The sequence below is a fragment of the Mercenaria mercenaria genome, chromosome 6, assembly GCF_021730395.1.
Source record: "Mercenaria mercenaria strain notata chromosome 6, MADL_Memer_1, whole genome shotgun sequence".
Lineage (NCBI taxonomy): Eukaryota > Metazoa > Mollusca > Bivalvia > Venerida > Veneridae > Mercenaria > Mercenaria mercenaria.
The window spans coordinates 12026481-12086042 of NC_069366.1; the positions used below are offsets into that span (position 1 = coordinate 12026481).

At 34.7% G+C, this 59562-nt stretch overlaps 3 protein-coding genes across 3 annotated transcripts; all 3 read right to left on the reverse strand.

Moving 5' to 3' along the window:
- Positions 1-2064: 2064 nt before the first annotated feature.
- On the reverse strand, positions 2065-18780 carry LOC123550671 (uncharacterized). Its single transcript, XM_045339097.2, has 7 exons — positions 18306-18780; positions 17403-17534; positions 8750-8881; positions 7599-7931; positions 6482-7357; positions 4201-4456; positions 2065-2263 (listed from the first exon to the last, which is right to left on the reverse strand). The coding sequence occupies exons 1-7, from the start codon at positions 18595-18597 to the stop codon at positions 2065-2067; spliced, it is 2220 nt and encodes a 739-aa protein (XP_045195032.2). The 5' UTR covers positions 18598-18780.
- Positions 18781-33458: 14678 nt separating this feature from the next.
- On the reverse strand, positions 33459-42536 carry LOC123549651 (uncharacterized). Its single transcript, XM_045337910.2, has 7 exons — positions 41434-42536; positions 40710-40841; positions 39273-39404; positions 38387-38719; positions 36963-38048; positions 36236-36491; positions 33459-34053 (listed from the first exon to the last, which is right to left on the reverse strand). The coding sequence occupies exons 1-7, from the start codon at positions 41720-41722 to the stop codon at positions 33855-33857; spliced, it is 2427 nt and encodes an 808-aa protein (XP_045193845.1). The 5' UTR covers positions 41723-42536; the 3' UTR covers positions 33459-33854.
- A 3312-nt stretch (positions 42537-45848) lies between these two features.
- Positions 45849-58563, reverse strand: LOC123549650 (calmodulin-beta-like). Its single transcript, XM_045337909.2, has 6 exons — positions 58314-58563; positions 54390-54714; positions 50482-50625; positions 49923-50098; positions 49479-49542; positions 45849-48966 (listed from the first exon to the last, which is right to left on the reverse strand). The coding sequence occupies exons 1-6, from the start codon at positions 58323-58325 to the stop codon at positions 48938-48940; spliced, it is 750 nt and encodes a 249-aa protein (XP_045193844.1). The 5' UTR covers positions 58326-58563; the 3' UTR covers positions 45849-48937.
- Positions 58564-59562: the final 999 nt, after the last annotated feature.

Genomic DNA, 59562 nt, shown 5'->3' on the forward strand with positions numbered 1-59562 from the left:
ACTTGGTCTCTGTCTGTCATATTCATGTGGGGTCATTGCTGCCCTTTCCCCGGAAATGCTCCTCTCAAGTTTATTCCGCCGAAACGCCTGCTTTCTGCGTATTTCGAGAATCTATTTAATTTTACACTTTCATGTAACTTGCCTTCTATGCTTAAAGACGATCACTTCAAAATACTTATTTTATTTGCAATCGCATGGACCTGTTTCCATAGAACTCTCATCCTGTTTTTCAATAAAGTCCAGTTCAGAAGTGACTTTTTTTTCTAGAATCAAAAGCGGATTATATGACTGGGTTAAGCATTAAAATTGCCAATGCGCATCTTTCACTTTAGATATTTTCTTTAGTTGTTAAAAAAATCCCCATCCAATGTATCTAACTTATGTGTGCTGAATATACTTATAACCAAATTGTAGCGCATAATTAATTTCTTTATCAATATCATTAAACAACACAACAAACAGTACAGGGGCTGATAAAGGGGACAGGGGGCTCTACTATTTCGATGCTGGAAATTAAAATGGGCCTATTTGAGATAACTAGATATATCAATGGAATGAGAAATTCCCGCATTACTGAGTAAACAATCTATATGTGAAGTTTTTAATTAAGAAAATTGGAAGGTACTGGCGCCCCCCCCCCACCCCCCCTATTACTCCATCCATCATAGAATGAAAATGCTGTGCCATCTACAGTTCATGTGTCTCGTCATTCATGATGCGGGTGATGATGTAAAATATAAAATCCATTTAGTAATTACAGAGATAATATACAATAAACCTTTGACCTGAAAGTATAAGCATAAAGGGAAATAACTCACGGAGCATTTGTCAGAGTAAGGAACCTTTGTCACATGATGTGATGCAGTATTTTGAATCAGGTCAATTTAGTAAAAACAGAAACGGAGTGAAAGTGCATCTAAACTGAAACACGAAATTCTAAGTAAATGTAATGACTCATAAAATAATTGAGCCAAAGTCATATGATGTGGGTAAAGATAATTGCGTGATAGCTATTTTAAAGCCTGAAAAAAATCCGTTAGTAATAAAAAGAGTGAAAATGAATCAGTATAATGGGGGTATATTTTATGACGTATTGGAGACCTAGTGACATATTTTACATGTTTCATCGTATTAAAAAATGCACAACTACAACAATATGCATGTAGGTCCTAAAAATGAATGTCTTAACAAAGCAGGTCCTTGTAGAAGCTAAATCGAAAATTCACAAAGAAATCATTGCAGCGTCTTCTAAATATCATACACTTTCTGAATGACTTAACTGTCAATAGTAAAAGCTGTGGTCCGAGGTTCGAAGATCAACAATTTTGACTATTGACAGTCGAGCCATTTAATAGGTGTTTCATTAAACGACATAAGAAATCAATTTTCATAGTATTATTTTTAAATTTTTAGTTTATTAGATCAGTAAGCATATATGAAATAGACCGGTAATTTATATAACGAGTAATGTAATATATAACACTACTATTATGTGACGAGTACAGTAATCAAATCTAGCACTCGGTCCGAATGGCTTGCCGGCCAATAATCAAAATTATTACGCGAGGTCCGACGTTTTAATTAATGTCCGGTAAGCCATTCATTAAGTGTTTTATTTCATGACAACATAAATAAATGTTTCAGTTTCATCTAATTAGCACAGGAAACATATACGAGTTGCACCAACACTTATAGGTCATATGGCGACTTTCCAGCTTTAATGGTAGAAGAAGACCCCAGGTGCCCCCCGTGCATTATTTCATCACGAGCGGCCACCTGGTTAGAACCACCGACCTTCCGTAAGCTAGCTGGATAGCTTACTCATATGAAGAATTCAATGCCCCGAGTGAGGCTCGAACCCACATCGATTAGGGCTTTTCGATGAACTTCAAACAACAAAAATGACAACGGCCGTCATGTCCAGCTCATTTCCTGAATGAGATCAATTACAATTTGTTTTTCGTCGCGCGATACATGTAGTACAGTCTATTGGAACACAATGTGATAAAGGGGACATAACTAACAAGTACTTTCTCATTGTATTTCTCATTTCTCATCTTACTGTTATAAAGATTCTTTCACCACCTCTACAACACATTTCGTGTCATCTTTGAATTCACGACACAAAGCTTCTTGAAACCTTTTGGCAGTCTGTCGGGTAATGTCTACAAGGTATACATGCTTCAAACTACTCGATTGGTCCTCCCGAAAGAAGTTTCTCACTGCACGCACTATCAGGGCTGTCGCCGTCTTCGATGTGAATCTATGAAACAAAATCATTTGAAGATTATGACACAGATAAAATCAAAACAAGAAGCAAAGAAAATAGATTTTACTAGTATATGAACTATATATTAAGATCTGTGATAAAATAAAGTTGACTTGTAATCTAAGCACATGACGTTGGTACATTCTCGAATCATCTAAACTGTGTTGCATTATTTAGCTGATGCTGTGTCGGAATATGAAAGGCAGGTAATGCTTCTACTGATAGCATAATAGACGGAAGCACGTCTGAAAGACAATAAAAATGTAAGAGATTAGTAGACTTCCTGACGCACTGAAGACAGCAAGTATAGCCAGAACCACACATCGCAAAGTAGGAAAACCACAAACAGAAAGTGCAGTCGAAAGATGCTTCAAATACCCATCAAAAGATGCATTTGAATTATATGAGATATAAAAATGGGGATAGGGTAAACGAGGAGGCGAGAAAAAAAGGAACAAAAAGCGGGGAATGAAACATGAAAATAGAGATATCGGTTTAGAACGTCCAGAATTCTATATAAAGGAAACTGGGGTGTGGGGAGGTTGATCTCGTTTGGGGCATGAAATGTTTTTTTTTGGGGGGGGGGGGAGTTTAACGTCACACCGACACAATTATAGGTCATACGGCGACTTTCCAGCTTTGATGGTGGAGGAAGACCCCAGGTGCCCCTCCGTTATTTCATCACGAGCGGGCACCTGGGTAGAACCACCGACCTTCCATAAGCCAGCTGGATGGCTTCCTCACATGAAGATTTCAACGCCCCGAGTGAGACTCGAACCCACATCGATGAGGGGCAAGTGATTTGAAGTCAGCAACCTTAACCACTCGGCCACGGAGGCCCCTTGGGGCATGACAAGCTTTTAAACAAGTTAGACAAAACTGTAAACAAATTTTCTCGCTGAGATCAGCACTTACATTCGTGACAAAAGACCATACACAATCAAAGTCAAACATATAGATAAGGTCAAGCCGTGGTATTATTCAAACAACTGGACTCAATTACTTGTCAGAGCATCAAGGTCATAACATTTAAAGGCACGACCAGGCAAGTTGCAAGACAAAGTTCACTCTTTCCGTCCATTTTCTTATCCAGGCTAAGGCGGATGAATATAGTTTTGTCTGTCCGGTGTCATATATATGTGGGACATGGTCACTTGGGTCAAGATAACTGTTACTAAAAACAGAAAATTGTTTCTGCTCAGTAACTTCCGCTAGGATAAGGTATTTCAATTTAAGTTAGTATTTCGGAAGCTTGCATAATGATTTTAGTTGAATTTTGGGTTGCTTGTGTCAAGGTTAAGATCACTGCTTCCTTTATTTCTTATGCATGCATTGTTAGCTTAATTTTTATTGTACAATAAATCATCTGTAAGAAGATTTGTTATTGAAGCTGCATTTTATATGCTCAAAATATCAACTTTAGTGTCCAAAGTACCCTCCATACAAGATAATCCGATAGTTTTAAAAATAGGTTGGTCCATATCATGTTCAGCTGCTTTATTAAATAGTTTTATAAACCGAAAAAAAACTGTTGCTTCTTCATTCGGAATAAATTTTAGTGGATTTTAATGGGAAGACAGAATTTCTTTACTTCTAAATCAACTTGCATAGCATCAAAATTCTACTTGTCCTAACTGATAATCCTTCATTTTAAAGCAGCACTCGTACGTATTTTGTATTCAAAGTGTTTTCTGTAACATAAGATTTACTGATGGGAGAAAAACAACCAACTGCGAGATCATTCGTGCACATTAGTTCTTTGCTTAGCAGTTTCAAAATATCACCTATGTCTTTTGCAGTTGGTTGTTTGAAATATTTTTGACTGGGTAAACTATAAACATGATGCTTGAAATTGAAGGGTATTTAAATTGATCCAAGTTTATGAAGAGTCTTGCTTTGAAGTACAGTAAATATACAGAAAACAAACTTGCCCAGAAATTCCACAACTGATTGCTGGTAATGCAATTGTCTCGGCCTTTTTATCTGATGCTTGCTTCAGTGCTTTCATGACTGTTTGTCTGAGTAATCTATGCTCATCTTCTGTCCCTTCTCTCCAGACTGGGCTATTCACGTGCACCACATGTTTAGCAGGTAGACTACCAGCCTCACTCACAAATGCTTCTCCCTCATCTATGCTTCCATGTGTTTGAAAATACTTTTTACACGCTGTCCTTATCTTTTCTCCTCCTATAAAGATATTATCTAAGAATCATATCTAAGAATATGTTATAGGAACTAAAGAGCAAAGTTATTTCAAGGTATCTAAATTTTGAAACATTCCACATTTTACCAGTTATTTCAATAGAAACAAGACATTTTAACAGTCATTTCAACAGAAACGAGAGGCCTAAATGGACCTAAGTCGCTCACCTGACGAAAACCTTAACCGTCTGAATTTGCTTCTAACTACGTTTGGTGAAAATCCTTTAAGCTGTTCATTGAAACAAAAATAATTTAACTTTTTTTTCTATAATTTGCTGTCACGCATTAAATACGCATAAGCATCAGAAGAAATCATTCAAAGATATTTCTATTTTAACTCCAGCGGCCCCAAAAAGGGCTCGATTGCCCCGCTTTTCAATATATATGGCATAGGACCTTCATATAAAGATGTCACAGACCAAGTCTGATGAAGCTTTCTTAAGCGGTTTATGAGCAGAAATACTTAAAAGTTATTTCGTGGCCCCTAAAACGTATCAGGTGTCCCCAATTGAACAAACATGGTAAAGACTTTATAACGATGCTCCAGACAAGGTTTGATGAAATCATTTAATAGCATTTGGGACTACATTTAACTCTACCAACGCCTACAATTGGCCAAGCGCCTCCAAATGAAAATATTTTGGAGAGGACCTTACAATGATGCTACGGACCAAGTTTGATGAAGATTCAACGAGCAGGTCATAAGAAAAATTCGTTAAAAGCTATTTTTATTTTAGACCTAGCGGCCCTAACAATGAGCCGACTGTCCCCATTTGAACAAAGTTTAAGAGGACTTTATTTGGATTCAGTTTTGTTATATTTTCTGGTCCTTTGAGATCATGGAGCCCCATCCACATATGCATAATAGAGTTCCACTTAAGCCGACGCTAGGTGGCGTGAGAGGTGTTGCATTTTTCATTACCTCTCATGAACAGACTCGATCAAACCGAGTCTGCTATTATTCTTCTTGGTTGCATTCTTTGCTTCCAAAGGATCATTTTACAGATTTCATTATTTATAATGATCCTACAAACCATGTTTGATGAAGATCCATTCAGTGGTTCGTGAGAAGAAGTCGTTTAAAGGTATTTCTAATTTTAGCTCTAACGACTCCTAAAAGGGACCAAGTGTCCTCATTTACAAAATGTATATAAAATTGGAAGTGGACCTTATCATAATTCTACAGACCAAGTTTGATGGATATCCACCAAGCGGTTCATGAGAAGAAGTCTTTTAAAGGTATTTCTAATTTTAGCCAAGTGCCCCATTTGAAAAAAAAGTTGGGAGAGAACCTTGTAATAATGCTACAAACCAAGCTTGATGAAGACCTATCAAATGGTTTATGAGAAGATGTCGTTTAAATGTATTTCTTATTTTAGCTCTTAGACTAGCGGCCCATAAAAAGGGCCAAATGCACTCATTTGAACAAATTTGGGAGAGGACCTTATAATGATGCTACAGACCAAGTTTAATGAAGGACCATCAAGCGGTTCATGAGAAGAAGTTCTATTTTCTATTTTAGCTCTGGTGGCTCATAAAAGGGGCCAAGGTGAACCATTTGAAAACAACTTGATAGAGGTACATTGCAGGATGCTACTGACTAAGTCTGACATAATAATTTTAGTAAATATGTTGACGCAGTACGTCGGGTGGTGGACGACGGGCGATGGGTGGCGGACACAGGACTATCCATATATACTAACAACTCACAAACGAGAAGAAATAGTATACAATAAAATAAGCTTCATTAAACGACAAACTGTTCGCAGAAAGTTTGAAGCCTTACACAAGAAAATTGTAACTTTAACTTAGAAAATATAATAATATTTTCTGTGTTTTTCTTAGGCAAAAAGGTTTCTTGTTCAGACTCTGATCACAATACACCGCCAAATAACATCTCAACTTTACATTCCCCTTAAGTTTGTGATTATCTAGCATAAGATTAATATCAGTATTTTGCTATTTTAATTAATGTCAAAGCATGTCTGTGAAAGAATTCTGCATATCTACCTTTCTCACTTATGGTCTCTGCAAGCCCTGTTGTTAATGAAAGAGCCTTGTTTGTAGTGTTTACCATAACATCTACTCTAAGATCCACTAATGATCCTTTCATAACTGATATACGCCTTCCGCATGTCATTTCACAAACTGCATATTTTTGCATTTCCTTTGAATTGTATACTTCTGGTTCTGATTCATGAATCAGTACATTTGATAGTGTTTCATCATTTCTATTTGCACTATTTGACTCCAGTACTGGTGCATTTGGTTCTTCACTGGATGCCGTTTTATCGTTTCTACTCATACAACGCAACTCTGTTTCTGATGCTGTTCCAACGTTTGCATATGAAAAACATGAGTCTGACTTCGTCGTACCGGAGCTTTCATGTGTTTCGGTGGTTGTTTGTCTCTTACCATATAATCCTTTACATGGTGTGTTTGTTCCGCACATAATTTTGCTTAGACTTGACCTGTTTTCAGGCACATCAACCTTTGCAAATAGCTTTTTTAATGTTACGATAACGTTTTGTTTCCAGACTTTCTTTTTTCTTGACCATGTTGTGGCGTCCGTTTTTTCCTTTGAAATAGATCGCAAAAGAATTTGATTTTTCCCTCGTTTTTTATCAGGCCAAACGATTTCGGCGTCATAGTCTGCCATAGTCTTGTCTATTTTCTTTCTTTCGGCAACGTTGCCTCTGAGGTAATCTAATTGTTCGTAACTGTATTCCGAAAAGATCACCGCATCATCACTATTTTCAAATGCTTCATCTACTACAGGACTCTTTGTCTTGTTATTTCGAGAATAAATCACTTCATCCTTTCCAGCTTTCATCGAGTCGTCGTCTAGTTTTTCAGAAATCTTTGTTTCATCGTTTTCATTAATATCTGAAAGAAAATTATTTCTTTATTTACAAAGTAATAGTTTATAGCGTTATTAGTGTTTAATGTTAATATTCATATTCGTAAAAATCTAAATTATATAACATAACATTTTTATATTAATATTAATTTAAAGATATAAAATACAAGAGCAACGCCTTACATTTTAACTGGTTTAAAAGGGCAAACTAAAGAGAGTAACTACATTTTAGAGTAACAACACGTCAAACTTCTTACACGAAACTACCTTTGAACATATCTGGATCAAGCATTTCAGCAATATCCTCAAGGTTGCATTTGACCAAGACCTGCAAGAAACATTTGAACCAGTCCACAGTGCGACGTGGTAAGTACATCAATAAAACACAGGCAGCTCTCATCTTCCCATGATTTTTCTCCTCCGCTGTTATTTCCTCTACATCCATTTGTTTGAAAACGTCTTTTTGCACTAGATGAGGCAATAACACTGATGGTTCTAGACGCACGATTATTTCGGGTGTAAAGAGTTCTACAACCTTGACGTAGTTCTGATCATCAGGGCTGTATTTGCCGTCCAAGATACTCACAACCTTTGGATTACCTACAATTACAATGTATTTATTAATATATCATTTACATAAATCACATACATGGAATCATATTTTTATTTATAAAAAATTGTAAATGGTCTGAATTGCTCATGAAAACATATTATATAAGACATAATCAGCACAAAAATTCGTCATTCTTGTTGTAGAAGTATTGTTCATATTATTTAATAACAATAACATTTTAACGTAAATCATAGGTATGTTGCATATAAAATAAAATCTATAAAAAGCTGATAAAAATTAATACATTTTCCTATGTAAATGTAAGATGGGTTTAGTTTCGGGGTTCGTTTCAACTTTATTTTTCTTCTTATTTTACACTGATATGATATTGCGATTCTGACTTCATTATCACCGCCGTTTGAATACATCTGCGGATGTCTCTAAATTGCTTTTTGTACTTTTAGCATGTGTAAATGTTGCGTTCTGCTCAACCCGGGGCTAGAGGGCGTGGACGGTAGCATGCATTTCCACTACCGTCCATGAGCAGGCTTAATCAAACCGAGCCTGCAACATTTTCGTTTTTGTCGTGTTGAGCGACCTGTGAAGTTTCCACTTTTTCTATTTCATATCCATGTTTAAACCAGCGGTTTTTGACATCTGAACGTGAAGCCATTAAATTAGGGTTTTAATAACATGATGTTAGAAATAAATGTTCATGTTGCCTTTTTTAAAGTTATGACTTGAACGCAACAACGTTTAGTGTTGAACTATAGACCGATCAATAGCACAAACTGTTGACCGTCAATTTATATAAGGAATAACTCTTATGAAATAATGTATAATACATTGTGCAAAAAACTGTTACCATCATTTTCACAAAGAGCATCCCTTAGTTCAACAAATCGCCCTGGTTCCTCAACATCATGTAATAACATTTCTAGGGCCTTTCTTGATGCCTTTATGAGATTTTTCTCCGAGAGAATATCTGACTTTTGTTCTGAAATAAACACATTGTAATTAGAATTGAATTGCAGTAGTGCCCGTATAATGCCATGCAAAACAGACCTCTGGTTGTCTGACTGGTATATAATTATAACTGATTTCATTGTTTTCTTTACTGCAAAAGTCTATTTAGTTTGTTAAACATAATACAGTTATATGGATCCTTTATATCGTGTATATCTTGCTGCTACACAATGGATCTGAATTTTGACACAGTTTCTAAATTATACTGCTGTAGTGCTAGAGATCAATCAACGACACAAAAGATAACCCTTCCCTGCATTTACCTGTACACCTATATGACACAAGTTAATAGGAAGATTGAAGTTACTGTATGGTTAATAACATAGTGATAAGTCATTTCATTGTAATGCCAAATTTCATGGTAAATGCTAAAGAGTGTTTTCTTTTTTAATATAAATTATGATGTGTCATATGGTAAATATAACATTATATCTAAATTTAAGCTCAAAAACATGGATCTGTATTTATTTTATTAGACCTAAAACATTTTCCGGTGTTACATACAATAATCAAGTATTTGACATTGTTTTTTGCATTGAGATAAGCTCGTCCCGCCTGATTTGATGATAGGTCGGAATCTCTGCAAGAGCGGCTACATTAAAATTAAATAAAAAGATTCAGAAAATCTTAAACAACATGCTTCAAAATTATCAAATCAAGGCTTAAGCATTATATTTGGTCCCAAATATTACATTTTAGCAACCAAGGTTAATTTTCATGTTGTTTTTTTTGTTTTGTTTTTTCATAATTTAAAATTTAAGGCAATGATCCAAGTGTTGCCGTGTAGTACACAAGTTTCCAAAGCTCAACAGGTCGGACTATTTGGAAGGTTTTGGGGAAAATGGGCGCCATATTGGATGACCTAGTTACAATTTATAGTAACTCATTGCATATTAAAAAAAAGGTCAATTACACATGCGCGGCGGCCATTTTATTTAATTTATAGAATGATCCCACTATGTTATTAATAGAAACTATGGCGTTTGTAAAAAAAATATTAAATGACCTGTTTTTTGACAGAAAATGAGATTCTCCCGGAAGTATATAGAGCTGAATTGTATACTCAATTTAGGACGTGATCGCGGACATTGAAGGTCAGTTCCTCGGCCCTAGACAGGGAACATGATGTATAAGACAAAATATACAGTAAAATTAAATTAAAGGTCCACTACTAACACCCGAACGAGTATTATATGAAAACCAGAGTTTGCAGCTGAGACTTCCTATTTACTGAAAATATGACCCACTGCATCGGATCTGACCAAGTAGTCATGAATATGTTCAAGAATAACCAACAAATAAACAAAAAAGATTGCTAATTTCAAAAAAAAAACAAAGAAAAACATCAAACAGGGAATGCCACGCACCAAAAGCGCAGCCCTCTCAAAACGAACCCCCAGCACGCAACCGCGTGCACCACACACACATACACTCAAAGCCAACACATAAGGACAAGACGAACAATAAGCATACACGCACGCGCGCACACAAAGTCAACACACAAGGACAAAACGAACAAACAAAGGAACACAGTGGGGCACCGCCTTGGAACGGTCAGTGGCAAAAGCACCACTGGGGAGCTTAAACCGGTTTATGGTGCGCACCCAACCTCACTCTCACCCCCACCATGTTCCAAAGACATGGGACAGTGTAAATAAAAGTAATCCCCTCCAGGTGAATCTCTAACACACGTTATGGAAACAAAAAGGCATGGCATGTAAAACACAAAAATGCTCGTGTATAAATATATAAAAAGCAAACCTAAAGAACCAAAAACGTATGTACTCAATGCCTTTTCAGAAGACAGAGCAACAAGAGAAACACCCTTAAGGGCCCGACGAAACAAGCCAGAAGACAAATATCAAAACAGTTCAGTCCTGGTAGGATTTAAAAACTGCTCATCATAGAGTCCTCCCCCTCTTCCGTCAGACGCAATCAAAGAGGGAAGCGTAGTGTCCAACTGTAAACGGGTTGAACACTAAACATGCGGTATGTCTCAAAACAGTTGGGTCGTAACCTCTTTTAATAAAACGTTTGATAATCTTTTCAAATACATTTGGAAAATTACCATGACCCAAGACCTTACGAAGTTTGTAAACCACATCCCCATAACAAACGGGTTTAGAAATACCTTCTCGCAGAAGTGTCTTTAAATTACTATTGAATTTTAAAACTAAATCAGAATTACGATAATAAAATTTAGTAAAATATTTACGCAAACCGAAAGTATTTTTTCCGACTGCTTACGAACACGTCGCGCATCTTCGGATTTTTTCGGAAGAATCCTCCGAAACGAGACTATAATTTATAAATAGATGCAACATATATTATATTCCCAAACGATCGCGTGATTTTTTACAAACTTAGCATAGGAAATTCAACATTGTTGTAACTCACAAAAACTTCAAGAAAATCATTCTTATGATGCAGGTATAGTAGTAGCAACTTGACCGCGATGGTTGACCTTCAGCTGATTATTCATATCGATTATTTCATTGAGAAAATAAAGGGTGATTATGGTAGCCATGTATATTTATATGGAATAAATATGTATGCAGTGCAGTATCAAAGTATGTATACTTAATTTGATCAGTTAAAACTTTCCAATACACTAATTCATAATTACACAATTTCATATTCCGCTTTCTCGTGCAGCTCGTGTTTTACGTACACTCCTTTTCAATAATAAGTTGTGCCTCATTATGTATTATAATACAAAGGTCAACCATCGGGGTCAAGTTGCGTCCACTATAATATACCGCTATACTACAAGTTTTCGGGAGGACAATTTAGGCCCTTCCCGAATAAAAGTGTTTTCACAACTTCGTCTGCAAACATTCTAATCCCTTTTCAGCACAGTTTTAAGAATATAAATGAATAACTTTCTCGAGCTGTAGAAACAAAATGTGATTGAAAATTACCTAAATACACTGATTTATGTACATATGGCTACATTAATTCAATAAAATTTTAGACATTAAACACATTGTCTTGGCCTAATATATTTCAATGTCAGTTTGAAAATAAAAATTTGTATAGTGGACGCAACTTGACCCCGATGGTTGACCTTTGTATTATAATACATAATGAGGCACAACCTATTATTGAAAAGGAGTGTACGTAAAACACGAGCTGCACGAGAAAGCGGAAATATGAAATTGTATAATTATGAATTAGTGATTGGAAAGTTTTAACTGATCAAATTGAGTATACATACTTTGATACTGCACTGCATACATATTTATTCCATATAAATATACATGGGTACCCTAATCACCCTTTATTTCCCCAATGAAATAATCGATATGAATAATCAGCTGAAGGTCAACCATCGCGGTCAAGTTGCGACTACTATACATCTCATATTTTTCATGCTAATCGTGGAAATACAGTCATTTTGTCGCGCGTTTTAACGGATATTCGTTTGAATTTAAAATCACGTGATCCCGAAGAATTTCCGACCGATTACGGAAAAGCGATAAACACGAAAGTAGGACGAAATGACCACCCATGTCAGTCTAAGAAAATACAGAAACAATCATTTATTTCTCTGTACATGTGTTGATTTCAAGGGAATACTGCACGGCTATCATAATGTTTAGTAGTATATTTCAAAATGTGTAGTCTTGTTTTAAGATTTATGTCTATTCCTTTGTCTTTATTTTGTACCTTTAAATAATACATTAGTAATAACTAATTATATAAATTCATCCAGTCATACGAATAACAAATACTTAGGTAAATAGATAGATAGATAGATAGATAGATTCGGATGAATATATACATCACATTGACACAATTATCACACACACTGAATTTATAAAACACATATTTTAACACAGTTTGGATATCACAGACATTATTGGTGACTAGTGCATAATTATGACATATATAAAAACACAGGATAACCTGTAAAAGCCTTGCGGCTTATTTCTAACAGGGTCCTTGAAAATATTGTCATAATGGACGAGAGTATTTAAATATTTTAAATAATAATAATAGATACAGTTTATGCAGAATAAGAGCACAGTTATGTTGTTAGTACATAGTATATTACACGAACAATGTTATCACAATAAAAATCATATTACATAAAATTTACATTTGACTATTACTTACAATTAAAAATAGATATAACTGGAATCTTCAGCCAACTTCATATCTAAAATCAAGTGCTTTTTAACTTCCTTTTTAAAAGCATATTTACTCTTAGTATTATGAATAACTTGAGGTAATTGGTTCCAGTCTAAAATACTATTATAATAAAAAGTTGAAGCTGTAAAACCATTTACAGCTGGTACATAAAAATTGGTACTACTACCTCTACTATTATATACTGGTGTTGTTCATTACACCTTTTAAAATTTTCTTTAAGATATGCCGGACATTTATCATTAAATATTTTATACACATGATTAAGTCTAAGTTGCTTGCACCTGTTTTCAATATTTAAAAAACCTAGATGACTAAAATCTGAAACACGCAGAGAAGTTCTACATTCATAATTCAATATATATCTCACAATCTTATTTTGGGCAATTTGTAGCTTACACTTCAATTGTTTTGTGAGTCCACAATACCACGACGAACTAGCATAATCAAAATGGCACTGTGAGAGTGCATTACATAGAGTTTTTCTTAATGATTCATTTAAATAACTCTTTTGCCTATATAAAAACTTTAATCTTGAATTGACTTTATTAACAATATAATTAACAATAGAAGTGGCAGATAGGTCTTTATCCAACATAGCTCCCAAGTATTCAACAGAATCCTGTGCCTTAATTGTATGTCCATTACAATGAACTGAAAAATCTTGAATTTATTGAGCTTACGTCTAGAGCCGAATAGAATACACTCTGTTTTTCCTAAATGTAATGATAGTTTGTTATCTATCAGCCATTTACTACAATTAGCAAGTTCATTACCTAAAACAGAACTGATCACATCAGGGTTCTTATGAGAGAATAGAATAGCGCTATCATCAGCATATAAAATTAACTTGCAATTTTTACTAATGCTAATACTCATATCGTTCACATAGCACAAAAATAAAAATGGACCCAGAATACTACCCTGAGGCACACCGCAAACTATATTATCAAAATCTGACATAGTATTATTCACATGACTAGCTTGAGTCCTTCCAGTTAAATATGAGCGAAACCACTCCACAGACTCGATACCCATGGCCTTCAATTTAAGACGTAATATCTGATGGTCGACCGTATCAAAAGCTTTTTGAAAATCTAACATTATCATCCCTGTATACAGTCCTTGTGATATTTGATTTCTCATGTGATCAGTCAAATGTATCAGGCATGAGTCAGTAGAGTAGTTTCCTCTAAAACCGCTTTGTAATTCATATAATAAACCATTTTTGACTAGAAAAGATTCTAACTGGTTATAAACCGCTCTTTCAAGAATTTTAGATACAGTTGACAAAATGGTTACAGGTCTATAATTGGACACATCAGACCTATCATTTTTCTTAAATAAAGGTTTAATCTTAGCACTTTTCAAATCTTAGGGAACAGTATTGCTAACGATTGAACTATTCACTAAAAAAGTAACATGAATTTTTAAGTAAGAAGCTGCATCTTTCAAAAATCTAGCAGGAATATTATCTAACCCTGTGCTTTTAGAGCAGTTTAACTGATATAATTCCCTACACAAACTCTTCATTTACTGTATGAAGTTTAAATCTAACACCCTTGGGATTTTTCTGTTCATAAAATATTTTGAACAGTTCTGAATCAACAGTAAATAAATTTAATGGGTTGGGCAATTTTTGCACCAAAACAGAAGCTACAGTTGTAAAAAAGTTATTAAAATGACCTGCGATTTTCTATGGCTCAAACAGTTATAACTATTTATTTTCAAAACCACAGTTGTGTTAGATTTACTCTTATTATTACACCCTAAACTTTTGATCTGCGACCAAAGCTCCTTAGGATTATTTTTGTTCTCTTCCAGTTTGTTTTCTAAGTATTCTGCTTTTGCCCTTTTTATAACTCTCTGGACCTTGTTTCTATATTGACTATATAACTTGTAAAATTCTGATTTATTATGTTTTCTAAACAAGTAAAAATAATAATCTCTAAGTTTTATAAGTTCTAAAATATCAGAATCCATCCATGGTTCACTTGTTTGCTTTAAACGTACCTCCTTAACTGGTGCAACAGTATTTAATACTGATAAAAAAAATCTCCTTAAAATTCAACCAACATTCTTGAACTGTGTCTGCTGTAAACCTACTAGACCAATCACAAACCTTCAATTTTGCTATAAAATCTTCAACATTATAGTTACGTAATGATCTGATAGTAACATTATTATGTTTATGGAATTTACCCCTAATAGTATTTCTGGTATAAAACACAGGCAGGTGGTCACTGAAAGAGATTGGTAAAGTACCACTTTGTAAAAAATTTTCTTCATTTCTACAGAGAATATGGTCAATCAAAGTTGCTGAATCTTTAGCAATTCTAGTTGGACTATTCACCAGTTGTTTCAGGTTGAAAATATTTAAAACCTGTTGGTAACATTTAAAAAGAGTAGACTTAGTATCTTTAAAACAAATATTAAAGTCTCCTAAATATACCATTCATTGTCAAATCTTATAGAAGATAAAACACTTTCAAAATGTTCTAAAAAGTCATTCAGATTTGGCGGTCTATAGCAAGAACCTACAATTATAGGTTTTGTTTTAGGTAATAGAATTTCTACCCAAATGCACTCTAAATTGTTATTGTTTAAATCTGGACTTTCTGTATAAGCAATGTCTTCTCTAACGTAAAGGCACACTCCACCTCCCTGTCGATCACGATCTTTCCTTATAATATTATAACCAGAAATGTAAACTTCTGCATTGGACACTGATTCATCAAGCCATGTCTCTGTGATTGCTAACACTGATATTATAGTTGAAAGAACGAACTGTCGAATTTCTGATAATTTTGGTAACAGAGATCTTATATTAAAGTGAACAAAATGTAGTCCCTTTCTTGAAAAACAATCAAATTTGGCAAAATCAGCCTTACTTATATCTAGTTGATCAGGCAAATCACTATTAATTTCACTAGATAAAATATTTGGATGTTTTATAAATAACCAAATTTTTGTATAAAAACTTCTTTTGGATACTATATGAAACCTTCTCCGGCTATTTAGAACTTCAAATATCATTTGTTAATATCGCTGTCCTCATTGGCTTGTTAGTCTAATGGAAGGAAGTATAATAAACTGAAACTGAAACTATGAAATAAGTAATAAATACGTGCTACTAGATTCTCTAGAGGCATGTCTAGCGAGTTACTACCTTCGTACCTGTAAGAAATGTCGACGGTTTCAAAATCATTTTGTTACAATAAATCATTGTGCATAAGTGAATTGTCAACAGTTTTGTAAAAGTTTGAAAGAATGGTTATTATCTTAATTTTATTCTTTCTATTGGTTTTCACGGAACACCTGCGAGTACTTGAAAAGCCGCCAGTTTCTGTAATAATGTCCTTGATGCGAAACCGATGTGTGGGAAACACCTTAAAAATCAGAATTTAGCCTAATTTTCGGACGAATCCTTAATTTTGCCCTAAATGTGAAAATGACATACCATGTATCTATTAAATGGTGTTTATCATGAAATTGTGATAAGAAAGACCAGTTTAACATGTACTTGGGCTGAAGCATTTATTTCCTATAATAGTCTAAGTTTTCGTGATTAAAGTAAAATTATCATTATAAATATTATTGCATTTAAGTTATTAAAGGAGTATTTGACAAAAGAAAAATTCTAAAGATAGAGTTTCACAACTCCTGGGCAAGTACTGTACTACTTAAAACATCGTTTTCGAAAAGATAGATTAACAAAACTATTCAAAAACCAAAAGTAAAATGTACCATTAAAAGTGTTATCCATTTTTTATACTTTGATGAATTCAAGAACCGTCACTCTCATATATGCATAATTTTTCATTTCTGAGTACCCAGATTGATTAATAATTTCCTTCGACATACATTTCGCATAAAATAGTAGGACATTTATATTACATAAATAAGAATATGGTGGGTTTTCTATACCAATAGCTTTTATAATGATTTCAAAGGACAAAACTCAGACCCTTTTAATTCACCATAAAAAGGGTGGGTAAAGATGGGTTCTACATTTTAAATGTTTTGTTATAGATAATAGTAAAGTATCAGATAAAGATCCAAACTCTTCAAAAAGTGCACAATTCGTGCTTATTTTCAGTCTTATAACCTCCACTATAAAGCTGATAGTCTCCGCATGTCCTACATTTACTTCGTTTGACCTAAGATCCCATGAAAACAAAAACAAAAGTAAAAAATAGACAAACAGAAAATATTAGAAATTGGTTTAAAGCTCTGTATGCAGTAAGCTTTATTGGTAGCAGTTATTTAAATCCAATATTAATCCCAATCTGTGTGCATCTAAGGAAACTGATTCATTGTAAGTAATATTTTCATTATACCTTCAGAAAAGCAGTGCAGATGTAAAATCAGATCATCTGGTTTGATACAATGACTGATGTATATCAGGTGTTGTTCTAGGTTTGTTCTGATTATCTCCTCTCTGGAATCTTCGTCAACATGCCACTCTTCTTCTGGAAGATAAAAAATATAAACCATTGTAATTAATGTCAGTATATACAAATGTATCATATGACACCTGGGCTTTCCGGAGTGGTTCAAATAAAGTCGAATCTGTCGTCACAATCGAGCTACACTAAATATTAAGTAAAGACTAAATAAATTAGAGATAGATACTGTCAAGTTATATGTGAAGCAAACATTATTAATGAATTATTTAAGGAAATACATTTTCTTTTATACTTTTACAGAATTTGGGATACTCAGGGCATGACATTTGATACAAACACAAACTTTAAGTTTAAATCTGAATCTGTGATGAAGTAGCCTGTTCTCTGCTCTTTGTGTAGCTCTGCCTATCACTTGCTCTGATTTTTACTGCATGACTATGTACGATATAGGTTTATTATTCGATAAGGTATCTCTCGATTTCTGACATTGAAAAAAAGTTACGTAGGTCATTATGTTAAAATATATTTTATAGTCTGTTATCCGTGGTCTGTTAATATACGTTTGTTTACAAATACAAATAAATTTTTAGCCACCTGTAACTGTTTAAATTATGTCGGTGTGAACATTAAAGTCCAATAATCTAAAACAAAAATCCACTCATGTCTGTTTAGATCATTTTTGCATTTTGTATCTTTAAAAAAGGCATTTTTATCAATATCAGCATGTGCCGAGCAAAATAAACATAGATCTTATGATATTTAAAGTGTAAAAAGTCCTTATGTAGTACAATATATATTCAGTTATTGTATACTATTATTTACCGATTTACTTACCTGTTACATTGTCTTCGTTGCTTGTATTACCGACTTCACACTCTGTCTGTGTGTTTGTTGAAACATGAATTCGTGTTTCAGTATCAGCTTGAGACCCCTGGTCTCTCGTGTCTCCGGAAGACCTCTGTGCTAACACTGGGACAAATTTCACTTTTGTGTGGTGAAATACAACAGTTCCGGGGAACAGACGTCCAAAGTCCTTAGGAAGTGGCATGTCAAGATCCGCACCGAGGAGCTCTGTCTCAGATTCTGTAAACTGAAGTGTGTCTGGTCTAGACTTCGGCCGATCCATTTATCTTTGTACAAACACTTTCTATTTTTACAAAACAACTGTAACAGCTTTACATTTATTAATCGTATTTAACATGTGTTTCTATAATCTTGATAAGTTCATCTATAATCCAGTTTTCAAATCGTTAACATCCACTATTAGGCCAATTTAGCCACCTATATCTTGAGCGTATATCTGGGCCCTGCATACGTATTGTGTATTATTCATATTATACATCCATTACATTAAAATTTGTGCAGCGTTTATCAAGTTAAGGTTAGATAAAGCACCTTTGCAGACAGATCCTCGTTGTGTTAAGTGTTTTAACCCAAAATTATCATGCTTTTATCAACGTGTGTTTGTGCATTGATTTAAGCAATTATCCTTTTCGTAGAATGAAAATGTTAAGGTCGCATGTCCTATATTCAGTCCTCAGTCAAATTAGATGTAGTGTGCAACTGGAAGCTACTACTCTGTTTTACGACAATTATATTATTTTGTTTCGAAAATCCTTCTTTGGCCGTGATTAAGTGCCTTATTCATTATTTAGGCCTGCACAATGAAATGGCGGTAATAAAATCACGGGATCTTTACAAATTTCGAGATTATTTATGTTTATTAAATACTGTAATTGAAGTGGGTTTTGTACATGCCTGCGACTTAATGTAGAAGAGACCATTGCTTAGAAGAATGCTGAAAAAAAGGTGTCAAATTATAAATAAACAAGAATTGTCTTTAAAAAAGACAAACGGCTTAGAGGTAATAATGTTTTGGCGCATGGAAAAATCATAATCAAACAGGATGTACAGACAGAAAAGATTTGGATATGCATCTATGAACACATGACTCATTTGCAAATATTTCAACTAAGCAGCAAACTTAAATGATCAATATGTATCGTTTAAGTGATAGAAGGTCAAAATGATTCGACGTTCTGTGCTGATTCTGAAATAATTTCGTGTTGGGTCAGAATCCCCCAAAAGTACCCACTAGCACAATATCTCGACCCAGACTACAGTTACAACCATCCGCTACTCATTCATACAAGTACGAAAATTGCTGCAAGATGCAGCAAAAGGAAACTCCGCGCCAAACAAAGCAGTGTATATACATGTAGTACAGATAGAACAGGAGATGAGATAACGATACTGGTGTCTTTGTTGTAGACACTAAGCAAACGGACAGTCTGATGGGATTTCATGAATGTTGGAGAAAAACATTGTCTTTATAGTGTTAGCAGGATTTTTATTGTTGTAATTAGTGACCTAGTTATTGACTGAACATGACCCATATGCGTAACTGACTTCTAAGTTTTGGTATGTGAACTGAAATGTATTGTATACACCAGGTTGTGCTTGAAATCAGACTTACGTAGTTGTTAATCCGAAATGACCGAGTTTCATACTTAGCTCATATGTTATCAAGACCATTATTCTGAAAAATGTCTAATCAGGCTCTATTTGATACTTTCAAGTTACATGATGAGGAAAGACTAAGATGTACAATGAATTAGACATAATAAACATCATTTTATCCCACCTAGGGGCGTGAAACTCACAGTTTAAAAAGAAAGGTATGTTGACGATTAAAATGGTGTACTTACTTAGAGAGTATTGTTGCTGTTGTTGTTTTCTTAGGAGAACAACTTCTGAATACGCAGCAAGAATATTGACTGAACAGTTCACTACTATAAACACCTTTACCACTTTATACAGTCATATACTGACCAACTGGTAATTTGGAAGGACAAACGGTCAATGTTGTGTAATCAGCCACCTCTCAAGAAAGACCATTGTTCTAATATTGCTAAAGAACCTACATCGAGATAATAGAGCAAGGATACTTTAGAATGCAAGTCACCTTGGTTCAAAGGCCAGTTTTTTGCCTTATTGTTAGGTGACAATTGTAAAAGGTTTGACTATAATTAAACCTAAAAATATAAGACACTGTTTACAGATGTTTGTGTTCCAGACGTACGTACTGTGTAATAAGGTTGGTGTCGATTACCAAAAGAGTAATGTAGTATGTTTAAACAAAATAATATCCCTATGGATAATATGTGCATTTTCCCACTCAGATTTCAAATATAATGTGTTAATTAAATGCTGATGATATTAGTAAAAACTATGGTAATAACTATAAAGTTAAATGTTCTAGTTGTTAATAACACACAGTTAAATATCGATGACATTATTTATTTCTGTTATATCAAAGAATACATTTGTAATACGCATTTTAATGTTACACAATTTCAACTCTTTTATGTATAGAGCAAATCATGCAACCTGGTAAGAGTAGTAGATTTTAAGTGCCTTATTCATTATTTAGGCCTGCACAATGAAATGGCGGTAATAAAATCACGGGATCTTTACAAATTTCGAGATTATTTATGTTTATTAAATACTGTAATTGAAGTGGGTTTTGTACATGCCTGCGACTTAATGTAGAAGAGACCATTGCTTAGAAGAATGCTGAAAAAAAGGTGTCAAATTATAAATAAACAAGAATTGTCTTTAAAAAAAGACAAACGGCTTAGAGGTAATAATGTTTTGGCGCACGGAAAAATCATAATCAAACAGGATGTACAGACAGAAAAGATTTGGATATGCATCTATGAACACATGACTCATTTGCAAATATTTCAACTAAGCAGCAAACTTAAATGATCAATATGTATCGTTTAAGTGATAGAAGGTCAAAATGATTCGACGTTCTGTGCTGATTCTGAAATAATTTCGTGTTGGGTCAGAATCCCCCAAAAGTACCCACTAGCACAATATCTCGACCCAGACTACAGTTACAACCATCCGCTACTCATTCATACAAGTACGAAAATTGCTGCAAGATGCAGCAAAAGGAAACTCCGCGCCAAACAAAGCAGTGTATATACATGTAGTACAGATAGAACAGGAGATGAGATAACGATACTGGTGTCTTTGTTGTAGACACTAAGCAAACGGACAGTCTGATGGGATTTCATGAATGTTGGAGAAAAACATTGTCTTTATAGTGTTAGCAGGATTTTTATTGTTGTAATTAGTGACCTAGTTATTGACTGAACATGACCCATATGCGTAATTGACTTCTAAGTTTTGGTATGTGAACTGAAATGTATTGTATACACCAGGTTGTGCTTGAAATCAGACTTACGTAGTTGTTAATCCGAAATGACCGAGTTTCATACTTAGCTCATATGTTATCAAGACCATTATTCTGAAAAATGTCTAATCAGGCTCTATTTGATACTTTCAAGTTACATGATGAGGAAAGACTAAGATGTACAATGAATTAGACATAATAAACATCATTTTATCCCACCTAGGGGCGTGAAACTCACAGTTTAAAAAGAAAGGTATGTTGACGATTAAAATGGTGTACTTACTTAGAGAGTATTGTTGCTGTTGTTGTTTTCTTAGGAGAACAACTTCTGAATACGCAGCAAGAATATTGACTGAACAGTTCACTACTATAAACACCTTTACCACTTTATACAGTCATATACTGATCAACTGGTAATTTGGAAGGACAAACGGTCAATGTTGTGTAATCAGCCACCTCTCAAGAAAGACCATTGTTCTAATATTGCTAAAGAACCTACATCGAGATAATAGAGCAAGGATACTTTAGAATGCAAGTCACCTTGGTTCAAAGGCCAGTTTTTTGCCTTATTGTTAGGTGACAATTGTAAAAGGTTTGACTATAATTAAACCTAAAAATATAAGACACTGTTTACAGATGTTTGTGTTCCAGACGTACGTACTGTGTAATAAGGTTGGTGTCGATTACCAAAAGAGTAATGTAGTATGTTTAAACAAAATAATATCCCTATGGATAATATGTGCATTTTCCCACTCAGATTTCAAATATAATGTGTTAATTAAATGCTGATGATATTAGTAAAAACTATGGTAATAACTATAAAGTTAAATGTTCTAGTTGTTAATAACACACAGTTAAATATCGATGACATTATTTATTTCTGTTATATCAAAGAATACATTTGTAATACGCATTTTAATGTTACACAATTTCAACTCTTTTATGTATAGAGCAAATCTTGCAACCTGGTAAGAGTAGTAGATTTTATACCGGTTTATCAATACAAAAACACAAGTCTCCTTTATCTATTTTTTTCCTGTTAATTTTCATTTTCTTCTTCTTATTATTATTATTATTATTATTATTATACCATATTTATATAGCGCCCTTTTCATGATAAACACGTTCAAAGGCGCTTTACATATAGCAAACGCAGCCACACAGGGCGCGAAATTCATCCTCTACTAGTACACACACACAGCGATCTGACCAGAGGGACAGAGTGAGATAAAGCCCCAGAACAGACAGAGAGAGAGAACGTTTTAGATACAAACGTGTCTGGCTAACTTAGCCTAGCTCTTTACAAATAGACAGTTTGGTTCTTTAACGTGCCCGGTGTATAGCACCGATACACGCGAAGACATCCTTCCTGGGAAGAACCAGTACAGGCCTCTAGTTAGGTGGGATACACTCAAGAGCATCTCAGAAACTTCCATTGATTCGAACCCCGGACCTCTGGATTGACAGTCAAGCGTGTTACCACTAGACCACCGGTCCACCTATTATAATAATGATAAATTTAACGATTATCTAAGACTTACATAAAAAGATAAAGTTTTTCAAAAAAATAATTCAGATACATCATTGAATAATTACCTCCCTTTATTATTAGCAGAGCTACCGGCGCCGCGAAGCGGCGCCGACAGCGTCGCATTACGGTTAGACGTGTGAAAAAGAAAATGAATAAAACTGCGTACAGACATTACTATCGAGTTGAAAATTCGTGGTAAGTTTTTGGAATCGGTGTTGTTCGGGTTTCTTCCAGTACGCAATGCTCATAGTAATTAATCAGTAAGACGTCAATAGACGCTTGCTGTTTACAGTTGACAAAAGCGTTTCGCTTACTGCTTTGAACGTTGAATAAAAATGTAAATGAGCGCCTGATAATAAGAATTTAGTGCTAAATACATTTTCTACGAAGAAAGAAAGGTAAAATACAATATTTTCAATGTGAAACGCTTTTCGTCACGTTGTGTTGATGACGTCATACTTCCACACTGGTGCAGTGGTTAGCGAGGTCGCGTTGAAGTCCAAAGGTCGGGAGTTCGATTCTCACCAGAAGCGTCTTTTTTTTTTTAAATTTCTTTTTTATTTCAGTTTTTTTATATTTTATTTATTATGGGTTTTGAAAGTATTGTAGAAGAAATAAAGTCATTCATGTGATATTTAACAAGTGTTTTGTTAGTGATGTCAGGTTCCAATGTAGTACTGTCTGTAGCCTACAGTAGTCAGTAGATAAAACTTTTTTTTAAAAAAAGGTTTTTGGATCAAAATTTACAGGCATTGAGCTGTGAAAAGCACAAACTTCTCTTCTCCCTGTTAACATATATTTCATCCACAAGCTTAAAGATCACTGACCAGAGTTTATTACTAGGAAAACAAGAGCTGTCGGAGGACAGCAACGCTCGACTATTTAACAGCCTTGTCGCTTGAATGAATAAGAAAGTCGAAAAAGGGGCATAATTTAGTAAAAAAGTAAAATAGGGTTATGGAACCTGCAAAGTGTTTATCAGCTCATGACAGTGGACAAGTGTATGAAGTTTCAATCCATTCCTATTAGTGGGTACTGAGATACCAGCTTACATATAAGAATTTAACCCAAAAACTCCTAAGTTGAAAAAGGGGCATAATTTTGTAAAATGCAAAGTTGAGTTATTGATCCTTTGCACTGCATGTCATATCATGACAGTGAACTAGTGTGTGAAGTTTCAATCCTTTCCCATTAGTGGATACTGAGATACCAGCTTACATACAAAAACTTAACCAAAAATTTCTATGTTGAAAAAGGGGCATAATTTGGTAAAAAAGCAAAATAAAGTTATGGGACCTGCTTTGCGCATGTCAGATCATGACAGTGAACAAGTGTGTGAAGTTTCAATCCATTCCCATTAGTGAGTACTGAGATACCAGCTTACATACAAAACCTTAACAAAAAAATTCTAAGTCGAAAAAGGGGAATAATTTTGTAAAAAAGCAAAATAGAGTTATGGAACCTGTGCAATGTAAGTCAGTTTATCACAGTAAATAAGTGGTTACTGAGATACCAGCTTACATACAAAACCTTAACCAAAAATTTCTAAGTCAAAAAAGGGGCATAATTTTGTAAAAAAGCAAAACAGAGTTATGGAACCTGTGCAATGTAAGTCAGTTTATCACTGTGAATAAGTGTGTGAAGTTTCAATCCATTCCCACAAGTGGTTGCTGAGATACCAGCTTACATACAAAAACTTAACCAAATCGGGACGCGGACGCGGACGCCGACGCAGACGCCGACGCGGACGCCGACGCATGGGCGAGTCCAATAGCTCTACTATTCTATGAATAGTCGAGCTAAAAACTATTGACTATGAATTATCAATAAACATCAAAAAGGCTCCTACTAGTAACTACCATTCCTATTCTATATCAGTTGTGCTAAAAGATTAACCATAAAAATGTTAACTTGTTAACTTCGCAGTTCAGTAAATAAAACAGAAGTTTTCGAGAATTTCGGCAAAAAAGTGATTTTCTCTGGGTAAAATTCTCATCATTTACATGTACAAAGCTAGTCTTTTGGTTTTTAAACAAGCTTTGTACATGTAAATGATTTTCATTCTCCCATACCAGAGGTCTATCATAGCAGTATTTTGCCTTAAAATTGGACACATTCTTCTTTCTAAAAAGAACTGTAACTTTCTTTAGATTTAATCTTAATGCATTCTTAGACATTCATTCAGAAATCAGGAATTATCATTAATTCATGAAAATTTTAATAGATCTTAAAGAATATAAACTTCTAAAACGGATCCATAATTCCAGGTCATTCCAGCAGCACTCCTTTAATTTTCAAGGGGCACTGGTGATTTTTCAAGGGAGCTCTGCCTTCTAGGTAGCACCTAAGTTCATATTATTTTTTAATTTCTAAATAAGACTTTTCTTGTGGAAACCTAGAACTTTCTATATGTAGCGCAGGTTTTTAAGTAGAAAGTATGTACCCCAATTTTGGCGGAAGTACGTCGATTGTATTCTTTACGTAAACGTCACTTCCGTGATTCCATATAACGTTACTTATGTATTTGTTAGCCAGAATAATTGCAAAGTATGTAATCTAAGAATTGTGCATGTGACTTGATAAAGGCCCTGGACCGAAACGTTGTCGCAGTTAGTGATAATAAAACTAAAGATAAACAATCTTTACGGATATATATATTAAATATATATAGTATAACTCGTAAATAACTTATTTATATACAGTACCAATAAAAGTAACACAATAAAAAGGTTTAAAAATTAGCATAAATTAACTTAAAGCAGTTTCCGGAATTTCGTTGGAATAAAAGATCCATACCCCCTATCATGGATAATAAATGTGGCAAAAACAATGCCAACAATATAAAAAGTCAATATTTAAAATAAAATAGAAAATTAAATTATAACACACGAAAAAAGAAACCTTCTTTCTGACGCATTCATCAAACTGAAAAGGAATTTTCAAAGTGATGTCCGACATAAATTGCTTTCTTTTCTGCACTTTGATTTCTTTCCTGCTTCTTTATTCTAGTGAAACTTATTTTTCTCGTTTGTGTTGTTTAATCTCATGCCATTTTATTGGTCAGAGCAGACATTTAAAATAAAAATTGAAAAAATTTGCAAATCGAAAGGAAAACATCTTCATTTGAGAATGAAAGCGAGGTACGCAACGGGGAAAGAAATGTACTTTCGATTTCTCTTGAGATGATAAATTACTAAAGGCTTTAAAGTTAGAATAAAGTTAGAATAAATCATTTTTGTTTAATATGTGCCTTCTAATATTCAATGTTATTTAAGACTTAGTAATAATTGGTTTATCTTTTCAGCGCGCACCTGTTCCGTGCCCCGCTTACTACAAAATATAGGTCAAAATCCATGTTATTCAGCTACGCCGAAAAATATATGATAACAATCATAGACATTCGACATAATTATTTGTTTGGCCAATAATGATACTATGTATGATAAAAAAAACATCAATAGACAGTCAGGACTCAAAAGTAAATCCAGTACCCATTTACTATATATTGATTGAGTAAACATTCAATCAATATATGAGCCGCACCATGAGAAAACCAACATAGCGCATTTGCGATCTAAAATACAACTTCAATCTTAGCTTTCTGAATTTCCAAGTTTAACTGCAATAACTTATTCGTTACTGAAATTGTTAAACAATCCGCGCAGTCTGATCAGGATCCATGCTATTAGCTTTCAAAGCCTATTGCAATTAGAGACACCGTTAGCGAACAGTATGCTTTGGCCATGGACGTACTGGCAAGGGTCAAGTTAATTGTCCCACTGTGCCCATGTCGATGATTATTTGATTATGTTCCATTCTGTGTTTAGCAAAAGCTCATATATAAACATACAAAATCACTTCTTTTGTAAGTTATTACTAAAAATATATATAAGGGGGATATTATGGAACGCTTGGCATGAAGTAAATTGAAAATTATTTCTGTACTGGTAACGCCTTTTGTATAACTGTTGTTAGCTGAAATGTTGAAAAAATCACAAGCCTATCCATCCATACATTACATTTCTAGTCCGAATTTCGAAGTTTCTGTTTGTTGTTTAAATCGTTAGTTTTAAGATGTGTTGATTATATAAAATTATAAAACAGTTATTACTTTGTTTCAAACAAATGCTCATTTCATTATACTAGCCAGGAGAGTAGGCTTTGTACAGCACTCAAAGTCGGATTGGAATATTAGAAAATTTCTCTGTTATATTAATTGATACAAATTAACCGCAACGTTAACTAATGCTAATCTAGAAAAGCATGCTACTGAACGATAAGATATTGAAGCTTTATAAACATCATTATTTTCACATGCGACTGACTGTATATTACAACTGGATCTAAGTTGGGAGGAACCAACAAGACCCCTAACCTCTGCATAATGTTCTCAAAATGTGTATAAAAAGGAATTTACGATACCAGCTAACTGATACCAGTCATTGATGTTCGATGTATATACTGCCGTAGTTTCTGATTAGAAATTATAACACGTCAGTCCATGTTCTAAACATGTTTAAAATTTGCTACTCTCAATTGATCTGATACAAGACGTAATTGTTCGACAAACTATTATTATTTCAGAATATAAATTGTATACAATTTTGAAATGTTCTAAACATTTGTAAAATGAACTCTAGTAAATGGATAATTTTTAGACCTGATTGTTCGATACTAAAGTTGTTTTAATATACTTTGCATAATTATAAACAGTATTTCAATTATATTTAGGCGGGCAGTTTATCTAACCATCGTTCCTGGGAAGAACAAGTACTAAACGCCAAACCTCCTTGGCAGTTTCTTATGGAGGTTTGGCGTCTAGAAGTGGTTCTTCCCAGGAACGGTGGTTAGGTATACTGGCCGCCTAAATATAATTACAAAACTAGTGACACCATTTACGACACTGACAACTCCGTTACTAAAAGACTGGACACATAACGGTTTCGACTGTAACGGTGTCGACAATTTTTATTACATTACGTATACACGGCACGATATTGACGCAATAACAAGGAACAAAATCATAACACCACCATAATCAAGTTTCCACACATATATAACACAATATTTTTATATCAAAAAAAAGTATATGTTCAAATGTTTTTAGGGTCTACATCAACCGCAAGTAGAGCTAAACTAAGAGAATTTAAACTGGGCATGGAAAGAAGCAATACCAAACATGATAAGAGTACCAAATACGCACAGCAGAGATACAAATATGATGCAAAGCGTAATTTTCCTAATTTGATTGTCGTCTTGTCATTTCTGCATTTCACTACTAGAAATTTAACTGAAGATGGTGATAGTTTTCATTTACACTGGAAACAAAGAAAATTGAGACTGCTTGTCTAAAGGCTTTTTGTCATTGAAAATTAAATAACGGAATTGAGAATCCTACCAGCTCCTAGAAACATTGTTAATTAGTAAAAACAAGGAAAATAATTCGCCTGCCTCTCAAAGAACGTATGGAACAAGTAGATGGGTTCATTCCGAATATTTAGGGTGCATCTACGTCTTTTTATGTTAAGTCTATTGAGCTTGAATTATTGAAAACCAATTTAAAGTATTAATAGTTCTTGTGCTAAACTTATCATGAAGACAGGTTGGTATATTAAACATTATTATGTGTAAATGGACACTACAATCGAACACCGTTAGGTGTTTCACTAGTTTAAGGTTCCTTATTTAGCGTGAGAAGACTAATCAGTTTAGTTCTATCTGAGCCCACAGCAAGTGTCATATTCACCTCTCCAGCATCCAGTCATATTTCTGGAAACAGTGCACATTTTGCTACTTTAGCCGCAGATATTAAAAAGATTTAAACATACGCACCATAAAAAGGACGTAAACTATTGTTTAGAATAATAATAGAAATATGAACTTTTAAGCAAGACAATATGGCATGATAAAATCAATCATAATGTTACAAAAAGAGGGCAAATACTATTATTTTCACATTTATGTCGAAAACAACACATTTTAACCTTTGGTCTTACTTAGTGTAGAGACCGTGGTGTGCAATTTATTTTTAATTATTACAGGGATAGAAAATAACTAAACGCAGTATTGATATTTTAGTATGTTAAGTTAAATAACAAATCATTATTTGTTGTTGTTTTTTTATATAATCGAAACATTATTCACATAAATCAAGTAATATGTTAAGATTTTCTAGAGCAAGAGAATGCAAAAGTGTGATTCTTATAAGGAACTGACCATTTCAATTTCTGGGAGGGAGCGGGGTAGAGGTTTTCTGAAGGCTTATTTATCTTGTATGAAAGCCAGACTTATTTTTTCAGTGTAACCCATTTAAAAATATTTATCCTGTCACTTGCAGTATTTTCGACCCGATATCAGGGTGCCGTATACCGTCAGTTGATCATGTGACCAGTGATATACGGTCAGTTGATCATGTGACCTTATGATCGATATTGTTGTCATAAGAAATTTTGCAACGAAACCATCATCATTGTGTTGGAAATGTCCGAACTAAGAAAATGAGTTGGTCAAATAATGAGTTTTTATTCAAAAACGAAGAAGTTATTGCGATTTTGCCGGTAATCACGTCATTATATAAGTGAGGCCATTACGAATATGACGTCATTAAAGCGGTTGTCGCACACTTATTTTTGTAAAATAAATTGCCAAATATCGGAAAAAGAAGTAATGACAAGATAAATAGAATAATAGGTTAGTGCCTAAGATGGAGAAAATTTATCTGGCTCGGCTCCGGACGTTATCAGGTTCGCCTTCGGCTCACCCGATAACCTCCTCCACCTCGCCAGATAAACTTTCTCATCTACGGCACTAACCTATTATTCTCTATTTCGTTATTCAAAGCTAATAAGCCGATAAAGTTGTACATCTTAATTAAACTTGAGTAGTCTGTTCAGGTCTTCAAACTGAATTATAACTTTTCATTTTGACCGCTACCATTATACAGTAAGCAAATGGTTCAAGTCTGTCCGTCTTGACGTGTCTGTCTTACAATAAGAAACAATGAAACAGACTGAGGCTTTCGAGTACTGCGGAGGTTTTCACCTAGGTTTCCGTGCAATGTTGAGAGTCAGCTCACCTACCGCAGTCAGCCCAAATAAGACTCTAAATGAAACATAGTTTGCTAGCAGTATATTGTGCTGGAGTATGGTGCACAGTCTGTGTTCATACTTCAAATTTAGTTTATCCTTTCAAAGAATTCGCTTTGATATACGCATTCAGCAGTCGAGAAATCCATGCGATGAACGCTGCAGAGTAGTCTCCCCTTGGCATGTTCTTAAGTAAGTGAAAAATACCTCTCCCAAGTGCTTTATTCAATAAATTTTTGCACCCAGCCAGCACTTTTTCAGACTTAGAAACAGGAAAAAGTCACAAGGACTCAGATGGCCATAAGGAAGTGGTTTCGCGGACAATTCCTCTGTTTGATGGTGAATATTGGTTAATGTTTGAGTGAAAGACCTGCAATAAATGGCATAATTGAATAGTGGAGATACGAACTAGTGGATACATATCAGAATATGCATAACATGGCTTTTTGATAGGTCAAGTTTTGCCTGTTTGCGGCCATCTAGAGAGTATCCTTCATACGCATGTGATTTGGTTCAAAATGGTGGAAAAAAGAGCCGGTCAACCCCATGTTTATGGTGGATGGAATTTTTGAAATTTTTCTCTTGAATAGATCTAGTTCTGTCGAGTTCAGATATTTCAGGGGGTTTGCAATGCATGCAAAATTGCAATTGTGTCCAGTGTCTATATCCTTTCCGCAGCCTTAACGTACTAAAACGTATTAGCGTCTGATGGCCCTTTCACGCTTCCGTAGAAACAACATTTATTACACGAAACTTATTTTGAAAATAATTCCGAAGTGTCTAGGTCTGCAGCTCTCAAATACGGTTATATCTTACATCTGAGGCATATACTGACACTCTCAGACAACATCAAAAATGACATTTTGAGCGATTTGATGAAGTTCCAAAATTATCAATGTACCCTTGGTCCGTTACGGACCCCTGTGGGATTTCTGTTTATCCAGAGCTCAAATATTGTTTCATAGATTAAAAGCTGACATGCTGTACTAAAGCCCAGGTAATTTCAATTCGTAATAAAGTGCTGAAAATTGGCTCCCCAATAGCAAAAAAAAAAAAAAAAAAAAAAAAAAAAAGTCCATGCGCATACATTTAGACGGGGTGACCCCTGCGCGTGACCCCTGACTATCTACGAATCAAAATGCGGCTTTCGTTTTCAAGTTGAGCATTTCTACTTTCATTTTATTTACTTTACGGAAATAGCTGAAGGTCGAGTGACGTCATTTTCTGTGTTGTCAAAAACATACATATGCCCGGCGAGATTGCATAAATATGTGCTGGTCGTCCTAAGGTTATAGAACATAAAAGTAAAATAACTTAGGTCAGGTCTGGTGAATAAGCGGAATGATTGATTTGTACCGCTTTTCATTGCTCAGAAACTTTTCAACGATGGCACTTCTGTGAGCCGCATCGTTGTCATGGATCAACTGGAGACCGCGAAGACCAGTCCTCGGACATATTTGTTTTGTATTATTGTTTAACAGCTTTCAGTACTTTGTCTCTATAAAACGTTCCAGTGAGGAGTAGGAATTTGTACAAGTCGCGAATATACTCTTCTAGAGTGAGGCGATTACTGAAGATGACGATGATGATGAAGAGTTACTCTTGAGTTAAAGAAGATGGAATACGAAACCCTTTGACACTTCTAGCTGTTTTTTTTCAAATACTGGTCTACGGTTACTGTCTGTTGTCAACGCGACGCTGTGGCTAATTAAAGTATATCCATGCCTCGTTTCCTATTAGGAGCTGTGAATTTTTCAGCGTTTTTTAATACAATTGATCTAAAGGGTGTTTGCTCCGCCGTTAATATGTGAGGAAACTATCGGGCACAAACCTTTTTTAAACCCAAGTGCTTGGTGAGAATCAATCTCGTGAGTTCTCTCAGTTGATATGCCAACAAAAGATGCTACCTCGCGTCTTCATTAACCACACGTCATACAGTGACAATGTTCTTTGACGTCACTGTTGTTTTGGGTCTGCCAGGACGAGCTCTATATTTCAGGACTGTCTGATCACTATTTTAATTAACGTACCCATCTGTAAACAGTTTTCTCTGATAATGCAGACTTGTCATATAAAGTATGCAGTTCACTGAGTATCTGCCTTACATGTATTTCTAAAGAAGAACGTTCTCTGATGTACATGTACGCTCTAATTTCTGTTTTTTCTTCGCTTTTCATAGCTACATGTATTTTGCTTAGTGTATATGACTACACCTGATACAAAACTAAATATCTAAATAAATGATAGTTTTGAAAAAAAAACAATTGATAAAATTTTGCAGGATTGTAAAAGAATCATTAATGTATCATCCATGTAAATCATGAATATATTGCGTGTCAAACTTCTACGGAAGCAGGCGATTGTCATTATTTTTAGAATGACCCTCGTATTTCAAGTTTGAAATAAGTCCATAGTAATAACAGAGTGAAAATGAATCAGTAAGTAACGGGTATAATTTTTGGGATTTAATGCCAGAACATTTCTGGCATGATTTGGTTTATTTTTACATTTTACCGTATTAATAAATGCACACCTGCAACAACATATATCTACGCCCTATAAATGAATATTTAAACCAAATTGGTTCTTGTAGAAGCTTAACTGAAATTTTGTAAAAAAAAAAAAAAAAAAAAAAAAAACATAATCTTTCCATCGTCTTCTATATAATATACACTTTCTAAATGACTTGCCCGTCAGTTGCCCGAGGTCCGTTCGCCAAAAGTGTTGTTTTTGTCGGGTTTAACGTCGCACCGACACAGGTATAAGTCATATGCCAATAGTGTTGTCTAATGACAGTCAAACCTTTTGATAAGTGTTTTTATTACACGACATAAGAAATCAATATTCACAGTTTTATTTTTAATTTTTTTTTGCTTATTAGCTGAGTAAACATGTGTTAAATATAGACCGGTCATACAGAAAAACCTATGGCCCGGCGACACGATTATCATGCGATATATACAGTAATCACAGTCAAAACTACTGCCCGAGGTCCGAAGTTTTGACTATGGACCGGCAAGTCATTTTATAGTGTTTTATTTCATGACATCTAAAAATAATTTTTCAGTTTTATTTTTAAAAGTTTGACTTACTAGCCCAATAAACACGTATCATATAGCCGTGGACCTGCGACTTAAATATAGAGTAATGTTATGTAAGCCAGTATGTACAAAAACAGATACTTTATTGCAATATAACAGTAATGGTAAAGAAGTTTTTCAGTTCTACGTATATATTAGAAACGTATATATTAGAATCTCAAACATTTAAACATGTTCCCATACATAACGAGTTTGACCATATACCTTCCAGTGATCTTGACAATATTAACACTGAGTAACCTGAACCTCAGAGAACAAAAAGGATGGCTTCCAGCATGTCTAACCTAATTCATGAATAAGGTCAATAATTGGATCAGAAGATTGCACATTCAAATAACTGTTAACTCAGTGCCTTTGTATGCAAAGATTTCATCGCGGCAATCCACCTATTCACACACTACCTGAACACAATATGGCATCAAAATGCAAAATGTTCGCATTGCACATTGCATATATTATTTTTTATAAAGATTCTTCCAACGCCTCTACAACACAGTTCGTGTCATTTTCGAATTCACAACACAACGCTTCGTGAAACCTTTTAGCGGTTTGTGGATTAATGTCTACGAGATACACGTGCTTCAGGCTACACGAAGGCTCCTCACGGAAGAAGTTTCTCACTGCACGCACTATATGTCTTGTTGCCGTCTTAGTTCGAAATCTATAAAACAAAATCATTTTAAGATCAAGGCAGAGATAAAAATCAAAACAAGAAACAAAGAAAGAAAGTTTCAACTTCAACGGTGGTATTCTGCTGTTTTTTAACCTGTCAAATGTGCATACATTCGATATTAATATGAAAAAGGCAAAGCCTCTGAGCGAGCGTAGCTTAAACGGCAAAGAAACTATTCACTGCTTAAAACAGTTCCGAGAACCTCACTTGAAAAGAAACAAAAATTTAGTGTCATTATACCTGTAACAGCGAATATCATACGTTGCAAAATTTATGGAAAACCGGTGTCACGGTGACATCATTACCGGTTTGTGGCGTTTTTATGGCTTAATGCTTATTTATGACATTTTAACCCATTTTCTGGCCAATGCTTGATCTTTTAAAAGAAAATCATATTTTTTTCTACCAACTGGAAATCTTTCTTGCATTATTTTTGAGTGATGGATAATATTCAGCAATCAAATGAAGTTCTGTATTCACTGCCAACAAAGCATTTCCTGTGAGCACCTGTCCTCTAGGGACACGCACTTTGTAAAATAAAAGCAAAATTGAAATTATTTCCATAACATAACTTTTTTAAAAATAAAGACACCTAATGAACATAGAGATTGTAACTCAAATATAAAATTAAAAAAAAAAAAACATCAATTTTCCCGACTTTGACGGAAGTAGAACAAAATGGCGGCACCCAAAATGGCGGCGCCCAGACGAGAGGAAAATTTTTCAGCTACATCACTTTGCCCCATTCGGCACACCTTTGTTACACATTGCCGTAAGGCGAGCTACGCGCTCGCAATTGCGCTTCGCGCAATTGCTCGCGAGCTATGCTCGCTATAATATTCGGCCGAATTTCGGTGCTATATGTATCTTTTACGGAAAGAAATTTTGGTTAAGTGTCTAAATATCATTATTAGTATTGTAAGTGAAACACGTACTCGTCGTTCGTATCTGTGGCTCAGTGGTTACAGCACATGGCTCGTATGCGGGAAATCGCTGGTTCCAGCCCATTAGCATGAACATTTTTATTTATCATTTTTAATTGTTTATATGATTTATACGACTCCGATGACGGCAGTACCGACACCGCGAGCGAAACTGAATGATGGATTTAGCTAGTTGTAATTTATATTTATGAAATTTGTAATGTAGTGAAATGAACTGTGAATAAAAAAAACATAAAATACATAAAAAATGAGAAATTTAAAACAAAAAGAGATAAAAGTTAAAATAATACTTGTGAAAATAAACGAAGGAAATATTGGATAAAAATGTACATGTACAAAGTGTTTGTTGAAATTTGTGGGGTGGGGGGGGGGAAACACAGACACTGTGTACAGTTTCAAGCTACTGACGATGACCACTGAGTTATCGTGACTTGCGTACATTCGTACAGCTTTAATAACATATGTATCTCTGCCTAGTATGTTTTAAGTGCAAGTATCACCTACCATTCTTATGCCGACACAGTATCAGTTAAATAATTTATCACAGTTCAGATGATTATGCAATGAAAGTCATAGGTTGATATTTGAGAATGTACCAAGTTCATGTACTAAGATAACAAGTTAGATTTGTTTTATTGTTCTATTTTATTGAACTGCCAAATGCATGCTGATTACATGGGCGGTGCACAGAATATCTTAATCTTCGGCTGATTTTCGGTACATTTCGTATAGTATACGGAAAGTAACCAGCACTTCAAGTGGTTCATATTTAAAGCGATGTGTTCAAAGTACCTACTAGCTTCCCGATTAAATAGTTTTAGCGAAGCCAGAAAACTGACGCTTTAAATTCATACTGGAAAAAAAACACGTTTTAAGATTTTAAGATAATAGACGATTTTTTTACTTCAAAATTAGCTCACATTGCATCAAAATTCTACTTGTTTGACTGCCTGACTGGTGTTCTTTTTCTAATAGCACTCGTTCAAAGTGTTTTCTGACTTAGGAACAAACAGTAAAAGATTAACATTAAGGGGAAAGTCCACCGACTGCAAGACAGTGTGTGTACATAACAATTTTAAAATTTACTAAGCAAATGGTGTTCCGAAATGTCTTGACCGAGTTTACAATAAATAAGATGTTTGACATTACAAGGTATTTAAATTGACCCATTCTTATAACGGACTAAATGTTTTAAAGCATAGTGTATATACAGTAAGCAAACTTGCCCAGAAATTCCACAACTGATTGCTGGTAATGCGACTGTCTGTGCGTTTTTAACTGAAGCTTGCATCATTGCATTCATGACTGTTTGTCTGAGTAATCTCAGCTCGTCTTCTGTCTCTTCTCTCTTAATTGGGCTATTTACGTGCACCACATGTTTAGCAGGAAGGCTGCCAGCCTCACTCACAAATGCTTCTCCCTCATCTATGCTTCCTTGTTTTTGAAAATACTTGTAACACGCAGTCCTTATCTTTTCTCCTCCTATAAAAATATTATTTAAGAATCATATCCAAGAATTTGTAAGAGGGACTAAACAGCAAAGTAATTTCAAGGTATCTGAATTTTGAAACATTTCAACAAGAGCCCGACATTTTACCAACCATTTCAATACAAAGAAAACGTTTTAGATTTGATTATTAAAAATAATGATATAGACGAGTTAAATAGAGAAAAAATAGTATAAAACAGAAGTGTCATTAAACGTAAAACTGTACGAAATAAGTGTGAAACCCCAACATAAGACAATTGCATCTTCTGTGTATTTCCTAGGCCAAACCTAAAAGCAAAAAAGGTTTCTTGTTTAGACTTTGATCAAAATACACTGTCAGATGCGTGTTTTGCATCTCAACTCTTAAATTCCCTTGTATGATATTTTAGCATAAGAGTTTTATCAGCATTTTGCTATTTTAAATAATGTCAAGACCTGTCAGTTAAAGAATTATGCATGCCTACCTTTCTTACTAATGGTCTCTGCAAGTCCTGTTGTTAATGAAAGAGCCTTGTCTGTCGTGTTCACCATTACATCTACTCTAAGATCCACTAATGATCCTTTCATAACTGAGATACGTCTTCCGCATGTCATTTTACATATTGTATATCTTTGCATTTCCTCTGAACTGAATACGTCTGGTTCTGATTCATGAATCATTTCATTTGCTAGTGTTTGATAATTTCTATTTGCACGATTTGACTCTAGTTCTGATGCATTTGGTTCTTCATTGGATGCCGTTTTAGCGTTTCTACTCACAAAACGCAACTCTGTTTCTGGTGCCGTTCCAACTTTTGCAAACGAAAAACATGTGTCTGACTTCGTCGTGCCGGCGCTTTCATGTGTTTCGGCGGTTTGTCTCTTACCAAATTGTTTATTTCTTATCGGTGTAATGTGTTGTTTACATGGAGTGTTTTTTCCGCACATGATTTTGCTTATACTTGAAAATGGACACTTGGACCTGTTTTCAGGCACAGCAACCTGAAAAAATAGGTTTTTAAATGTAACAATAACGTTTCGTTTCCAGACTTTCTTTTTCCTTGACCATGTGGTGGCGTCCGTTTTGTCCTTTGAAATAGATCGCAAAAGAATTTGAGTTTTCCCTCGTTTTTTATCAGGCCAAAGGATTTCTGCATCACAGTCTGCCATAGTATTGTCTATTTTCTTTCTTTCGGCAACATTAGCTGTGAGATAATCTAATCTTTCGCCACTGTAGTCCGAAATGATCACCACATCATCACTATTTTCTGATGCTTCTTCGACTATAGGACTCTTTGTTTTGTTATTTCGAGAATAAATCACTTCTTCCTTATCAGCTTTCATCAAGTCGCCGTCTACTTTTTCGGAAATTTTCGTTTCAGTGTTTTCATTTGATTCTGCATTTAAACGCAAATTGTCCTTCGTTTTACTTGTATTATTATTCAGGTTATCTGGCGGCCATCTAAACTTTGGCTTTGGGGCTACTTTTGGTTTTGTACTTCTGGATTCATTTGAACTTTTACTGGAAGTTGTTTCACGGCTTTGTACATTTGTCTGCACCTGTTTGATATCTGGAAATAAAATAGTTCTAAATTTACTGAGTATTCATTTAAAGCCATAATTTATATTTCTCAAAAAGCCGAGTAATATGACATATTAACAGTTTTGAATTAGATATAGCTACAAAATATAACCTTTGCATGTTTTGTGTGGGTTCAATATCTGATTGTCAAGTTTCCATATTCTTATCTTTATAAATATTGCATTTTGCAATATATGAATTAAAACTATGCATCTTAATATTTATTTAAAGATATAAAATACAAGAGCAATTTCTTACATTTTAAATGGTCTTCAAAAAGTAAAATAAAGGGAATAACTACATTTTAGAGTAACAGTACATTAATACCTTGGAACATATCTGGATCAAGCATTTCAGCAATATCCTCAAGGTCGCAATCAATCAAGACCCGCAAGAAACATCTGAACCAGTCCACAGTGCGACGTGGTAAGTACATCAATAAAACACAGGCAGCTCTCATCTTCCCATGGTTTTTCTCTTCCGCTCTTATTTCTTCTACATCCATTTGTTTGAAAACGCCTTTTTGCAGTAGATGGGGCAATAACACTGATGGTTCTAGACGCACGATTATTTCGGGTGTAAAGAGTTCTACAACCTTGACGTAGTTCTGATCCTCTGGGTTGTATTCGCCGTCCAGGATACTCACAATCTTTGGATAGCCTACAAGTAAGACAGTATTTAAAAAGCATTTATCAATATATCATGTACATAAATCACATACATAGAATAAAATTTTCAATTGAAAATAGAGTAAAAAAAACTGAAATATTTATGATGCATTTTCACGTCATATTATTACTCGTATAAAAAAGTCAGCATACAAAATTGTCATTGTTGTTCATATTGTTTATAAAGAACACCATTTTAACGTAAATCATAGGTATGTTGCATTTAAAATAAAACTTGTAAAAATGCGATAGAAATATATTTTTCATATATAAATAAACGCATTCGTTTCAGCTTTAATTTCTGGTATAAAAGTGGATATAATACTGCGATTCTGACAGCACATCCATATTAAAAGATATTTACTTTAATATACACTTAATGAATGGCTTGCAGGTCGATTGTCAAAACTTGTGGCCATTAGATACTAGTAAGCGTTTTATAACATGATATTGGAAATACATGTTCAAGTTTTGACTTTAGCCAAACAAAATTTAGTGTCGAACTAAATATCGGCCAGTTTCAATAAATGTGCAAAAGCTGTTACCATCATTTTCAGAAAGAGCATCCCTCAGTTCAACAAATCTCCCTGGTTCCTCAACATCATGTAATAACATTTCTAGAGCCTTTCTTGATGCCTTTATAAGATTTTTCTCCAAGAGAATATCTGACTTTTGTTCTGAAATAAATTCATTATAATCGGACTTAATTTCCAGTAGTGCTTTATAATGTCAAGCAAAAATAGACCACAGGTTGGTAACACAGAACTACCTGTCTGACTAGTAAATTTTGGATAATAATTCATTTATTTTTTCTTATTACAAAAGTCAATTTAGTTGTAAAAGATATAAATTTTGTTTCATATATACCGTACTATACTGTGGCTCGACAAAATGGAATTCAATGAATCAATTTTATTTGAAATTGAAATAGTTTATGTAAATGCTACGTATAGTCACATATATATATTACGCACTAATCAAACTGTTACTGAGGATGACAGTATATTATATATATAATTATATATTATACCAGATTTATATAGCGCCCTTTTCATGATCAATTTCACGTTCAAAGGCACTTTACATAGTTCAAATGCAGCCACATAGGGCGCATAATTCATCCTCTACTAGTACAGACACAGAGCGATCTGACCAGAGGGACAGAGTGAGACAGTATGGTTGGTTGTTTTGAGTTTAACGCCTTTTTCAACAGTATTTCAGTTATGTAACGGCGGGCAGTTAACCTAACAAATGTTCCTGAATTCTGTACACGTACAAACCTGTTCTCCGCAAGTAACTGCCAACTTCCCCACATGATGGGCGATTGATTTTAGACATAGTGTCTTAAATATCAAATCGTCACGGAGAACATACGCCTCGCCTAGGGCTCGAACTTGCGACCCCGCGGTCCGTAGATCTGCGCTCTCCCTATTGAGCTAAGCGAGCGGGCACGAGGATGACAGTACTTTCACTAGCTCAACAGGTCGAACTATTCTCCAATGGACTTACTTGGAATTTCAAGATATTCATTGCAAACCTAATAGAGCTTTATAACATATTTTAAAGATACACAGCTGAGAATTCAAATACCTACAATACATACTTTGTACTGAGATTTTCATTAACAGTCACTCATGTTCACTGTTATAATTCTTTTGATATTTTGTTATGGTAAACTTGCATATAAAAAGACGAGCAACGTACTTAATATGTAGTCATGGATATTAAAGATGAAACATTTCGAGGGTACTTTTGAATCAACGTGGTTTTACAAATATTATATTTGAAGTTGATATCCCGGCTAGCAGAAAGATCGGTTGCTGTACCCAGGTGGCTCGGGCTCAACAGTCTGGACTCTTTTCCTGTCCTCAAAGCAGGTAGTCGCAACATGACCTACATTTACTTCATGACCAAAGATCCTAGGGAAAAGGCTTATGATATCTAAATAAGCTGATACATTGTAAGTAATATTTTAATTATACCTTCAGAGAAACAATGCAGATGTAAAATCAGATCATCTGGTTTGATACAATGACTGATGTATATCAGGTGTTGCTCAAGGTTTATTCTGATTATCTCCTCTCTGGAATATTCATCAGCCTGACATTCTTCTTCTGAAATATAAAAACGATATTAAACCACTGGAATTAATGTCAAGGGATCAGACATTATTCAGAATTTTGGGCACTCTCGGGCATGACATTTGATATAATAAACACAGCTTAAATCTTCACTAATACAAAACAACCATATGAAAATAAAATAAAAAGCATGTAAAAAATGTGTACATAATAATGCATTCAGGCTATTCTTTGTAACAAAGATCATTGAAATACTGCATTTATATAAACAAAACTAATATTAAAGTTTCACATTCTTAATCTTACGAAACGGTTAATACACAATACTATGTAAATGTTTTGTTTGCCTAAATGTTACCGTATGTTTTAATAAATACGACCTTGATACAGATTTACTTCAAATTTACACTATGATAAAGTACAGCTTTTAGTAGGTCACAATGCAGTTAATTACCTGTACACGAGTATACAAAATACTAGGTGTGTCGATGTATATTTGTTTACAAATTGTCACTCAGTATGATTAAATTTTTGTCAACTCATTATGGTGTTTCAAGTGTAATAAAAGTTCTTTGTTTGGTATAATAATTTAATTTTTCATACTAGAATTTACAAATATATTTACCTGTTATATTGTCTTTGTTGCTTGTATTACCGATTTCACACTCTGTCTGTGTGTCTGTTGAAGCATGAATGCGTGTTTCAGTATCAGCTTGAGAACCCTGGTCTCTCGTGTCTGCAGAAGACCTATGAGCAAACACTGGGACAATTTTCACTTTTGTATGGTGAAATACAACAGTTTCAGGGGACAGAAGTCCAAAATCTTTAGGAAGTGACATTTCAAAATCTGCACCGGGTAGCTCTGTCTCAGCTGCAACTGGAAGTGTATCTGGTCTGGACTTCGACTGATCCATATTTATCTTCGTACAAACACTTCCTATTTGTTGTTTACAATTATAATGTATCAATCGTATCTAACAAGCATTTTAAAAACCTTGACTAATTCATCCATAATTTTACTCGTTAACAATCCACTATTTAAGCGTATATCTAGTCCCTGCAATACGTAATGTGCATTTTGCATAATTTTATCATTCGTGCACTGAATTTATCACCATTACGCGTTTTTTACATTAAATGTATAAAACTTTGTGTAGCGTAAAGTATCAGCTGAGTATGTCAGGTTAACACAGGTCGTTGTGTTAAGTGTTTTAAGTCCAAAATTATTATATTGATTTCAAACGTTAAACTGAATTGATCAACATGTATTATTGTATTGATTTAACAGTTATCCTTTTCGTAGAATTAAAAGGTTAAGGTCGCATGTCCTATATAGTCAGCCATCCGTCAAAACGGAAGTACATGTGTATGTAGCTGCCACAACCATGATTCTTATATCCAAAGCCATACACTTTAAATCCATTTCAAGAATATATAATAATAATATTATTTCACAGTGACAACTACACAGAATTTGTGGCACTTATCAAGAATCTTACTTCCGCTTTTTTCCTTACACATTTTGAAACAAATTTCTTCTACATGGCTTGTATCATAAAGTTCTTATTAAACAACGTAATTCTAGTAAAATTACTTTAATCATTTAACTCCTTATTTCCCCACGTGTAATTCCGTTATGAACAAAACGGTTATCCCGTTACGAATAAATGGTCAATCAAGCACATGTGCCTACCATCAATTACACATTATCGACACGCTTTTCTGAATGACATAATCTGACCTATTTTTAACCTGTAACCCGTCTTAATTTGCTATAAATAGAACTTATAGATTCTGTAATTCGATAAAATTACTGTAGAGTGTGTGTGTTGCCCTCATTGATTTGCGTGACTATATGTAATGTTTTCTTTAATTACTTGTATTTGTCTCATGTTTTTGTATATATACAAATTGAGAATTTGTTGAATAAACTTGAACTTGAACTTGAACTTGTTTTGATATATTTGTAAACTTTATAAAAGAAAAGCTAGATCTACCTTTGGTTGACATTTAATAGCTCAATTTTATTGTTATATTGTGTTTTCTTCATTATTTACACATGGAACTGACAGTAATTGAAAAACAAATTACTAATTATAGTTCGGTTTCGCCTGAGGTCAGCGATTTTTTTGTACTTTTTATGATGGATAAATTGTTGTTTTTGTTGCTGCTGTTGTATAGTATGATAGTGGTTCTTATTTAAACAGCGCGTACTGGTTTCCCTAATCAGCAGACGAGTCCACAATAAATTGTTGTTTTGTGTTTTCTTTATTGTTTACTCGTGGAAATGACAGTGTAATTGAAAAACGTGATCATTACAAATCAACGTGTCCTACTTTCACTTTCAATGAGTTAAAGTGAGACCATGCTGTACTTTGAAGAATGCTAAATATATTGTAAAAACAAATATTAGGATCAGTGAGTTGATTAGATGGAAACACCAATATTAAGAGGCAACACAAAATGAATATTTGTTCCTTAAATAAAAAAGGGGGTTGGTGCTGTTTAAAGCCATATAATATCACTTCTTTTTCTTGTTTGTTTCTTATCTGTATTAATTAATGTCCTGCCTGTTGTCACTTTGTTTGGCATTCTGTTTTCAATGACACTTCGACAGAAATCCAGTTAGAGCTATTAGAGTTTAGGATTTATGATTTCTTTTGCATATTAGGCTGCTATGGTCATCTTATTTAACAATTCTTGTTCAGTAGACGCATACCAAAAAATGGGATCGCCAGGCATCGAAATGTTATCTATTTGTGGGTCGGATAGATCTAGATCAACCATAAATCATATTTTCAGGAACAATGCGCCACTTTCGAAGTGTCAGTGGCAGTAGCACCACTAGGCAGTTTAAACCGGTAAGTGGTGCACAAATCCCACGATGCTCTGGAAACGATGGATGCACCTGAAGTGCAAATTAATGAGTCCGTTTCTATGGTGGCATGTTTCTGTCACGAGATAGCTAGGTAGCTACTATACATATTTTTTGCTACTGTCTTTGATAGGGTATATTAGAATAGAAATAATGTGTAGAAAAATCGTGTTTTACTTAAATTAATACACTCAAAATCAATTATACGTCGGCAGAATAAGCCACTCGAGCTACGCCCTCGTGAAATTATCCGCGGAGGTATAACCTCTGTTCGAGTATTAATCACGTTAAAACACGGTTATTCTAAACTTTATCTCTTAAATTCAACTGGGAAATTGTGATGACTAGAACTATACAAAGTTTGTAGTTATGATCCCTATAAAAGTCAAACTGTGACATTGTTGTAGAAGTATCGAGTTTAAAAACTTATCTGAATTAATACAAAAGTAAAACCAAGACTACACGCTCCGGCAAATCTAACGAACTGACTAATATAATACAGCATCCCCATCTACAGGAGAGAAAATCTTTGCAAAGACCTGTAGGTAGTATGTTTTGAGAATAAAAGGGACATAATGATACAAAATTTGTATAGCCTCAGGAGTTATCTCCTGTGAACAAAACATAGGGTCTGAACACAGACTAACCTGTAGGGTAAAGATAGCAAATGCGTAGAATCCATAAAACCTCTACAGGACCTCATGGTCATATTCTCCACCTTTTCAAATGTGACGTATACGTATTTGTACAAAAAGAGGGGATGGGGGTGAACTTGAACAAGAAATTCATATTTTTCAACGATTCTGTACACCACTTAAAGTGTTGCAAGATTCAGTTTAATTAAGTCTGTTCATGAAAGGTAATGAAAACTGCAGCGGGCCCAGGCCCGAAATCCTAACACACAGACATGAACCATAACATAGTTAACGTAAATAAAAGTTGGTCACTGACCTGGCTCGACAGCGACAACTTCGAACTAATACCAATTCCGTTATCACAACAACTAAAAAAAAACGAGCGTTCAATTGTTGAATAGGTATTTTTTCGACACTAATATATGTCCCGCTAATAGGAACCCAAGTTCTATTGAAAGCAATCTTCAGAATGCTTTAGAGATCTTTAAATAGAAATTTGTTTCTACATTCTCTGGCGGCTAGCGTTTGCCAATCCTATTTGAAAATAGGAATGCTCATAGTATAGCAGACACGTTTGCACAAAACATTACGCCACAGAAGATCATTGGAAGCTGAAATCAACTGTCTCTTGCATTTGTCATCATACTTATTTAAAAATAATTATATCTGGTAAGTTATCACGGACAACTTCCTGGTGGACAGCAGAAAGAATCCATATAATAACTTTCCAAGTTTTGATGCTTCAGTGTGTGTTACCGTCTATTGCTCACCACAGTTTGACGGCTTAGAGCGAAACTGGTCTATCTGCTTCTATTTCTATAAAAAGATGGATTAGTTTCGCTCTAAGCCCTCGATTTGCTTTTCTTTTACAACAACCTCTTTGTTTCATTGTAAATTGAGTTAAATATTAAAAATCTCAGCTAATGTCACAGTTTCCTTTCCTATAGTAACATTTCTGAAATCTCAATTTGAAATGCGAGCTTCCTATATGTAAGTTCACAAGATGATGATTTGGCTTATTAACTTGATAACTTTCATTTTTTAAAAAAAAATAGTTTTGAAAATATTTTAATATTTTACTAACGATATAGGAACTAATTGTTTATAATGTATATTCCATAATTTATAAGATAATCTATTTGCTGATTGATTAATTGAGCCGCACCATGAGAAAACCAACATAGTGCGTTTGCGAGCGACACAGCTCATATATAAAACAATTGGCGATATTTTTTAAGTTCCTTATCAAACTGTCACGAACATATTGCAATTTAATATGGAAATGTAAAAGTCCATGAATCAGTATTGCTCATGTTCTATTTTACGAGCGCTGAACATTAAACTTTTCTGAACATGAACTGCCCTAAATAACTTTACGATTTATGAAAGAACTTTCTGCATGTTTTTATATAAAGAACACACTGAATAACTATGTTTAAAACTTAGGAAAGCACTGTTAGAATTTCGAAAACAGTTGTTAAACCTGGGGCGTATCTGTGGTAAGGAATTAATATAGAAATAAATGAGAGGTTTGCAGGTAATGATTTATAAGATTTCACAACTGATACATATGTAACATAGACTTTGATCATACAATCCTGGAAGCAACACATTAAACATTTATATATACATAAACAACATATATCATAAACATATGACATTTTTCATTCTTTGTGTACATCTAAGATTAAAGCATTGTAGGACCACATTCGTAACAGATCGCATTTGTAACAGATTTCGTACATATGCGATCGCATTCGTAACAGGTAAGATGTGTTACGAGTGTGTTTGTCCAACATGGGGGTTGACATGAGAAGCACATATGTACCATGTTGAGTTTTTTACTGCAAATATTCAATCAGTTGGTTGTCATCGCAACATCAATAAATGACTGCCATAAGCACCATCAAAAGTTAGCGTCGTCGTCGTCGATGTCAATGACGTCATAAAATTATTTGAGCCGCATCATGAGAATTTGCAACCAGTGTGGGCCCAGATCAGCCTGCGCATCCGCGCAATCTGATCAGGGCCCACACCGTTCGCTGTTATTTCAAAGAAGGCTTATTCTACCTGAATATGAAATTTTCTGACCCTAATTCAGATGCATAAATGCACAGGTCAGTCTAAATATACACTTTCCGGAAATTCACAAAAATGTCCGAATGCCAATTTTCCCGTGACGTGGCTCAATTTTTATTATCATATCTGCATCCACTGCCACTACCACTATAATATGATTATAACTTCAGCTACTTCTACTGTTACCTCGACTAGCTGAAATGTAGACCCACATGCTCAGGTCACTGGTTCGATCCCGGTGGCGACATATATATTTAGTTTCCTTTCGTCTTCTAGAGCTGTTTCAAGTTGGGTGACAAACAGGACGTTGCCATGTCCTGGGACAAATTATATACAACTTGTCATGGACGGAGTCGTTAGCCTTATGTCTAGGAGGGCCCGACCTTGTGCTGCGAACTAATGTCTATGAGATTTAAAGAAAATACACCTGGCTAAAATCAGTAATTATTGTCATCTCAGGGGCCATAACTCCAAGACAAATAAGGTGATATGGCTAGTTTTCGAAAGGAACCGAGATATAATAGGTATATATATAACTTCTGAGCAAGTTTTGTCAAAATCAGATAATAAATGTTGTCTCTATCGTATTCACACGAAAAATGTGAACGGACTGACGACGGACGACGTACAAAGGGCGATCACAATATCTTTCTTTGTCACTTCGTACAAGTGAGCTAAAACATGTTACAAATGTGTTTCAGATGTGAAAATGCACCTTTTTGTTCATTTCTCCGATCGAAAATGATATGTGACAAATGTGATCAGATGTCACGTCAAAAATAGGCATTCGTCTTAAAAATTGTTACATATGCGCTTAAGTTCTGTTACATATACGACCTCATTTGTAACACCTGTTACATATGCGATCGCATTTGTAACACTTGTAACAAATGCGATCTGATACGAATGTGGTCCTACAAAGCATAATCATATAAACGCCGGTATTAGAAATCGAGGGCTCAGAGCGAAACTAGTCTATCTGCTTCTATTTCTATATACACTTAGACTAGTTTCGCTCTGAGCCCTCGAAATGTACTGCTATAGGACGACTACTTCAACACTTTTATAAGTACTGCGAGTTATTTTTTACACGTTGTGATAGGGCTGATCTGGGTATACCTTGGAAAAACTGTTGAAGACATCTGCAAAAAATATCTGCAAAGATGGCACAGTGGTCACATGTTCAGAGAAACAAATAACTGGGAAAATTGTTACTGTTTCAAGTCTTACCCTTAATATTTGATGGGACATAGTCCTGCAAATGCCGAACATGTAAGGAAGCAGTTTTTGGACGCTATGAAAAGTCTAATCATACACCACACTAGGTACCTGATGAAACATTCACATACAGAATATCTAAGCCTTTTCTTTTGTATCATACTTCATTTAAGTTTAAATAAAGAGCCAGTGTTTCTTTTTCGTTCCTGCATTTGTAAATTTCGGGTTTTGGTGCATTTTTTTTTTTTGGCCGTATTAACAAAAGCCTTTTCTTATTCTTCGGTCAATAGATGTCACTCAATCAAATAATAAAATAGAAGTTTGATGATGAAGTATTTGGGACACGTGCTATGTCACGAATGACATATCTTGCGTCTTGTATGATATATAATCACTGACTTTTATGGTAGCCGCATCATGAGCAAACCAACATAATGCGTTTGCGACCAGCCTGGATACAGACCAGCCTGCGTTTCCGCGCAGTCTGGTCAGGATCCATGCTGTTTGCTAATGGTTTCTCTAATTGTAACAGGCTTTGAAAGCGAATAGCATGGATCCTGATCAAAATGTCGTAAGACTTTGTTGTTGGCGTTGCGGTATACGATTTAAATATTAAAACGGGGTAGCTCAGTCGGTAGAGCATTGGAACGGTATTCCGAGGCCCAGGGTTCCAGTCCCGGTCTTGCTGCACATTTTCTCCTCGTTTAAATATTCAAGTCCTATACCATGACATTATTATTCAGGACCTTATTCTCTCGTATTCGCAGCTCGTTTGTCAATCATTGTAACTGGTCAGTGACTTCTGTATTGAAAACGATAGCAGTCAGATACATGAACATAAAAAAAGATGTATACTTCGATCTTAGACAAAGTGGCATAAATTCCGTGAAAGTCCTAATGATAAGCATCGCATATCTGTCATCCTTCGTATAACTTGTGATCCGGAGAAGTTAAAGTTGTCCAATATTTACTTCGAACTCTGTCTGGTTTTTGTCACGCTTCTGATATTACTAATGGAAGATGGACATACAGTCCATGCAATAGTATAAAAGTCAGTTATTCTAAAGAATATTTACATCTGTTCATTTTCCAGTACTGAAACAACAAAAATTGTCCTCCAGATTCCACAAACAAAATATGACTACTTATGATTGCAATACACTGGCGATAAAAGTCGATAGTAAATGGTAAAAAACTGTATGCACAGTTTTCGCATGTTTTATTACGAGGCGCTAGTACATAATTTATATACATCTGCTTCTAAGCTTCACCACAAACAATCATCCATTAAAGATATCTTGATGACACGGGCTTCCTGTTCGCTATCTTGCGTTCAGTATGGCTTTGAATTCTGAAATAAACACCAGTCTCTTATTTACATGTGATTATGAAGTTAGACACGTACTGATTAATGCATACAGCTGTACTATCATGATAACGAAAAGTTACTTTGATTTTTCAAAATATTTCGTCACTTTGGCGTAAAAAAAATTGTTTGTTTCCGGTATCCCGACCTACACTAAATTTTTGGCCCGACCCTAAATGTTTTTTATGGCCTTGAAGAACATTTTTTCAACTTTTTTAAAAAAAAGTTGCAAAACTGCATTTTTTATGCTTTAAACATGGTCAGTGATGTTAGAGATCAACTTACTGATGCTCTAAAGGCATAACCCCCTTATATGTATTCATTTCAGTGTTTGACACAAAAATAATTTCCAAAAAGTCTCACTTAATAAAAAAATTACTCCCAAAAATTCCAACCTACTTTCCGATTTTTTTAGCATGTTACCGGAAACAAAGATTTGTTTAAGCCTTAGTTAATATATGAAAGTTATTGTAGGGAACAGTACAGTTTCAAATTACCTCTGTAGTCCACTTTTCCATCCCTATTTAGGTCAGCTTCGTTGATCATCTTTTGAGCTTCGTGCTGCAAATATAAAAAAAAAAAAAAAACTTAAAATTGACGTGAAGTTGTAAGATTTAGCCAACAAACTGGTCACAGGTTTAACCATTTATTATGACAGAGAGAAAAAAAAACATAATAAAGAATTATTTGATGTTTCTATTTACTACTTTTTTGGCAGGTATGCTGGTAGAGCTGTTGTTGCTGTTACTGTTGTTTTTGTTGTTGTTTTGTAATTAAATGTCCTTTTAAAGAAGTTACTTTTAATTGTTTTCAAGTTACAGATATTCCACAACCTTTTGTTGTTCTTGCTGTTGTTGTTGTTATTGTGGTTATTAAATGTCAACATCCAGAATTTATTTTCAATTGTTTTTTCAATTTTCATGTATTAATGTAAATCTTACCTTTGTTATATGTTCACCGAGTTTATGCAGCATGGAGTATAATTCATCTGAGGAAATAAATCCATCCCCGTTTTCATCAAATATGCAGAACACCTCGTGAAGTTCCTTTTCTGGGTCAATTGAAAGTTTCGTAGAGAAAATTTTCACAAACTCATCAAAGTCTATTGTCCCTGACTCTGCAAGTATATCAGAGGACAATGACAGCAGTTTTTAGATGACTAATGTTCAAAAGTAAACCAAAGAAACTTTGAAAAATTTGTGCCATTGCAGTGATATTTCTATATCACACTATAAATGCTACCCAGTCGTTATCCTTCCGCCTTTTCTTTAAAGTGCTACAATATATGTTACTTGGTATGCCTATTTAATCGAATGCTGTCCATCTTAAAGTTTAATTTATGTCTACATCTGCACTTACTCTCTACCACTACTGAGTATATAAACGTCTGCGCCTCGGAGACATTGGGTCATTGTCTGAGGGCGTGAAGCACCGCCCTTAGCTTCTCTTTCGTTACCATACCGCCTTTTTTTCATGATATTGCTATATTTGGATACTTACTATCTAAATCTACCGAGTGTATAAGCGCCTGAACCTCGGAGACAGTGGGTCTCTGCCCGAGGGCGTGAAGGACCGCCCCTAGTTCCTCCTTCGTTATCATACCGTCCTGATTTTTGTCGAATAACACAAACGCTTCCTGCAGTTCTTTTAAAAAGAAAACACAAAAGAATACTTAAAACATCGTTTATCTTATGAAAAACATAATAATTTTTATATATTATTCCAAACTCGTCATATGAACTCATTGTCATCTTTGATAGACGTTATATATTAAAGGGAAAGGAAAGTCTGATAGTAAGTAAATTTCATATGAAAGCTAATCTCAAGCCTTTCATAACACTGAAAGATTCTTTTAAATCGAGTCACTATTAAAAAAATATGGCATTTTGAAATTCAAGAAAATGGCTGATCATGGAAGCAGCCATTTTAGTGCGTTTATTACGTCATTTACACACTGCTGATTTTTTTAGCATAGATTAGATAATTTCATATATTTCTTGAGTGAAAGATGTAAAACATTGTAATTTGTTTCATTATAGCTAGAAAAAAGTAGATAAATAAACAGAAATAATATAATATAGCTCAAATACGTATCTAAAATGTTAATAAATCCGCCATGATGTTTTTTGTTGCGATGAAAACAAAATGGCCGCCATTTTGATCAAATATTTAAATGCTCATAGCTGTCTCATTTCTAAGCCGATTTTAAAAATTCTTTCACTCGTTTAAATGATTAAAGAAATCCTTGAAGATGGAATTAACATCGAACAGCATTGTCATTCCTTTTGAGTTTCAACGGTCTTTTTCAGTCTCTAGGCAATGACTGCAACAAAAACCGACAAGAGACGTCACAAGAAACAACTATAATACATGTATATACGAACGAAAGCATAAAAACTACCTCAATATTGAACTACATCATATTTTTGCGAATGGATTCTGATGCGAGCATCTGTATCTATCAAGGATACGCAGATATCTAATCGCTAGGTTTCAGATTTTTTTTTACACAAAACTAAAAATGTTAATGTTTCTTTCGAGTTCGCCTAAAGCTTTAATCTTAGTTCCGATAAGAGATTCAAGCTAAAATCTTGCCAAGTGACGAAGACAAATGGATTACGGCCTGTCAATATATAGCATATTATTACATGCACGTTTCTATTCCCCGTTAAGTTACACTGGTACCGGAAACGTCAATATTTTTCCATACACTGACGCCTGAATTTCATATCGGGTGCGTGACGCAATTCAGCGTTTGTTGTTGCACTATTTTTTTCTATTTAGGTCAGTATTGTCAATCCTATTCAGGCTATTGAACAAATTTATGATATTTACATTATATCTATACGTGTGGATGTGTATGTAATAAAAAGGTTATTATCTTTGCATCGGGAAATATGCACTCGTTCTTCAGCGGAAGAATATTGCGCTCCTAAAGTCGCGCAATATTTCCGCTGAAGAACTCGTGCATTATATCATATAGAATCATGCATCTTTGTTTTGCATACAATTTGAGCCGCACAATGAGAAACCCAACATAAAGCGTTTGCGACCAGCATGGATCCAGACCAGCCTGCGCATCCGCGCAGTCTGGTCAGGATTCATGCTGTTCGCTAATAGTTTCTCTAATTGTAATAGGCTTTGAAAGCGAACAGCATTGATCCTGACCAGGCTGCGCGGATGCGCAGGATGGTCTTGATCCATGCTGGTCGCAAACACAAGTATGTTGGTTTTCTCATGGCGCGGCTCATTTTGTCTATTCTTCAACATCGGCTACAGCTAGCTGATAACTGATCTATTATGCATTGTCGTAAAGTCTTAGCTGTCGTTATATGAAGATATATTTATAGAATAAAAACATATGTTTATGCTTCTAAAATTCAAAGCAAACTTTTCAATCACGTTTACTAAACATTCTGTAAATACAGCATAGGAACTAGACTAGCCACTAGACTGATAATTAAGGTTTTTTATATGATTTTTTTTCTTTTTCTTTTTGTGTTCATAGAGACAATGTGTTCATAGAGACAAAAGCCAGTCTATTCTAGAGATTTTCTAAGAGGACTGATGTTAAAATTATCATTATGATATTGGACATAGGATATAGACTGGCTCAGTTCACTACATTAAATCATAAAAAATGTGAAAAAAAATATCATACTCTAGGAGCTAGTCTACATAGGAACATATGAAATAAATTATGAATCTGAATGAACTGTTCTGATAACTTGTCACTACATGTACAACTTTCTAGTGTTCATCCCTAAATATTACTTTAATGATTTTCTGTATTGTATATTAAGGCTATAAGGCATTGATATGTTTCGACCCAGGTCTGTAACTGTATTATCCACTTAGTCTAAAAGAAAATTTGGTCCAGTGAATAAAGATATTTTACTGGACTGATTTCAAATTCATTTGAGCCGCGCCATGAGAAAACCAATATAGTGGCTATGCGACCAGCATGGATCCAGACCAGCCTGCCCATCCGCGCAGTCTGGTCAGGATCCATCCTGCTCGCTAACAGTTTCTGTAATTGCAATAGTCTTTGAAAGCGAACAGTATGGATCCTGACCAGACTGTGAGGATGCGCAGGCTGGTCTGGATCCATGCTTGTCGCAAACGCACTTGTTGGTTTTCTCATGGCGCGGCTCATTTGTTTATGTAGTCTCTACGAGTGAAGCACTGCAGTATCTTTCTCCATAGGCATTTAACTGCAGCGCTCGCGAATGAAATTCCGGGACAAATCAAACATGCCTCAGTTGTCGCCTTTCCATGATTCCTTTGAAACATGAAACAAATAAAAAATTCCAGTTTACCTGCACTTTTGATAGAGTTTTCTAAACATGCAGCATCTACTTTTTTAACCTTTAGCAATCTGGCGGCAAGTGATTTTGCCTTTGCGACCAGTGCAGACAAAGATCAGCCTGTACATCCGTGTAGACTGATTATGGTCTGCATTGTTCGTTGTTCAGTCAGTAAATTTTCAGTGAACACTCCTTTGAATAATAAGTGGTACTGCCCAAATTGAATGATGAACCAGTCTATTTTAGAAATTTAGCAGGGTAAAGCTTATTACAATGCAATGACCAATAACACTCTGCAGATAAAGCTAAATGACGGTTTTATTAAACATATAACGTACCTGTTATATCGTAATTTCCAGCCATGTTTTACATAATACCAGATTTGACATGAGTGTTACATAATGTTCTTGGAGAACACAACATGCAGTTGTATGTATGATAACATCCACACTGATGTAGATAATTCTTGTGAGATATATGATACATTTAGTGTTGTGTTTGCAATTACAAAAGCTGAAATGTACCGGTTTTATGTGAGAAGTTAAAGTACTGTAATGTCTGTTACATAAAGATTACAAGGAGCAACTTAAAACCCCTCCAAAGTGGTTGTTTTTTGCGATACCGATTATTTTCCTCCTCATTTCTATGGAAAAATAACCAAAACCCAGGTGTATCCTCGGCACCGTGTAAAATATGAAGTGGAGTCGTGGAGTGGAGTCTGGAGTCAATTTTAGAATGGAGTCACTGGAGTGTGGTCTCTTGAGTAGAGTCTTCTTTGGAGTCAATTTTGGAGTGGAGTCAATTTTGGAAGTGACTACTCCACTCCAAATGGCTCCAAAATAGACTCAACTCCAGTGACTCCACTCCAAAATTGACTCCACTCCAAAACTGACTCCAAAATAGACTCCACTCCAGAGACTACACTCCAGTGACTCCACTCTAACATTGACTCCAGACTCCACTCCACAACTCCACTCCATATTTTACATGGTGCCTGTATCCTCAACCCTTTTGAAATGGCGGTTCTTTTTTATCGGACAATCTCCGAATGTCTTTGTTAAATTTCTTAGGAGTCCTGCTTATTGTTTATGAAAATTTTACCTTGTAATTTTTCCTCAGGGAGGCTGGATTTTCTATCAGTTGACGATTTAGGTGTCTCCTTTAATGCATGCTTTTCTTCAGTAACATGAATTCTTTTCTTTTCCACTGGCGGTGGTTTAAGATTTACTAATTCCTTGTGAACTGGGTTTTCTTTGGGTTTTTCTTTCATATCCTTGCCAGTTGCTCCTTTGTTTGTTACTGGATTCGCCTCGCTCTCACGTTTTGGTTTAGGTGCTACTTTGGGCCCTTTCTGAAGCTTTGGTTCAGTTTTAGCTCCGTCATCACTGTGTTGCGCAAACTTTTTCCGTAAAAGTTTGAACGCAGACTGCAAGGCAAAATAACATATTTTAATTTTTCAGCATGTATTAAAGAAAACATGTCATAATCTAGGGGCTGGTCTTCGTTGACTGTTCCTGATAACTGAAACCTAGTATTTGTATTGTTATGGCATGAAGTTGACTGTTCCTGATAACCGAAACCTAGTATTTTTATTGTTATGGCATGAAGTTGACTGTTCCTGATAACCGAAACCTAGTATTTGTATTGTTATGGCATGAACAAATTTTCTATTGCAACACTTTTTCATTTTTTGAATAAGATTTTCATTTTTAAGATATTCTAACTCTTATAAAATTTAAACACATAATGATGTACATGTCTTTCCTTACGGTACACCTGGTTCAAGCAAAACATCAATGATAGGTCAATGTACTGTGTGACCCCATAAATGTATGTAAACGAAAAGTGTATACGAGCAACTCGTACCTGTTTCAATTCTGAAAGCCAGAGTGAATTTGAATAAGACAAACACAAAATGGTTAGACTTTCTGTTGCAGAAGAGGCTCAAGTCGTGGGTCTAACCGAGAGCAACACGTTATTTTGGTAGGCGCATTTAGCTGCTCTCATTAGTTGTAAAAGTAGGTTTACCCCTTATATATATAAAAAAAAAACATCAAAGTAATGTTAAACATAGTACGTAGGAACTCCGTGGCCGAGTGTTTAAGGTCACTTGGCTCTCATCGATGTGGGTTCGATGGAGCACGTTGAATTCTTCATGTGAGGAAGCCATCCAGCTGTTTTACGGAAGGTCGGTGGTTGTACCCAGGTGCTCGCCCGTGATGGAATAATGCACGGAGGGGCACTGAGGGTCTTCCTCCGCCATGAAAAGCTGGAAAGTCACCTATGACCTATAACTATGTGACGTTTAACCCAGCAAGAAGATTACCTTTATAGAAATACATAGAGGATATTTGTTTGTTTTGAGTGAATATGGAACATAGGCCTACAGTATCTCACTGAAAAGTGAGAAAATTTCAAATATTTTCACGACCGCGCAGCGCGAGGGAAAATGTGAACATTTTCTCACTTTGAGGTGAGATATATTCAATATTCACGAAAAAACAAACAAATTTTCTTTTTATTTTATGCTTATTACGTTGAGATTTGCATTTTGCAACAATTTTTAATCTCAGCGCGGGAAACAGATGCGCGTAAACAGACATGGCGTCAGACGTGTTGTGACGTTAGAAAGACGCACACAACATAAAAGTTCCATTTTATTTTATTTTTTGCTGCATAACGTTATGAAATTCTCATTAAGTAAAATAATTTGAAACGAGAAATATACTATAAAGAACAAAGTGCTACTACAATTTTCATCCTGTTTTAAGCAAATAATTTAAAATTCATACACAATGGATGAGGGGGCGGAGCTATATCTCTCACAGTGCGAAAATATAGAATTCATATTTTCACGGTGTGAGTGATGAGATATAAAAATACTTAACTGATAGAATACAGTATTTCATTAGTTAGCATAAAATAAATTAAAGTAATGTAACATAATATGACGTATCAAATGTGTATAAAAAGTTAATAAGGACGTAACGGTAGTGACGATGTGTGCTGGAACACAATAAATAGAGGATAATTGTTGGTTTCGATGTAATATCACGTTATAATTTCACCGAGTGGGCACCAGAAGTGATATTTTCACGAGTGGCGCAGCCACGAGTGAAAATAACAACTTTTGGTGTTCACGAGTGAAATTACCGTGATATTACATCGATACCAACAATTTTTCTGTTTATTTTATGTCTAAAACTCTACTTTTGTTGTGTTTATTTCAATAAAATGTCGAAATTTGCGGGAAATTTTATCAGGAAGCATCGCAAAGATGACGTCATTTTAACGACGTCATCGTCATATTGTTTCCGGCTTTCAGTACGCTTGGTAAACTTTTTGACATTAATCCGGGTATCAGATTTGATAATTTTCACTGAGTGGCCAGTGAGTTTATCAGGATATAACTCACCGTTATATTTCGATAAACCACCGAAAAACATAAAATAAAATGATATTATTAATGACAAAATAAATATATTCTTGTTGAAACACAATAATTTGATTTTATCCAATTAGCCTATGTTATATTCTAGACTAGCTCCTAGACTTTGGTATGAAGTGTAGTAAAAAAATCAGTTTTTCGAGTTTTCACTATAATTGACTCACTACAAATGGTACAAACAATAGCAACATAAAAAAAGAACAAATTCAAGAAAGCATGAAGTTTTTCTTTTCTCTGGCAGTTGCATGTTTTGTAGTGCATGTTACAACTAAGTATCTACCTCTGGAACAGATGTGCCGCAATCACAGAAACATTTTTTTCTTGGAATGCGATCCGTATGTTGATAAATACCTACTGTTTGTTTTGTGTTATTTTCCATCAAAAAATCTGTTCAGTCTGTTCAGTAAAAGTGCCGAGACTCAGTCGGACAGGTCAGTACCAGTATTCCGGTGGTTCTTGTTATATTACCTGGCTAAGCCCTCAACCATATACCTTTTCGTTTAATTCCATGTATTTTGTTAGCCTGTTACACACATTAAAATAACTTTACATATTAAACATATTAAATGTGCTGTCAGACAGTACCAGACTGGACTGAATAGATATGGACTTGAATTTAGGAAATCTCTTAAGATAATATAAAATTTGAAAAGAATTGAAATGGTAAAGTGGTGGCAAAACATGACCCCTTGAGATCGGTAGATATACTTGGTAGTGCTTGGCTAAAAATTCAGTGCGCTCTGCCATGTCCATTTATAATATTTGGTATATTTCTTATTCCGACTTATCCAGTGTTTCTCTTAGAATTCGAAGAATTAATTAATACATCATTATTTACTGTTCCAAACATGTTCCAGAGCTTTTAACTCAGGTCACGATCGTGTCTGGCAGCGTGCCGTCTGTGTTTATATAGGTCTGGAAAACCGCCTAAATTTTCTACCTATTCTTTAAGTGCCTATTACGAAATTATGGACATATGAAACGGTGATTAGCAATTCAAATACATACTTCCGTCTATAAAATGTAGTTATTTTGCTGAGAATCAATCAGAAAACATTTATAGAACCGGTTTACAGCTCTTTCATTTCTAGTTGATCTTTTACTACATCTGTTTTAGATTCAGCTTACTTACAAACAAATTAACATTCGTTTTGTTTTTTTAGTGCCGCTGTTTCTTAGAATCAATGCTATATTCGGCTTAAAGAATATTCTCCCCTTTCTCATTGCAACAGCGCTGTTTTCTTTGTATATACAAATATTAATATAGTCCCTCTCTGAAGGTTTTACGTAATCCCTCTATAAGAATAATCAAATAAAATGTCAACAAATCCCTGCATTCCAAGATACTTTAAGGTCCATTAAATGCCCCCGGGACACTGGAGAAAAAATCCCAAGAAAAGAGGATTGCTTGTACTCAAACACCCTACTTATTATATTTACCTCTAGACTGGTATGTACAAAAACATGAAACATTAAACTCGCTCCTCAGGGTTCTTGTTACAGTTTGTAAATATATATATATATATATAATATGTAAGTGGCTGTATCTCTACAAAATAAATGTGTATATGACTCACCATTTCAAACATAGAACAATTCCAAGTCTCCTGTAATCACATAATCTGTAATCCGTAATCACATTATTGTTAACCTTCTCTTCGTTTTACTTTCACCAGACAAAAACTTCCTGACAGTTTATAAATTACACTCACAATTTCTCCTCCTAAGCACTTCGATCATGAATTTCATATGAAAAAGATAAATAATGAAATAAAGTTTTTCTCTATCTATACATGAAACATATGTGAAACTGAGTTTACAGAAAGAGGGTCGTTTACAAAATGCTTTACCTCACTAAGATTCCAGGCTTGCCAATTTGTATTTATAAGAAATCATGTTCTATTACTGGCAGTGCAAGGACCTTCAGTTTACACTAGATAATGATAAAAAAGACGTAAAGAGAAAATATGTAGATAATTCAAATACACGTAATGACAAAAACCAAAAGAAGAAATTTAATAACTTAAATAAACCAGAATCTAGTGGCACTGTGTTATCAAGTTTGAACCTCAGTGCCAATGAACAGGTTCGATTTCCGGTCCAAGACTAGTGTTCGAAGCTCGGCCATTTATTGAACTTGGTCCGGTTTCTAGCAGTTTCGGCCAAAAAGATCAATCAGCTGTCCGGGCAACGAAAATTTCGTATCTTCTAACTTCCGAACTACTGCTGGAGGGGAGTGTAATCTACACGAGTAAATTGAACAACCCTCGTTTTTTGTTTATACCTGTAGAATTTCTCGAGCCAAGAGAAACACGAATAGGCTCATTACCAGTATAGAGAGAGAAAATCAGTGTTTTAATTGTTGTTAATGAAATCAAATGCCGGTGTACTTGCTGGCATTATAAAACAATATACACGTATACAAATGTTATAAAAATGTTTTGTTTGTACGTTTAGAGCCGACGCAATTTGTTTAGAGTAACACTGTCTGACTACGAACCGAGGGGTCGTGAGTTTTAACTCCCATTCCTCCAACAAAAATAGTCTCGTTTATGGGTCTTTACACCTGATACAGTACGCTTTGCTATATCCTCCTACTAAATAACTAAGGCCTAAAAAATATTGTTTGTTTCCGGTAACATGCACATGGATTTTTTTACAATGAAAAAAAGAGAAACACAAAGGAAAAGTAGATCTATATAAAAAAAAAAAAATAGCGAAGATATCGAAAAAGAATCCAACGCCATAAAAACATTTCATTAATAGGGTCACGTCAATTTTTTAGGGTAGGTCAGGATACCGGAAACAGACAAATTTTTAGGCCTA

Bases quoted from the DNA above. Each gene is read 5' to 3' on its own strand.
- LOC123550671 (XM_045339097.2), bottom strand. From the start codon at position 18,597: ATGGATCGGCCGAAGTCTAGACCAGACACACTTCAGTTTACAGAATCT. The intron at 7,358-7,598 runs GTAGTTTCGTGT...ATTTTCTTTCAG, and splicing joins TGATCCAGATATGTTCAAAG to ATATTAATGAAAACGATGAA. The intron at 2,264-4,200 runs GCAAGTTTGTTT...TTTGTTTCATAG, and splicing joins ATCAGTTGTGGAATTTCTGG to ATTCACATCGAAGACGGCGA.
- LOC123549651 (XM_045337910.2), bottom strand. From the start codon at position 41,722: ATGGATCAGTCGAAGTCCAGACCAGATACACTTCCAGTTGCAGCTGAG. The intron at 38,720-39,272 runs GTAACAGCTTTT...TCTTACTTGTAG, and splicing joins TGCTCTTTCTGAAAATGATG to GCTATCCAAAGATTGTGAGT. The intron at 36,492-36,962 runs GTAGGCATGCAT...ATATTTTTATAG, and splicing joins AGAGACCATTAGTAAGAAAG to GAGGAGAAAAGATAAGGACT.
- LOC123549650 (XM_045337909.2), bottom strand. The intron at 50,099-50,481 runs GTAAGTATCCAA...ATATACTTGCAG, and splicing joins ACACTCGGTAGATTTAGATA to AGTCAGGGACAATAGACTTT. The intron at 49,543-49,922 runs GTAAGATTTACA...TTATATTTGCAG, and splicing joins TCGGTGAACATATAACAAAG to CACGAAGCTCAAAAGATGAT.